This window comes from Pongo abelii, chromosome 5 (genome assembly GCF_028885655.2).
Source record: "Pongo abelii isolate AG06213 chromosome 5, NHGRI_mPonAbe1-v2.0_pri, whole genome shotgun sequence".
NCBI lineage: Eukaryota > Metazoa > Chordata > Mammalia > Primates > Hominidae > Pongo > Pongo abelii.
Window position 1 is genome coordinate 58,687,856 of NC_071990.2, and position 72,089 is coordinate 58,759,944.

The following is a 72,089-nucleotide window of genomic DNA, read 5'->3' on the forward strand; positions in this document are numbered from 1 at the left end:
CACACATCACCAACAAGATTGTGAGAGTGTTTCTGTCTAGTGTTTCTCTGAGGATATACCGTTTCCAACGAATTCCTATAAGCAGTCCAAATATCCACTTGCAGATACTACAGAAAGAGTTTTTAAAAACTACTCTATCAAAAGGAATGTTCAACTCTGTGAGTTGAATGCACACACCACAAAGCAGTTACTGCGAATGATTCTGTGTAGTTTTTATGTTAAAATATTTCCTTTTCCACCAGAGGCTTCATAGTGCTCAAAATGTCCACTTTCAGATTCTACAAAAAGAATGTGTCAAACTGCTCTATCAAAAGAAAGGTTCAACTCTGTGAGTTGAATGCACACATCACAAATTACTTTCTGAGAGTGCTTCTGCCTCGTCTTTACACGAAGATATCTCCATTTCAACTATAGGCCTCAAAGTGCTCCAAATATCCACTTGCAGATTCTACAAAAAGCTTATTTCAAATCTGCTCTATCAGAAGGAAGGTTCAACTTGGTCAATTGAATGCACACATCACAAAGAAATTTCTGAGAAGGCTTCTTTCTAGTTTTTATCTGAAGATATTCCCGTTTACACCAAAGGCCTGAAAGCAGTCCAAATAGCCACTTGCAGCATCTACAAAAAGAGTGTGTGAAAACTACACTATCAAAAAGAATGTGCAACTCTGTGAGTTGAATGCACACACCACATAGAAGTTACTGAAAATGCTTCCGTTTAGTTTTCATTTGAAGATATTTCCTCTTCCACCATAGGCCTCAAAGTGCTCAAAATGTCCACTTGCAGATTCTACAAAAACAGTGTTTCAAAGCTGCTCTATCTATCAAAAGACACATTCAACTCTGTGAGTCGAATGCACACATCACAAAGTAGTTTGTGAGAATGCTTCTGTGTAGTTTTTATGTGAGGATATCCCGTTTCCAACGAATTCCCATAAGCATTCCAAATATCCACTTGCAGATTCTACTAACAGAGTGCTTCAAAAGTGCTCTAACAAAACTGATATTCAACTCCGTGTGTTGAATGCAAATATCAGAAATTAGTTTCTGAAAATTCTTCTTTCTAGATTTTATGTGAAGGTATTTCCTTTTCTAACACAGGCCTCCAAGCTCCCCAAATGTCCACTTCCAGTTTCTACAAAAAGAGTGTTTCAAAACTGCTCTAACAAAGGGAATGTTCAACTCCATGAGATGAATCCAAACATCACAAAGTAGTTTCTGAGAATGCTTCTTGCTGGGTTTTATGTGAAGATATTTCCTTTTCTACAACAGGCCTCAAGCTCTCCAAATGTCCACATCCAGATTCTACAAAAAGGGTGTTTCAAATCTGCTCCATCAAAAGAAAGGTTCAACTCTGTCAGCTGAAAGCACACATCACAAAGTAGTTTGTGAGAATGCTTTTCACTAGTTTTTGTGTGAGGATATCTGTTTCCAACGAATTCCTATAAGTGGTCCAAATATCCACTTGCAGATTCTACAAAAAGAGAGTTTCAAAACTACTCTATCAAAAGGAATGTTTAAGTCTGTGAGTTGCATGCCCACACCACATAGAAATTACTGAGAATGCTTCTGTGTAGTTTTCATTTGAAGATATTTCCTTTTCCATCATTGGCCTCAAAGCACTCAAAATGTCCAATTCCAGTTTCTACAAAAATAGTGTTTCAAAACTGCTGTATGTAGAGACACGTTCAACCCGGTGAGTTGAATGCACACATCTCAAAGAAGTTTGTAAGAATGCTTCTGTCTTGTTTTTGAGTGAGGATATCCCGTTTCCAATGAATTCCTATAAGCGGTCCAAGTATCCACTTGCAGATTCTACAAAAACAGTGTTTCAAAACTGCTCTATCAACACACATGTTCAACTCTGCGAGTTGAATGGTCTCATCACTAAGATGTTTTTGAGAATGTTTCTGTGTAGTTTTTGTGAGTGGATATCCCGTTTCCAACAAATTCCTACAAGCGGTCCAAATATTCACTTGCAGATTCTACAAAAATATTGTTTAAAAAGTGCTATAAAGAAAGGTATATTCAACTGCATTTGTTGAATGCAAACATCAGAAAGTAGTTTCTGAGAATGCTTCTTTCTAGATTTTATGTGAAGATATTTCCTTTTCCACCACAGGCCTCAAAGGTCTCCAAATGTCCACTTGCAGTTTCTACAAAAGTAATGTTTCAAAACTCCTCTAACAAAAGAAATGTTCAACTCTGTGAGTTGAATGTAAACATCACAAAGTAGTTCTGAGAATGAGAATGCTTCTTGCTAGGTTTTATGTGAAGATATTTCCTTTCCCACCACGGGCCTCAAAGCTCTCCAAATGTCCACTTGCAGTTTCTACAGAAAGACTATTTCAGAACTGCTCTAACAAAGCGAATGTTCAACTCTGTGACTTGAATGTAATCATCAAAAAGTAGTCTTATAAGGGTTCTTGCTAGGTTTTATGGGAAGATATTTCCTTTTCTACCACTGGCCTCAAAGCTCTCCAAATGTCCACTTGCAGCTCCTACAAAAAGAGTGTTTCAGAACTGCTCTAACAAAGGGAATGATCAACTCTGTGACTTGAATGCAAACATCAGAACGCAGTTTCTGAGAAGGCTTCTTGCTAGGTTTCTTGTGAAGAGATTTTCTTTTCTACCACAGGCCTTAAAGCTCTCCAAACGTCCTCTTGCAGATTCTACAAAGAGAGTGTTTCAAATCTGCTCCATGAAAAGAAAGGTTCAACTCTGTGAGCTGAATGCACACATCACAAAGTAGTTTGTGAAAATGTTTCTTTCTAGTTTTTGTGTGAGGATATCCCGTTTCCAATGAATTCCTATCAGCGATCCAAATATCCACTTGCAGATTCTACAAAAAGAGTGTTTCAAAACTACTATAGCCAAAGGAATGTTCAACCCGGTGAGTTGAATGCACACACCACAAAGTAGTTGCTGAGAATTCTTCTGTGTAGTTTCTATTTGAAGATGTTTCCTTTTCCACCATAGGCCTCACAGCTCTCCAAATGTCCAATTGCAGATTCTACAAAAACAGTGTTCCAAAACTGCTCTATCAAAAGACACGTTCAACTATGTGAGTTTAATGCACACATCACAAAGAAGTTTGTGAGAATGCTTCTATCTAGTGTTTTTGTGAGGATATCCCGTTTCCAATGAATTCCTCTAAGCGATTCAAATATCCACTTGCAGATTCTACCAATAAAGTGTTTCAAAAGTTCTCTATCAAAAAGTATATTCAACCCCATGAGTTGAATGCAAACATCAGAAAGTAGTTTCTGAAAATGCTTCTTTGAAGGTTTTATGTGAAGATATTTCCTTTTCCACCACAGGCCTCAAAGCTCTCCAAATGTCCACTTGCGGTTTCCACAAAAAGTGTGTTTCTGAACTGCTCTAACAAAGGGAATATTCAACTCTATAACTTGAATGTAAACATCACACAGTAGTTTCTGAGAAGACTTCTTGCTAGGTTTTATATGAAGATATTTCCTTTTCTACCACAGGCCTCAAAGCTCTCCAATTGTCCATCTGCAGATTCTACAAAAACACTGTTTCAAATCTCCTCCATGAAGAGAAAGGTTCAACTCTCTGAGCTGAATGCACATATCACAAAGAAGTTTGTGAGAATGCTTCTGTCTAGTTTTTGTGTGAGATTATCCCGTTTCCAAAGAATTCCTATAAGCTGTCCAAATATCCACTTGCAGATTCTACAAGAAGAGTGTTTCAAAACTACTCTATCAAAAGGAATGTTCAACTCCTCGAGTTAGATTCACACACCACAAGGAAGTTACTAAGAATGCTTCTGTGTAATTTTTATGTGAAGATATTTCCTTTTACACCGTATTTCTCATAGCGCTCCAATTGTCCACTTCCAGATTCCACAAAAAGAGTGTTTCAAATTGCTCTATCAAAAGAAAGAGTCAACTCTGTGAGTTGAATGCACACATCACAAATTACTTTCTGAGAATGATTCTGTGTAGCTTTTTGTGAAGATGGTTCCTTTTCCACCGTAGGCCTCATAGTGCTCCAATTGTCTACTTTGAGATTGTACATATAGAGTGTTTCAAACTGCTCTATCAAAAGAAAGGTTCAACTCTGTGAGTTGAATGCACACATCACAAATTACTTCCTGAGAATGCTTCTGCCTAGTCTTTCTATGAAGATATCCCCTTTTCTACCATAGGTTTCAAAGCGCTCCAAATATCCACTTGCAGATTCTACAAAAAGAGTGTTTCCAAACTGCTCTATCAAAAGGAAGGTTCCACCCTGTCAGTTGCATGCCCGCATCACAAAGAAATTTCTGAGAATGCTTCTCAGTGGTTTTTTTCTGAAGTTATTCCCGTTTCCACCGAAGGCCGGAAAGCAGACCAAATAGCTACATGCAGATTCTACCAAAAGAATGTTTCAAAACTACTCTACCAAAAAGAATGTTCAACTCTGTGAGTGGAATGCACACACTAAAAAGAAGTTGCTGAGAAAGCTTCTGTGTAGTTTCTATTTGAAGATCTTTGCTTTTCCACAATAGGCCTCAAAGCGCTCCAAATCTGCAATTGCAGATTCTACAAAAAGAGTGTTTCAAAAGTGCTCTATCAAAAGACACATTCAATTCTGTGAGTTGAATGCACACATCACAAAGGCATTTTTGAGAATTCTTCTGTCTAGTTTTTATGTGAGGATATACCGTTTCCAATGAATTCCTATAAGCGGTCCAAATATCGACTTCCATATGCTATAAAAAGAGTGTTTCAAAACTATTGTATCACAAGGAATGTTCAACTCTGTGAGTTGAATGCACACACCACAAAGAAGTTACTGAGAAAGCTTCTGTGTAGTTTTTATGTGAAGATATTTCCTTTTCCACCACAGGCCTCATAGAGCCGCAAATGTCCACTTTCAGATTTTACAAAAAGAGTGTTTAAATCTTCTCTATCAAAAGAAAGGTTCAACTCTGTGTGGTGAATGCAAACATCACAAATTGCTTTCTGAGAATGCTTTTGCCTAGTCTTTATATGAAGACCTCTCCTTTTCTACCATAGACCTCAAATCGCTCCAAATATCCTCTTGCAGATTCTACAAAAACAGTGTTTCCAAACTGCTCTATGAAAAGGAAGGTTCAACTCTGTCAGCTGAATGCACACGTCACAAAGAAATTTCGGGGAATGCTTCTTTCCTGTTTTTATCTGAAGATATTCCCGTTTCTACCGAATGCCTGAAAGCAGTCCAAATAGCCACATGCAGATTCTACAAAAAGAATGTTTTAAAACTACTCTATCAAAAGGAATGTTCAACTCGGTGAACTGAATGCACACACCACAAAGATGTTAGAGAGAATGCTGCTGTGTAGTTTCTATTTGAAGATATTTCCTTTTCCACCATGGGCCTCAAAGCGCTCCAAATATCCCCTTGCGGATTCTGCAAAAACAGTGTTTCAAAACTGCTCTATCAAAAGACACGTTCAACTCTGTGAGTTGAATACACACACCACATAGACGTTACTAAGAATCCTTCTGTGTAGTTTCTATTTGAAGATATTTCCTTTTCAACCATAGGCCTCATAGCGCTCCAAATGTCCACTTTCAGATTCTACAAAAAGAGGGTTTCAAACTGCTCTATCAAACGAAAGGTTCAACAATGTGAGTTGAATGCACACATTACAAATAACTCTCTGAGAATGCTTCTGCCTAGTCTTTATATGAAGAGATCTCCTATTCTACCAGAGGACTCAGAGTGCTCCAAATATCCACTTGCAGATTCTACGAGAGGAGTGTTTCAAAACTGCTCTTTCAAAAGGAAGGTTTAACTCTGTCAGTTGAATGCACACATCACGAAGAAATTTCTGAGAATGCTTTTTTCTAGTTTTTATCTGAAGATATTCCCGTTTCCACCGAAGGCCTGAAAGTGGTCCAAAAAGCCACATGCAGATTATACCAAAAGAGTGTTTCAAATCTACTCTATGAAAAGGAATGTTCAACTCTGTCAGTTGAATGCACACACCACAAATTAGTTACTGGGAATGCTTCTGTGTAGTTTGTATTTCAAGACATTTCCTTTTCCACCATAGGCCTCAAAGCTCTCCAAATGTCCACTTACAGATTCTACAAAAACAGTGTTTCAAAACTGCTCTATCAAAAGACACGTTCAACTCTGTGAGCTGAATGCCCACATTACAAAGAAGTTTGTGAGAATGCTTCTGTATAGTTTTTGTGTGAGCATAACCTGTTTCCAATGAATTCCTTTAAGCTGTCCAAATATCCACCTGCAGATTCTACAAGAAGAGTGTTTCAAAACTACTCTATCAAAAGGAATGTTCAACTCCTTGAGTTGAATTCACATACCACTAGGAAGTTACTGAGAATCCTTCTGTGTAGTTTTTATGTGATGATATTTCCTTTTACGCCATAGGTCTCATAGCGCTCCAATTGTCCACTTTCAGATCCAATAAAAAGAGTGTTTCAAAGTATTCTATCAAAAGAAAGATTCAACTCTGTGAGTTGAATGCACACATCACAAAGAAGTTTGTGAGAATGCTTCTGTCTAGTTTTTGTAAGAGGATATTCCGTTTCCAACGAATTCCCGTAAGCAGCCCAAATATCCAATTGCAGATTCTACAAAAAGAGTTTTTCAAAACTACTCTATCAAAAGGAATTTGAACTCTGTGAGTTGAATGCTCACACCACAAAGAAGTTACTGAGAATGCTTATGTGTAGTTTTCATGTTAAAATATTTCCTTTTCCACCAGAGGTTTCATACCGCTCAAAGTGTCCACTTTCAGATTCTACAAAAAGAGTGTGTCAAACTGCTCTATCAAAAGACAGGTTCAACTCTGTGAGTTGAATGCACACACCACAAAAAGTTACTGAGAATGCTTCTGTGTGGTTTTTAGGTGAAGATATTTCCTTTTCCACCATAGGCCTCATAGTGCTGCAAATGTCCAATTTCAGATTCTACAAAAGAGTGTTTCAAAATTGCTCTTTCAAAAAGAAGGTTCAAATCTGTCAGTTGAATGCACACATCGCAAAGAAATTTCTGAGAAGGCTTTTCTCTAGTTTTTATCTGAAGATATTCCCGTTTCCACTAAAGGCCTGAAAGTGGTCCAAATAGCCACTTGCAGATTCTACAAAAAGAGTGTTTCAAAACTACACTATCAAAAGGAATGTTCAACTCTGTAAGTTACAATCCCTCACCACATAGAAGTTACTGAGCATGCTTCTGTGTATTTTTCATTTGAAGATATTTCCTTTTCCACCATAGGCCTCAAAGCGCTCAAAATGTCCACTTCCAGATCCTACAAAAACAGTATTTCAAAACTGCTCCATCAAAAAACACCTTCAACCCGGTGAGTTGAATGCACACATCACCAACAAGTTTGTGAGATTTCTTCTGTCTAGTGTTTCTCTGAGGATATCCCGTTTCCAACGAATTCCTATAAGCAGTCCAAATATCCACTTGCAGATACTACAAAAAGAATTTTTCAAAACTACTCAATCAAAAGGAATGTTCAACTCTGTGAGTTGAATGCACACACCACAAAGCAGTTAATGAGAATGCTTCTGTGTAGGTTTTATGTTAAAATATTTCCTTTTCCACCAGAGGCTTCATAGTGCTCAAAATGTCCACTTTCAGATTCTACAAAAAGAATGTGTCAAACTGCTCTATTAAAAGAAAGGTTCAACTCTGTGAGTTGAATGCACACATCACAAATTACTTTCTGAGAATGCTTCTGCCTAGTCTTTATATGAAGATATCTCCATTTCAACTTTAGGCCTCAAAGCGCTCCAAATATACACTTACAGATTCTACAAAAAGATTGTTTCAAATCTGCTCTATCAGAAGGAAGGTTCAACTCGGTCAATTGAATGCACACATCACAAAGAAATTTCTGAGAAGGCTTCTTTCTAGTTTTTATCTGAAGATATTCCCGTTTACACCAAAGGCCTGAAAGCAGTCCAAATAGACACTTGCAGCATCTACAAAAAGAGTGTGTGAAAACTACACTATCAAAAAGAATGTGCAACTCTGTGAGTTGAATGCACACACCACATAGAAGTTACTGAGAATGCTTCTGTTTAGTTTTCATTTCAAGATATTTCCTTTTCCACCATAGGCCTCAAAGCGCTCAAAATGTTCACTTGCAGATTCTACAAAAACAGTGTTTCAGAACTGCTCTATCAAAAGACACATTCAACTCTGTGAGTCGAATGCACACATCACAAAGTAGTTTGTGAGAATGCTTCTGTGTCGTTTTTATGTGAGGATATCCCGTTTCCAACGAATTCCCATATGCGTTCCAAATATCCACTTGCGGAATCTACTAAAAGAGTGCTTCAAAAGTGCTCTAACAAAACTGATATTCAACTCTGTGTGTTGAATGCAAATATCAGAAATTAGTTTCTGAAAATTCTTCTTTCTAGATTTTATGTGAAGGTATTCCCTTTTCTACCACAGGCCTCCAAGCTCTCCAAATGTTCACTTGCAGATTCTACAAAAAGAGTGTTTCAAATCTGCTCTAACAAAGGGAATGTTCAACTCCGTGAGATGAATGCAAACATCACAAAGTCGTTTCTGAGAATCTTCTTGCTGCGTTTTATGTGAAGATATTTCCTTTTCTACCACAGGCCTCAAGCTCTTCAAATGTCCACATGCAGATTCCACAAAAAGGTTGTTTCAAATCTGCTCCATGAAAATAAAGGTTCAACTCTGTCAGCTGAAAGCACACATCACAAAGTAGTTTGTGAGAATGCTTTTCTCTAGTTTTTGTGTGAGGATATCCGTTTCCAACGAATTCCTGTAAGCGGTCCAAATATCCACTTGCAGATTCTACAAAAAGAGTGTTTCAAAACTACACTATCAAAAGGAATGTTTAAGTTTGTGAGTTGCATGCCCACACCACATAGAAGTTACTGAGAATGCTTCTGTGTAGTTTTCATTTGAAGATGTTTCCTTTTCCATCATTGGCCTCAAAGCGGTCAAAATGTCCACTTCCAGATCCTACAAAAACAGCATTTCAAAACTGCTCCATCAAAAAACACCTTCAACCCGGTGAGTTGAATGCACACATCACCAACAAGATTGTGAGAGTGTTTCTGTCTAGTGTTTCTCTGAGGATATACCGTTTCCAACGAATTCCTATAAGCAGTCCAAATATCCACTTGCAGATACTACAGAAAGAGTTTTTAAAAACTACTCTATCAAAAGGAATGTTCAACTCTGTGAGTTGAATGCACACACCACAAAGCAGTTACTGCGAATGATTCTGTGTAGTTTTTATGTTAAAATATTTCCTTTTCCACCAGAGGCTTCATAGTGCTCAAAATGTCCACTTTCAGATTCTACAAAAAGAATGTGTCAAACTGCTCTATCAAAAGAAAGGTTCAACTCTGTGAGTTGAATGCACACATCACAAATTACTTTCTGAGAATGCTTCTGCCTAGTCTTTACACGAAGATATCTCCATTTCAACTATAGGCCTCAAAGTGCTCCAAATATCCACTTGCAGATTCTACAAAAAGCTTATTTCAAATCTGCTCTATCAGAAGGAAGGTTCAACTTGGTCAATTGAATGCACACATCACAAAGAAATTTCTGAGAAGGCTTCTTTCTAGTTTTTATCTGAAGATATTCCCGTTTACACCAAAGGCCTGAAAGCAGTCCAAATAGCCACTTGCAGCATCTACAAAAAGAGTGTGTGAAAACTACACTATCAAAAAGAATGTGCAACTCTGTGAGTTGAATGCACACACCACATAGAAGTTACTGAAAATGCTTCCGTTTAGTTTTCATTTGAAGATATTTCCTCTTCCACCATAGGCCTCAAAGTGCTCAAAATGTCCACTTGCAGATTCTACAAAAACAGTGTTTCAAAGCTGCTCTATCTATCAAAAGACACATTCAACTCTGTGAGTCGAATGCACACATCACAAAGTAGTTTGTGAGAATGCTTCTGTGTAGTTTTTATGTGAGGATATCCCGTTTCCAACGAATTCCCATAAGCATTCCAAATATCCACTTGCAGATTCTACTAACAGAGTGCTTCAAAAGTGCTCTAACAAAACTGATATTCAACTCCGTGTGTTGAATGCAAATATCAGAAATTAGTTTCTGAAAATTCTTCTTTCTAGGTTTTATGTGAAGGTATTTCCTTTTCTAACACAGGCCTCCAAGCTCCCCAAATGTCCACTTCCAGTTTCTACAAAAAGAGTGTTTCAAAACTGCTCTAACAAAGGGAATGTTCAACTCCATGAGATGAATCCAAACATCACAAAGTAGTTTCTGAGAATGCTTCTTGCTGGGTTTTATGTGAAGATATTTCCTTTTCTACCACAGGCCTCAAGCTCTCCAAGTGTCCACATCCAGATTCTACAAAAAGGGTGTTTCAAATCTGCTCCATCAAAAGAAAGGTTCAACTCTGTCAGCTGAAAGCACACATCACAAAGTAGTTTGTGAGAATGCTTTTCACTAGTTTTTGTGTGAGGATATCTGTTTTCAACGAATTCCTATAAGTGGTCCAAATATCCACTTGCAGATTCTACAAAAAGAGAGTTTCAAAACTACTCTATCAAAAGGAATGTTTAAGTCTGTGAGTTGCATGCCCACACCACATAGAAGTTACTGAGAATGCTTCTGTGTAGTTTTCATTTGAAGATATTTCCTTTTCCATCATTGGCCTCAAAGCACTCAAAATGTCCAATTCCAGTTTCTACAAAAATAGTGTTTCAAAACTGCTGTATGTAGAGACACGTTCAACCCGGTGAGTTGAATGCACACATCTCAAAGAAGTTTGTAAGAATGCTTCTGTCTTGTTTTTGAGTGAGGATATCCCGTTTCCAATGAATTCCTATAAGCGGTCCAAGTATCCACTTGCAGATTCTACAAAAACAGTGTTTCAAAACTGCTCTATCAACACACATGTTCAACTCTGCGAGTTGAATGGTCTCATCACTAAGATGTTTTTCAGAATGTTTCTGTGTAGTTTTTGTGAGTGGATATCCCGTTTCCAACAAATTCCTACAAGCGGTCCAAATATTCACTTGCAGATTCTACAAAAATATTGTTTAAAAAGTGCTATAAAGAAAGGTATATTCAACTGCATTTGTTGAATGCAAACATCAGAAAGTAGTTTCTGAGAATGCTTCTTTCTAGATTTTATGTGAAGATATTTCCTTTTCCACCACAGGCCTCAAAGGTCTCCAAATGTCCACTTGCAGTTTCTACAAAAGTAATGTTTCAAAACTCCTCTAACAAAAGAAATGTTCAACTCTGTGAGTTGAATGTAAACATCACAAAGTAGTTCTGAGAATGCTTCTTGCTAGGTTTTATGTGAAGATATTTCCTTTCCCACCACGGGCCTCAAAGCTCTCCAAATGTCCACTTGCAGTTTCTACAGAAAGACTATTTCAGAACTGCTCTAACAAAGCGAATGTTCAACTCTGTGACTTGAATGTAATCATCAAAAAGTAGTCTTATAAGGGTTCTTGCTAGGTTTTATGGGAAGATATTTCCTTTTCTACCACTGGCCTCAAAGCTCTCCAAATGTCCACTTGCAGCTCCTACAAAAAGAGTGTTTCAGAACTGCTCTAACAAAGGGAATGATCAACTCTGTGACTTGAATGCAAACATCAGAACGCAGTTTCTGAGAAGGCTTCTTGCTAGGTTTCTTGTGAAGAGATTTTCTTTTCTACCACAGGCCTTAAAGCTCTCCAAACGTCCTCTTGCAGATTCTACAAAGAGAGTGTTTCAAATCTGCTCCATGAAAAGAAAGGTTCAACTCTGTGAGCTGAATGCACACATCACAAAGTAGTTTGTGAAAATGTTTCTTTCTAGTTTTTGTGTGAGGATATCCCGTTTCCAATGAATTCCTATCAGCGATCCAAATATCCACTTGCAGATTCTACAAAAAGAGTGTTTCAAAACTACTATAGCCAAAGGAATGTTCAACCCGGTGAGTTGAATGCACACACCACAAAGTAGTTGCTGAGAATTCTTCTGTGTAGTTTCTATTTGAAGATGTTTCCTTTTCCACCATAGGCCTCACAGCTCTCCAAATGTCCAATTGCAGATTCTACAAAAACAGTGTTCCAAAACTGCTCTATCAAAAGACACGTTCAACTATGTGAGTTTAATGCACACATCACAAAGAAGTTTGTGAGAATGCTTCTATCTAGTGTTTTTGTGAGGATATCCCGTTTCCAATGAATTCCTCTAAGCGATTCAAATATCCACTTGCAGATTCTACCAATAAAGTGTTTCAAAAGTTCTCTATCAAAAAGTATATTCAACCCCATGAGTTGAATGCAAACATCAGAAAGTAGTTTCTGAAAATGCTTCTTTGAAGGTTTTATGTGAAGATATTTCCTTTTCCACCACAGGCCTCAAAGCTCTCCAAATGTCCACTTGCGGTTTCCACAAAAAGTGTGTTTCTGAACTGCTCTAACAAAGGGAATATTCAACTCTATAACTTGAATGTAAACATCACACAGTAGTTTCTGAGAAGACTTCTTGCTAGGTTTTATATGAAGATATTTCCTTTTCTACCACAGGCCTCAAAGCTCTCCAAATGTCCATCTGCAGATTCTACAAAAACACTGTTTCAAATCTCCTCCATGAAGAGAAAGGTTCAACTCTCTGAGCTGAATGCACATATCACAAAGAAGTTTGTGAGAATGCTTCTGTCTAGTTTTTGTGTGAGATTATCCCGTTTCCAAAGAATTCCTATAAGCTGTCCAAATATCCACTTGCAGATTCTACAAGAAGAGTGTTTCAAAACTACTCTATCAAAAGGAATGTTCAACTCCTCGAGTTGGATTCACACACCACAAGGAAGTTACTAAGAATGCTTCTGTGTAATTTTTATGTGAAGATATTTCCTTTTACACCGTATTTCTCATAGCGCTCCAATTGTCCACTTCCAGATTCCACAAAAAGAGTGTTTCAAATTGCTCTATCAAAAGAAAGAGTCAACTCTGTGAGTTGAATGCACACATCACAAATTACTTTCTGAGAATGATTCTGTGTAGCTTTTTGTGAAGATGGTTCCTTTTCCACCGTAGGCCTCATAGTGCTCCAATTGTCTACTTTGAGATTGTACATATAGAGTGTTTCAAACTGCTCTATCAAAAGAAAGGTTCAACTCTGTGAGTTGAATGCACACATCACAAATTACTTCCTGAGAATGCTTCTGCCTAGTCTTTCTATGAAGATATCCCCTTTTCTACCATAGGTTTCAAAGCGCTCCAAATATCCACTTGCAGATTCTACAAAAAGAGTGTTTCCAAACTGCTCTATCAAAAGGAAGGTTCCACCCTGTCAGTTGCATGCCCGCATCACAAAGAAATTTCTGAGAATGCTTCTCAGTGGTTTTTTTCTGAAGTTATTCCCGTTTCCACCGAAGGCCGGAAAGCAGACCAAATAGCTACATGCAGATTCTACCAAAAGAATGTTTCAAAACTACTCTACCAAAAAGAATGTTCAACTCTGTGAGTGGAATGCACACACTAAAAAGAAGTTGCTGAGAAAGCTTCTGTGTAGTTTCTATTTGAAGATCTTTGCTTTTCCACAATAGGCCTCAAAGCGCTCCAAATCTGCAATTGCAGATTCTACAAAAAGAGTGTTTCAAAAGTGCTCTATCAAAAGACACATTCAATTCTGTGAGTTGAATGCACACATCACAAAGGCATTTTTGAGAATTCTTCTGTCTAGTTTTTATGTGAGGATATACCGTTTCCAATGAATTCCTATAAGCGGTCCAAATATCGACTTCCATATGCTATAAAAAGAGTGTTTCAAAACTATTGTATCACAAGGAATGTTCAACTCTGTGAGTTGAATGCACACACCACAAAGAAGTTACTGAGAAAGCTTCTGTGTAGTTTTTATGTGAAGATATTTCCTTTTCCACCACAGGCCTCATAGAGCCGCAAATGTCCACTTTCAGATTTTACAAAAAGAGTGTTTAAATCTTCTCTATCAAAAGAAAGGTTCAACTCTGTGTGGTGAATGCAAACATCACAAATTGCTTTCTGAGAATGCTTTTGCCTAGTCTTTATATGAAGACCTCTCCTTTTCTACCATAGACCTCAAATCGCTCCAAATATCCTCTTGCAGATTCTACAAAAACAGTGTTTCCAAACTGCTCTATGAAAAGGAAGGTTCAACTCTGTCAGCTGAATGCACACGTCACAAAGAAATTTCGGGGAATGCTTCTTTCCTGTTTTTATCTGAAGATATTCCCGTTTCTACCGAATGCCTGAAAGCAGTCCAAATAGCCACATGCAGATTCTACAAAAAGAATGTTTTAAAACTACTCTATCAAAAGGAATGTTCAACTCGGTGAACTGAATGCACACACCACAAAGATGTTAGAGAGAATGCTGCTGTGTAGTTTCTATTTGAAGATATTTCCTTTTCCACCATGGGCCTCAAAGCGCTCCAAATATCCCCTTGCGGATTCTGCAAAAACAGTGTTTCAAAACTGCTCTATCAAAAGACACGTTCAACTCTGTGAGTTGAATACACACACCACATAGACGTTACTAAGAATCCTTCTGTGTAGTTTCTATTTGAAGATATTTCCTTTTCAACCATAGGCCTCATAGCGCTCCAAATGTCCACTTTCAGATTCTACAAAAAGAGGGTTTCAAACTGCTCTATCAAACGAAAGGTTCAACAATGTGAGTTGAATGCACACATTACAAATAACTCTCTGAGAATGCTTCTGCCTAGTCTTTATATGAAGAGATCTCCTATTCTACCAGAGGACTCAGAGTGCTCCAAATATCCACTTGCAGATTCTACGAGAGGAGTGTTTCAAAACTGCTCTTTCAAAAGGAAGGTTTAACTCTGTCAGTTGAATGCACACATCACGAAGAAATTTCTGAGAATGCTTTTTTCTAGTTTTTATCTGAAGATATTCCCGTTTCCACCGAAGGCCTGAAAGTGGTCCAAAAAGCCACATGCAGATTATACCAAAAGAGTGTTTCAAATCTACTCTATGAAAAGGAATGTTCAACTCTGTCAGTTGAATGCACACACCACAAATTAGTTACTGGGAATGCTTCTGTGTAGTTTGTATTTCAAGACATTTCCTTTTCCACCATAGGCCTCAAAGCTCTCCAAATGTCCACTTACAGATTCTACAAAAACAGTGTTTCAAAACTGCTCTATCAAAAGACACGTTCAACTCTGTGAGCTGAATGCCCACATTACAAAGAAGTTTGTGAGAATGCTTCTGTATAGTTTTTGTGTGAGCATAACCTGTTTCCAATGAATTCCTTTAAGCTGTCCAAATATCCACCTGCAGATTCTACAAGAAGAGTGTTTCAAAACTACTCTATCAAAAGGAATGTTCAACTCCTTGAGTTGAATTCACATACCACTAGGAAGTTACTGAGAATCCTTCTGTGTAGTTTTTATGTGATGATATTTCCTTTTACGCCATAGGTCTCATAGCGCTCCAATTGTCCACTTTCAGATCCAATAAAAAGAGTGTTTTTTTATTCTATAGTTATTTTATTCTATCAAAAGAAAGATTCAACTCTGTGAGTTGAATGCACACATCACAAATTACTTTCTGCGAATGCTTCTGTGTCGTTTTTATGTGAATATATTTCCTTTTCAACCATAGGCCTCATAGCACTCAAATTGTCCACTTTCAGATTCTACATTTAGTGTGTTTCAAACTGCTCTATCAAAAGAAAGGTTCCACTCTGTGAGTTGAATGCACACATCACAAATTACTTTCTGAGAATGCTTCTGCCTAGTCTTTATAATAAGATGTCTCCTTTTCTACCATAGGCTTCAAATCGCTCCTAATATCCACTTGCAGATTCTACAAAAAGAGTGTTTCAAAACTGCTCTATCAAAAGGAAAGTTCCACTCTTTCAGTTGAATGCACACATCACAAAGAAATTTCTAAGAATGCTTCTCTCTAGTTTTTTTCTGAAGATATTGCAGTTTCCACCGAAGGCCTGAAAGTTGACAAAATAGCCACTTGCAGATTCTACCAAAAGAGGGTTTCAAAACTAATCTATCAAAAGACGGTTGAACTCTGTTAGTTGAATGCACACACCACAAAGTAGCTGTGAGAAAACTTCTGTGTAGTTTCTATTTGAAGATCTTTCCTTTTCCACCACAGGCCTCAAAGCGCTCCAAATGTCCAATTGCAGATTCTGCAAAAAGAGTGTTTCAAAACTGCTCTATCAAAAGCCACGTTCAACTCTGTGTGTTGAATGCCCACATCACAAAGGAGTTTTTGAGAATGCTTCTGTCTAGTTTTTATGTGAGGATATACCCTTTCCAACAAATTCCTATAAGCGGTCCAAATGTCACCTTCAGATTCTACAAAAAGAGTGTTTCAAAACTACTCTATCACGAGGAATATTCAACTCTGTGAGTTGAATGCACACACCACAAAGAAGTTACTGAGAATGCTTCTGTGTAGTTTTTATGTGAAGATATTCCCTTTTCCACCATAGGCCTCATAGCGCTCAAATGTCCAATGAAGATTCTACAAAAATATTGTTTCAAAACTGCTCTATCAAAAGACACGTTCAACTCTGTGAGGTGAATGCACACATCATAAAGAAGTTTGTGAGAATGCTTCTGTGTAGTTTTTATGTGAGGATATCCCGTTTCCAACGAATTCCTAAAAGCAGTCCAAATATTTACTTGCAGATTCTACAAAACTAGTGTTTCAAAAGTGGTCTAACAAAAGGTATATTCAACTCTGTGAGTTGAATGCAAACATCACAAACTAGTTTCTGAGAAGGATTCTTGATAAGTTTTATGTGAATAGATTTCCTTGTCTAACACAGGCATCAATGCTCTCCAAATGTCCCCTTGCAGAGTCTACAAAAATAGTGTTTCAAATCTGCTCCACGAAAAAATATTTTCAACTCTGTGAGCTGAATGCACCCATCACAAAAAGTTTGGGAGAATTCTTCTGTTTAGTATTTCTGTGAGGATATCCCGTTTCCAACGAATTCCTATAAGCGGTCCAAATATCCACTTGCAGATTCCACAAAAAGAGTGTTTCAAACTGCTCTATCAAAAGAAAGTTTCAACTCTGTCAGTTGAATACACCCATCACAAATTACTTTCTGAGAATGCTTCCGACACGTCTTTAGTCAAAGATATCTCCTTTTCAACCGTATGCCTCAAATTGCTACGAATATCCACTTGAAGATTCTACATAAAGAGTGTTTCAAAACTGCTCTATCAAAAGGAAGTTTCAACTGTGTCAGTTGAATGCACACATCACATAGAAATTTCTGAGAATGCTTCTCTCTAGTTTTTATCTGAAGATATTCCAGTTTCCACCGAAGGCCTGAAAGCGGTCCAAATAACCACATGCAGTTCCTACAAAAATTGTGTTTCAAAACTTTTCTATCAAAAGGAATGTTCAACTCTGTGAGTTGAATGCACACACCACAAAAGAGTTACTGAGAATGCTTCTGGGTAGTGTCTATCTGAAGATATTTCCTTTTCCACCATAGGCCTCAAAGCGCTCCAGATGTCCACTTACAGACTCTACAAAAACAGTGTTTCAAAACTGGTCTATCAAAAGACACCTTCAACTCTGTGAGTTGAATGAGCACGTCACAAAGAAGTTTGTGAGAATGCTTCTGTCTAGTTTTTATGAGAGGATATAACGTTTCCAATGAATTTCTATAAGCAGTCCAAATATCCACTTGCAGATTCTAAAAAAAGTGTTTCAAATGTGCTCTAACAAAATGTGTATTCAAATCGGTGAGTTGAATGCAAACATCAAAATATAGTTTCTCAGAATGTTTCTTTCTACGTTTTATGTGAAGATATTTCCTATTCCACCACAGGCCACAAAGCTCTCCAAATGTCCACTTGCGGATTCTACAGAAAGAGAGTTTCAGAACTGCTCTAACAAGGAATGTTCAACTGTGTGAGTTCAATGCAAACATCGCAAAGTACTTTCTGAGAACATTTCTTGCAAGATTTTATGTCAAGGTATTTCATTTCTACCAGCTGTGTCAAAGCTGTCCAAATATCCACTTGCAGATTCTACAAAAGCAGTGTTTCACAACTGCTCTAACAAAGGGAATGTTCAACTCTCTGTGTTGAATGCAAACATCACGAACTACTTTCTGACAAGTCTTCTTGCTAGGTTTTGTGCAGAGATATTTCCTTTCCTACCACCTGCCTCAAAGCTCTCTAAATGTCCACTTGTAGATTCTACAAAAAGAGTGTTTCATATCTGATAAATGTAGAGAATGGTTCAAATCTGTGAGCTGAATGCACACATAACAAAGAAGTTTGTGAGAATCCTTCTGTCTAGTTTTTGTGTGAGAATATACTGTTTCCAACGAATTACTGTAAGTGGTCCAAATATCCACTAGCAGATTCTACAAAAAAAGTGTTTCAAAACTACTGTATCAAAAGGAATGTTCAACTCTGTGAGTTGAATGCACACACCACAAAGGAATTACTGAGAATGCTTCTGTGTCGTTTTTATGTGAAGATATTTCCTTTTCCACCATAGGCCTCATAGCGCTCCAAAAGTCCAATTTCAGTTGCAACAAAAAGTGTGTTTCAAACTGCCTAATCAAAAGAAAGTTTCAACTCTGTGTGTTGAATCCGCACATCACAAATTACTTTCTGAGAATGCTTCTGCCTATTCTTTATATGAAGATGTCTCCTTTTCTATCATAGGCCTCAAACCGCTCCAAATATCCACTTACAGATTCTACAAAAAGACTGTTTCAAAACTGCTCTATCAACAGGAAGCTTCAACTCTGTCAGTTGAATGCACACATCACAAAGAAATTTCTGAGAAAGCTTATCTCTAGTGTTTATCTGAAGATATTCCCATTTCCACCAAAGGCCTAAAAGCGGTCCAAACAGCCACATGCAGATTCGACAAAAAGAGTGTTTCAAAACTATACTATCAAAAGGAATGTTCAAATCTGTGAATTGAATGCACACACCAGAAAGAAGTTACTGAGAATGAACCTGTGTAGTTTCTATTGGAAGATATTTCCTTTTCTCAAAGCACCACAAAGGTCTAACTGCAGATACTACAAAAACAGTGTTTCAAAACTGCTGTATCCAAAGGTACGTTCAACTCTGTGACTTGAATTCACACATCACAAAGAAGTTTATGAGAATGTTTCTGTCTAGTTTTTATGAGAGGATATCCCGTTTCCAACAAATTCCGATAAGCGGTCCAAATATCCACTTGCAGATTCTACAAAAAAAAGTATTTCAAAACTGTTCTAACAAAAGGAATGTTCAACTCTCTGAATTGAATGTTAACATCACAAAGCAGTTCTGAGAATTCTTCTTGCTAGGTTTTATGTGAAGATATTTCCTTTCTCACCACAGGCCTCAAAGCTCTCCAAATGTCCACTTGCAGTATCTACCAAAAGAGTATTTTAGAACTGCTCTAACAAAGGGAATGTTCAATTCTGTGATTTGAATGCAAACATCACAAAGTAGTTTCTAGAAGTCTTCTTGCTAGGCTTAATGGGAAGATATTTCCTTTTCTACCAATGGCATCAAAGAAGTCCAAATGTCCACTTGCAAATTCTACCGAAAGAATGTTCCAGATCTGCTAAATGACAGGAAATGCTCAACTCTGTGAGTTGAATGCACACATCACAAAGAAGTTTGTGAGAATGCTTCTGTCTAGTTTTTGTAAGAGGATATTCCGTTTCCAACGAATTCCCGTAAGCAGCCCAAATATCCAATTGCAGATTCTACAAAAAGAGTTTTTCAAAACTACTCTATCAAAAGGAATTTGAACTCTGTGAGTTGAATGCTCACACCACAAAGAAGTTACTGAGAATGCTTATGTGTAGTTTTCATGTTAAAATATTTCCTTTTCCACCAGAGGTTTCATACCGCTCAAAGTGTCCACTTTCAGATTCTACAAAAAGAGTGTGTCAAACTGCTCTATCAAAAGACAGGTTCAACTCTGTGAGTTGAATGAACACGTCACAAATTACTTTCTGAGAATTCTTCTGCCTAGTCTTTATATGAAGATATCTCTATTTCAACCTTAGGCCTCAAAGCCCTCCAAATATCCACTTGCAGATTCTATAAAAAGATTGTTTCAAATCTACTCTAGCAGAAGGAAGGTTCAACTGTGTCAACTGACTGCACACATCACAAAGAAATTTCTGAGAAGGCTTCTTTCTAGTTTTTATCTAAAGATATTCCCGTTTACACCAAAGGCCTGAAAACAGTCCAAATAGCCTCTTGCAGAATCTAAAGAAAGAGTGTTTGAAAACTACACTATCAAAAAGAATGTTCAAATCTGTAAGTTGAGTGCACACACCAAATAGAGGTTACTGAAAATGCTTCTTTTTTAGTTTTCATTTGAAGATATTTCCTTTTCCACCATAGGCCTCAAAGTGCTCAAAATGTCCACTTGCAGATTCTACAAAAACAGTGTTTCAAAGCTGCTCTATCTATCAAAAGACACATTCAACTCTGTGAGTCGAATGCACACATCACAAAGTAGTTTGTGAGAATGCTTCTGTGTAGTTTTTATGTGAGGATATCCCGTTTCCAACGAATTCCCATAAGCATTCCAAATATCCACTTGCAGATTCTACTAACAGAGTGCTTCAAAAGTGCTCTAACAAAACTGATATTCAACTCCGTGTGTTGAATGCAAATATCAGAAATTAGTTTCTGAAAATTCTTCTTTCTAGGTTTTATGTGAAGGTATTTCCTTTTCTAACACAGGCCTCCAAGCTCCCCAAATGTCCACTTCCAGTTTCTACAAAAAGAGTGTTTCAAAACTGCTCTAACAAAGGGAATGTTCAACTCCATGAGATGAATCCAAACATCACAAAGTAGTTTCTGAGAATGCTTCTTGCTGGGTTTTATGTGAAGATATTTCCTTTTCTACCACAGGCCTCAAGCTCTCCAAGTGTCCACATCCAGATTCTACAAAAAGGGTGTTTCAAATCTGCTCCATCAAAAGAAAGGTTCAACTCTGTCAGCTGAAAGCACACATCACAAAGTAGTTTGTGAGAATGCTTTTCACTAGTTTTTGTGTGAGGATATCTGTTTCCAACGAATTCCTATAAGTGGTCCAAATATCCACTTGCAGATTCTACAAAAAGAGAGTTTCAAAACTACTCTATCAAAAGGAATGTTTAAGTCTGTGAGTTGCATGCCCACACCACATAGAAGTTACTGAGAATGCTTCTGTGTAGTTTTCATTTGAAGATATTTCCTTTTCCATCATTGGCCTCAAAGCACTCAAAATGTCCAATTCCAGTTTCTACAAAAATAGTGTTTCAAAACTGCTGTATGTAGAGACACGTTCAACCCGGTGAGTTGAATGCACACATCTCAAAGAAGTTTGTAAGAATGCTTCTGTCTTGTTTTTGAGTGAGGATATCCCGTTTCCAATGAATTCCTATAAGCGGTCCAAGTATCCACTTGCAGATTCTACAAAAACAGTGTTTCAAAACTGCTCTATCAACACACATGTTCAACTCTGCGAGTTGAATGGTCTCATCACTAAGATGTTTTTCAGAATGTTTCTGTGTAGTTTTTGTGAGTGGATATCCCGTTTCCAACAAATTCCTACAAGCGGTCCAAATATTCACTTGCAGATTCTACAAAAATATTGTTTAAAAAGTGCTATAAAGAAAGGTATATTCAACTGCATTTGTTGAATGCAAACATCAGAAAGTAGTTTCTGAGAATGCTTCTTTCTAGATTTTATGTGAAGATATTTCCTTTTCCACCACAGGCCTCAAAGGTCTCCAAATGTCCACTTGCAGTTTCTACAAAAGTAATGTTTCAAAACTCCTCTAACAAAAGAAATGTTCAACTCTGTGAGTTGAATGTAAACATCACAAAGTAGTTCTGAGAATGCTTCTTGCTAGGTTTTATGTGAAGATATTTCCTTTCCCACCACGGGCCTCAAAGCTCTCCAAATGTCCACTTGCAGTTTCTACAGAAAGACTATTTCAGAACTGCTCTAACAAAGCGAATGTTCAACTCTGTGACTTGAATGTAATCATCAAAAAGTAGTCTTATAAGGGTTCTTGCTAGGTTTTATGGGAAGATATTTCCTTTTCTACCACTGGCCTCAAAGCTCTCCAAATGTCCACTTGCAGCTCCTACAAAAAGAGTGTTTCAGAACTGCTCTAACAAAGGGAATGATCAACTCTGTGACTTGAATGCAAACATCAGAACGCAGTTTCTGAGAAGGCTTCTTGCTAGGTTTCTTGTGAAGAGATTTTCTTTTCTACCACAGGCCTTAAAGCTCTCCAAACGTCCTCTTGCAGATTCTACAAAGAGAGTGTTTCAAATCTGCTCCATGAAAAGAAAGGTTCAACTCTGTGAGCTGAATGCACACATCACAAAGTAGTTTGTGAAAATGTTTCTTTCTAGTTTTTGTGTGAGGATATCCCGTTTCCAATGAATTCCTATCAGCGATCCAAATATCCACTTGCAGATTCTACAAAAAGAGTGTTTCAAAACTACTATAGCCAAAGGAATGTTCAACCCGGTGAGTTGAATGCACACACCACAAAGTAGTTGCTGAGAATTCTTCTGTGTAGTTTCTATTTGAAGATGTTTCCTTTTCCACCATAGGCCTCACAGCTCTCCAAATGTCCAATTGCAGATTCTACAAAAACAGTGTTCCAAAACTGCTCTATCAAAAGACACGTTCAACTATGTGAGTTTAATGCACACATCACAAAGAAGTTTGTGAGAATGCTTCTATCTAGTGTTTTTGTGAGGATATCCCGTTTCCAATGAATTCCTCTAAGCGATTCAAATATCCACTTGCAGATTCTACCAATAAAGTGTTTCAAAAGTTCTCTATCAAAAAGTATATTCAACCCCATGAGTTGAATGCAAACATCAGAAAGTAGTTTCTGAAAATGCTTCTTTGAAGGTTTTATGTGAAGATATTTCCTTTTCCACCACAGGCCTCAAAGCTCTCCAAATGTCCACTTGCGGTTTCCACAAAAAGTGTGTTTCTGAACTGCTCTAACAAAGGGAATATTCAACTCTATAACTTGAATGTAAACATCACACAGTAGTTTCTGAGAAGACTTCTTGCTAGGTTTTATATGAAGATATTTCCTTTTCTACCACAGGCCTCAAAGCTCTCCAAATGTCCATCTGCAGATTCTACAAAAACACTGTTTCAAATCTCCTCCATGAAGAGAAAGGTTCAACTCTCTGAGCTGAATGCACATATCACAAAGAAGTTTGTGAGAATGCTTCTGTCTAGTTTTTGTGTGAGATTATCCCGTTTCCAAAGAATTCCTATAAGCTGTCCAAATATCCACTTGCAGATTCTACAAGAAGAGTGTTTCAAAACTACTCTATCAAAAGGAATGTTCAACTCCTCGAGTTAGATTCACACACCACAAGGAAGTTACTAAGAATGCTTCTGTGTAATTTTTATGTGAAGATATTTCCTTTTACACCGTATTTCTCATAGCGCTCCAATTGTCCACTTCCAGATTCCACAAAAAGAGTGTTTCAAATTGCTCTATCAAAAGAAAGAGTCAACTCTGTGAGTTGAATGCACACATCACAAATTACTTTCTGAGAATGATTCTGTGTAGCTTTTTGTGAAGATGGTTCCTTTTCCACCGTAGGCCTCATAGTGCTCCAATTGTCTACTTTGAGATTGTACATATAGAGTGTTTCAAACTGCTCTATCAAAAGAAAGGTTCAACTCTGTGAGTTGAATGCACACATCACAAATTACTTCCTGAGAATGCTTCTGCCTAGTCTTTCTATGAAGATATCCCCTTTTCTACCATAGGTTTCAAAGCGCTCCAAATATCCACTTGCAGATTCTACAAAAAGAGTGTTTCCAAACTGCTCTATCAAAAGGAAGGTTCCACCCTGTCAGTTGCATGCCCGCATCACAAAGAAATTTCTGAGAATGCTTCTCAGTGGTTTTTTTCTGAAGTTATTCCCGTTTCCACCGAAGGCCGGAAAGCAGACCAAATAGCTACATGCAGATTCTACCAAAAGAATGTTTCAAAACTACTCTACCAAAAAGAATGTTCAACTCTGTGAGTGGAATGCACACACTAAAAAGAAGTTGCTGAGAAAGCTTCTGTGTAGTTTCTATTTGAAGATCTTTGCTTTTCCACAATAGGCCTCAAAGCGCTCCAAATCTGCAATTGCAGATTCTACAAAAAGAGTGTTTCAAAAGTGCTCTATCAAAAGACACATTCAATTCTGTGAGTTGAATGCACACATCACAAAGGCATTTTTGAGAATTCTTCTGTCTAGTTTTTATGTGAGGATATACCGTTTCCAATGAATTCCTATAAGCGGTCCAAATATCGACTTCCATATGCTATAAAAAGAGTGTTTCAAAACTATTGTATCACAAGGAATGTTCAACTCTGTGAGTTGAATGCACACACCACAAAGAAGTTACTGAGAAAGCTTCTGTGTAGTTTTTATGTGAAGATATTTCCTTTTCCACCACAGGCCTCATAGAGCCGCAAATGTCCACTTTCAGATTTTACAAAAAGAGTGTTTAAATCTTCTCTATCAAAAGAAAGGTTCAACTCTGTGTGGTGAATGCAAACATCACAAATTGCTTTCTGAGAATGCTTTTGCCTAGTCTTTATATGAAGACCTCTCCTTTTCTACCATAGACCTCAAATCGCTCCAAATATCCTCTTGCAGATTCTACAAAAACAGTGTTTCCAAACTGCTCTATGAAAAGGAAGGTTCAACTCTGTCAGCTGAATGCACACGTCACAAAGAAATTTCGGGGAATGCTTCTTTCCTGTTTTTATCTGAAGATATTCCCGTTTCTACCGAATGCCTGAAAGCAGTCCAAATAGCCACATGCAGATTCTACAAAAAGAATGTTTTAAAACTACTCTATCAAAAGGAATGTTCAACTCGGTGAACTGAATGCACACACCACAAAGATGTTAGAGAGAATGCTGCTGTGTAGTTTCTATTTGAAGATATTTCCTTTTCCACCATGGGCCTCAAAGCGCTCCAAATATCCCCTTGCGGATTCTGCAAAAACAGTGTTTCAAAACTGCTCTATCAAAAGACACGTTCAACTCTGTGAGTTGAATACACACACCACATAGACGTTACTAAGAATCCTTCTGTGTAGTTTCTATTTGAAGATATTTCCTTTTCAACCATAGGCCTCATAGCGCTCCAAATGTCCACTTTCAGATTCTACAAAAAGAGGGTTTCAAACTGCTCTATCAAACGAAAGGTTCAACAATGTGAGTTGAATGCACACATTACAAATAACTCTCTGAGAATGCTTCTGCCTAGTCTTTATATGAAGAGATCTCCTATTCTACCAGAGGACTCAGAGTGCTCCAAATATCCACTTGCAGATTCTACGAGAGGAGTGTTTCAAAACTGCTCTTTCAAAAGGAAGGTTTAACTCTGTCAGTTGAATGCACACATCACGAAGAAATTTCTGAGAATGCTTTTTTCTAGTTTTTATCTGAAGATATTCCCGTTTCCACCGAAGGCCTGAAAGTGGTCCAAAAAGCCACATGCAGATTATACCAAAAGAGTGTTTCAAATCTACTCTATGAAAAGGAATGTTCAACTCTGTCAGTTGAATGCACACACCACAAATTAGTTACTGGGAATGCTTCTGTGTAGTTTGTATTTCAAGACATTTCCTTTTCCACCATAGGCCTCAAAGCTCTCCAAATGTCCACTTACAGATTCTACAAAAACAGTGTTTCAAAACTGCTCTATCCAAAGACACGTTCAACTCTGTGAGCTGAATGCCCACATTACAAAGAAGTTTGTGAGAATGCTTCTGTATAGTTTTTGTGTGAGCATAACCTGTTTCCAATGAATTCCTTTAAGCTGTCCAAATATCCACCTGCAGATTCTACAAGAAGAGTGTTTCAAAACTACTCTATCAAAAGGAATGTTCAACTCCTTGAGTTGAATTCACATACCACTAGGAAGTTACTGAGAATCCTTCTGTGTAGTTTTTATGTGATGATATTTCCTTTTACGCCATAGGTCTCATAGCGCTCCAATTGTCCACTTTCAGATCCAATAAAAAGAGTGTTTTTTTATTCTATAGTTATTTTATTCTATCAAAAGAAAGATTCAACTCTGTGAGTTGAATGCACACATCACAAATTACTTTCTGCGAATGCTTCTGTGTCGTTTTTATGTGAATATATTTCCTTTTCAACCATAGGCCTCATAGCACTCAAATTGTCCACTTTCAGATTCTACATTTAGTGTGTTTCAAACTGCTCTATCAAAAGAAAGGTTCCACTCTGTGAGTTGAATGCACACATCACAAATTACTTTCTGAGAATGCTTCTGCCTAGTCTTTATAATAAGATGTCTCCTTTTCTACCATAGGCTTCAAATCGCTCCTAATATCCACTTGCAGATTCTACAAAAAGAGTGTTTCAAAACTGCTCTATCAAAAGGAAAGTTCCACTCTTTCAGTTGAATGCACACATCACAAAGAAATTTCTAAGAATGCTTCTCTCTAGTTTTTTTCTGAAGATATTGCAGTTTCCACCGAAGGCCTGAAAGTTGACAAAATAGCCACTTGCAGATTCTACCAAAAGAGGGTTTCAAAACTAATCTATCAAAAGACGGTTGAACTCTGTTAGTTGAATGCACACACCACAAAGTAGCTGTGAGAAAACTTCTGTGTAGTTTCTATTTGAAGATCTTTCCTTTTCCACCACAGGCCTCAAAGCGCTCCAAATGTCCAATTGCAGATTCTGCAAAAAGAGTGTTTCAAAACTGCTCTATCAAAAGCCACGTTCAACTCTGTGTGTTGAATGCCCACATCACAAAGGAGTTTTTGAGAATGCTTCTGTCTAGTTTTTATGTGAGGATATACCCTTTCCAACAAATTCCTATAAGCGGTCCAAATGTCACCTTCAGATTCTACAAAAAGAGTGTTTCAAAACTACTCTATCACGAGGAATATTCAACTCTGTGAGTTGAATGCACACACCACAAAGAAGTTACTGAGAATGCTTCTGTGTAGTTTTTATGTGAAGATATTCCCTTTTCCACCATAGGCCTCATAGCGCTCAAATGTCCAATGAAGATTCTACAAAAATATTGTTTCAAAACTGCTCTATCAAAAGACACGTTCAACTCTGTGAGGTGAATGCACACATCATAAAGAAGTTTGTGAGAATGCTTCTGTGTAGTTTTTATGTGAGGATATCCCGTTTCCAACGAATTCCTAAAAGCAGTCCAAATATTTACTTGCAGATTCTACAAAACTAGTGTTTCAAAAGTGGTCTAACAAAAGGTATATTCAACTCTGTGAGTTGAATGCAAACATCACAAACTAGTTTCTGAGAAGGATTCTTGATAAGTTTTATGTGAATAGATTTCCTTGTCTAACACAGGCATCAATGCTCTCCAAATGTCCCCTTGCAGAGTCTACAAAAATAGTGTTTCAAATCTGCTCCACGAAAAAATATTTTCAACTCTGTGAGCTGAATGCACCCATCACAAAAAGTTTGGGAGAATTCTTCTGTTTAGTATTTCTGTGAGGATATCCCGTTTCCAACGAATTCCTATAAGCGGTCCAAATATCCACTTGCAGATTCCACAAAAAGAGTGTTTCAAACTGCTCTATCAAAAGAAAGTTTCAACTCTGTCAGTTGAATACACCCATCACAAATTACTTTCTGAGAATGCTTCCGACACGTCTTTAGTCAAAGATATCTCCTTTTCAACCGTATGCCTCAAATTGCTACGAATATCCACTTGAAGATTCTACATAAAGAGTGTTTCAAAACTGCTCTATCAAAAGGAAGTTTCAACTGTGTCAGTTGAATGCACACATCACATAGAAATTTCTGAGAATGCTTCTCTCTAGTTTTTATCTGAAGATATTCCAGTTTCCACCGAAGGCCTGAAAGCGGTCCAAATAACCACATGCAGTTCCTACAAAAATTGTGTTTCAAAACTTTTCTATCAAAAGGAATGTTCAACTCTGTGAGTTGAATGCACACACCACAAAAGAGTTACTGAGAATGCTTCTGGGTAGTGTCTATCTGAAGATATTTCCTTTTCCACCATAGGCCTCAAAGCGCTCCAGATGTCCACTTACAGACTCTACAAAAACAGTGTTTCAAAACTGGTCTATCAAAAGACACCTTCAACTCTGTGAGTTGAATGAGCACGTCACAAAGAAGTTTGTGAGAATGCTTCTGTCTAGTTTTTATGAGAGGATATAACGTTTCCAATGAATTTCTATAAGCAGTCCAAATATCCACTTGCAGATTCTAAAAAAAGTGTTTCAAATGTGCTCTAACAAAATGTGTATTCAAATCGGTGAGTTGAATGCAAACATCAAAATATAGTTTCTCAGAATGTTTCTTTCTACGTTTTATGTGAAGATATTTCCTATTCCACCACAGGCCACAAAGCTCTCCAAATGTCCACTTGCGGATTCTACAGAAAGAGAGTTTCAGAACTGCTCTAACAAGGAATGTTCAACTGTGTGAGTTCAATGCAAACATCGCAAAGTACTTTCTGAGAACATTTCTTGCAAGATTTTATGTCAAGGTATTTCATTTCTACCAGCTGTGTCAAAGCTGTCCAAATATCCACTTGCAGATTCTACAAAAGCAGTGTTTCACAACTGCTCTAACAAAGGGAATGTTCAACTCTCTGTGTTGAATGCAAACATCACGAACTACTTTCTGACAAGTCTTCTTGCTAGGTTTTGTGCAGAGATATTTCCTTTCCTACCACCTGCCTCAAAGCTCTCTAAATGTCCACTTGTAGATTCTACAAAAAGAGTGTTTCATATCTGATAAATGTAGAGAATGGTTCAAATCTGTGAGCTGAATGCACACATAACAAAGAAGTTTGTGAGAATCCTTCTGTCTAGTTTTTGTGTGAGAATATACTGTTTCCAACGAATTACTGTAAGTGGTCCAAATATCCACTAGCAGATTCTACAAAAAAAGTGTTTCAAAACTACTGTATCAAAAGGAATGTTCAACTCTGTGAGTTGAATGCACACACCACAAAGGAATTACTGAGAATGCTTCTGTGTCGTTTTTATGTGAAGATATTTCCTTTTCCACCATAGGCCTCATAGCGCTCCAAAAGTCCAATTTCAGTTGCAACAAAAAGTGTGTTTCAAACTGCCTAATCAAAAGAAAGTTTCAACTCTGTGTGTTGAATCCGCACATCACAAATTACTTTCTGAGAATGCTTCTGCCTATTCTTTATATGAAGATGTCTCCTTTTCTATCATAGGCCTCAAACCGCTCCAAATATCCACTTACAGATTCTACAAAAAGACTGTTTCAAAACTGCTCTATCAACAGGAAGCTTCAACTCTGTCAGTTGAATGCACACATCACAAAGAAATTTCTGAGAAAGCTTATCTCTAGTGTTTATCTGAAGATATTCCCATTTCCACCAAAGGCCTAAAAGCGGTCCAAACAGCCACATGCAGATTCGACAAAAAGAGTGTTTCAAAACTATACTATCAAAAGGAATGTTCAAATCTGTGAATTGAATGCACACACCAGAAAGAAGTTACTGAGAATGAACCTGTGTAGTTTCTATTGGAAGATATTTCCTTTTCTCAAAGCACCACAAAGGTCTAACTGCAGATACTACAAAAACAGTGTTTCAAAACTGCTGTATCCAAAGGTACGTTCAACTCTGTGACTTGAATTCACACATCACAAAGAAGTTTATGAGAATGTTTCTGTCTAGTTTTTATGAGAGGATATTCCGTTTCCAACAAATTCCGATAAGCGGTCCAAATATCCACTTGCAGATTCTACAAAAAAAAGTATTTCAAAACTGTTCTAACAAAAGGAATGTTCAACTCTCTGAATTGAATGTTAACATCACAAAGCAGTTCTGAGAATTCTTCTTGCTAGGTTTTATGTGAAGATATTTCCTTTCTCACCACAGGCCTCAAAGCTCTCCAAATGTCCACTTGCAGTATCTACCAAAAGAGTATTTTAGAACTGCTCTAACAAAGGGAATGTTCAATTCTGTGATTTGAATGCAAACATCACAAAGTAGTTTCTAGAAGTCTTCTTGCTAGGCTTAATGGGAAGATATTTCCTTTTCTACCAATGGCATCAAAGAAGTCCAAATGTCCACTTGCAAATTCTACCGAAAGAATGTTCCAGATCTGCTAAATGACAGGAAATGCTCAACTCTGTGAGTTGAATGCACACATCACAAAGAAGTTTGTGAGAATGCTTCTGTCTAGTTTTTGTAAGAGGATATTCCGTTTCCAACGAATTCCCGTAAGCAGCCCAAATATCCAATTGCAGATTCTACAAAAAGAGTTTTTCAAAACTACTCTATCAAAAGGAATTTGAACTCTGTGAGTTGAATGCTCACACCACAAAGAAGTTACTGAGAATGCTTATGTGTAGTTTTCATGTTAAAATATTTCCTTTTCCACCAGAGGTTTCATACCGCTCAAAGTGTCCACTTTCAGATTCTACAAAAAGAGTGTGTCAAACTGCTCTATCAAAAGACAGGTTCAACTCTGTGAGTTGAATGAACACGTCACAAATTACTTTCTGAGAATTCTTCTGCCTAGTCTTTATATGAAGATATCTCTATTTCAACCTTAGGCCTCAAAGCCCTCCAAATATCCACTTGCAGATTCTATAAAAAGATTGTTTCAAATCTACTCTAGCAGAAGGAAGGTTCAACTGTGTCAACTGACTGCACACATCACAAAGAAATTTCTGAGAAGGCTTCTTTCTAGTTTTTATCTAAAGATATTCCCGTTTACACCAAAGGCCTGAAAACAGTCCAAATAGCCTCTTGCAGAATCTAAAGAAAGAGTGTTTGAAAACTACACTATCAAAAAGAATGTTCAAATCTGTAAGTTGAGTGCACACACCAAATAGAGGTTACTGAAAATGCTTCTTTTTTAGTTTTCATTTGAAGATATTTCCTTTTCCACCATAGGCCTCAAAGCGCTCAAAGTATCCACTTGCAGATTCTACAAAAACAGTGTTTCAAAACTGCTCTGTCAAAAGACACGTTCAACTCTGTGAATCGAATGCACACATCACAAAGTAGTTAGTGAGAATTTTTCTGTGTAGTTTTATGTGAGGATATCCCGTTTCCAACGAATTCCCATAAGCTTTCCAAATATCCACTTGCAGGTTCTACTAAAAGAGTGTTTCAAAAGTGCTCTAACAAAACTTACATTCAACTCCATGAGTTGAATGCAAACATCAGAAATTAGTTTCTGAAAATGATTCTTTCTAGGTTTTATGTGAAGATATTTCCTTTTCTACCACAGGCCTTCAAGCTCTCCAAATGTCCACTTGCAGATTCTACAAAGAGAGTGTTTCAAAACTGCTCTAACAAAGGGAATGTTCAACTCCGTGAGATGTATCCAAACATCACAAAGTAGTTTCTGAGAATGCTTCTTGCTGGGTTTTATGTGAAGATATTTCCTTTTCTACCACAGGCCTCAAGCTCTCCAAATGTCCACATGCAGATTCTACAAAAAGGGTGTTTCAAATCTGCTCCATCAAAAGAAAGGTTCAACTCTGTCAGCAGAATGCACACATCACAAAGTAGTTTGTGAGAATGCTTTTCTCTAGTTTTTGTGTGAGGATATTCGTTTCCAACGAATTCCTATAAGCGGTCCAAATATCCACTTGCAGCTTCTACAAAAAGAGTGTTTCAAAACTACTCTATCAAAAGGAATGTTCAACTCTGTGAGTTGAATGCACACACCACAAAAAGTTACTGAGAATGCTTCTGTGTGGTTTTTAGGTGAAGATATTTCCTTTTCCACCATAGGCCTCATAGTGCTGCAAATGTCCAATTTCAGATTCTACAAAAGAGTGTTTCAAAATTGCTCTTTCAAAAAGAAGGTTCAAATCTGTCAGTGGAATGCACACATCACAAAGAAATTTCTGAGAAGGCTTTTCTCTAGTTTTTATCTGAAGATATTCCCGTTTCCACTAAAGGCCTGAAAGTGGTCCAAATAGCCACTTGCAGATTCTACAAAAAGAGTGTTTCAAAACTACACTATCAAAAGGAATGTTCAACTCTGTAAGTTACAATCCCTCACCACATAGAAGTTACTGAGCATGCTTCTGTGTATTTTTCATTTGAAGATATTTCCTTTTCCACCATAGGCCTCGAAGCACTCAAAATGTCCACTTCCAGATCCTACAAAAACAGTATTTCAAAACTGCTCCATCAAAAAACACCTTCAACCCGGTGAGTTGAATGCACACATCACCAACAAGTTTGTGAGATTTCTTCTGTCTAGTGTTTCTCTGAGGATATCCCGTTTCCAACGAATTCCTATAAGCAGTCCAAATATCCACTTGCAGATACTACAAAAAGAATTTTTCAAAACTACTCAATCAAAAGGAATGTTCAACTCTGTGAGTTGAATGCACACACCACAAAGCAGTTAATGCGAATGCTTCTGTGTAGGTTTTATGTTAAAATATTTCCTTTTCCACCAGAGGCTTCATAGTGCTCAAAATGTCCACTTTCAGATTCTACAAAAAGAATGTGTCAAACTGCTCTATTAAAAGAAAGGTTCAACTCTGTGAGTTGAATGCACACATCACAAATTACTTTCTGAGAATGCTTCTGCCTAGTCTTTATATGAAGATATCTCCATTTCAACTTTAGGCCTCAAAGCGCTCCAAATATACACTTACAGATTCTACAAAAAGATTGTTTCAAATCTGCTCTATCAGAAGGAAGGTTCAACTCGGTCAATTGAATGCACACATCACAAAGAAATTTCTGAGAAGGCTTCTTTCTAGTTTTTATCTGAAGATATTCCCGTTTACACCAAAGGCCTGAAAGCAGTCCAAATAGACACTTGCAGCATCTACAAAAAGAGTGTGGGAAAACTACACTATCAAAAAGAATGTGCAACTCTGTAAGTTGAATGCACACACCACATAGAAGTTACTGAGAATGCTTCTGTTTAGTTTTCATTTCAAGATATTTCCTTTTCCACCATAGGCCTCAAAGCGCTCAAAATGTTCACTTGCAGATTCTACAAAAACAGTGTTTCAGAACTGCTCTATCAAAAGACACATTCAACTCTGTGAGTCGAATGCACACATCACAAAGTAGTTTGTGAGAATGCTTCTGTGTCGTTTTTATGTGAGGATATCCCGTTTCCAACGAATTCCCATATGCGTTCCAAATATCCACTTGCGGAATCTACTAAAAGAGTGCTTCAAAAGTGCTCTAACAAAACTGATATTCAACTCTGTGTGTTGAATGCAAATATCAGAAATTAGTTTCTGAAAATTCTTCTTTCTAGATTTTATGTGAAGGTATTCCCTTTTCTACCACAGGCCTCCAAGCTCTCCAAATGTTCACTTGCAGATTCTACAAAAAGAGTGTTTCAAATCTGCTCTAACAAAGGGAATGTTCAACTCCGTGAGATGAATCCAAACATCACAAAGTCGTTTCTGAGAATCTTCTTGCTGCGTTTTATGTGAAGATATTTCCTTTTCTACCACAGGCCTCAAGCTCTTCAAATGTCCACATGCAGATTCTACAAAAAGGTTGTTTCAAATCTGCTCCATGAAAATAAAGGTTCAACTCTGTCAGCTGAAAGCACACATCACAAAGTAGTTTGTGAGAATGCTTTTCTCTAGTTTTTGTGTGAGGATATCCGTTTCCAACGAATTCCTGTAAGCGGTCCAAATATCCACTTGCAGATTCTACAAAAAGAGTGTTTCAAAACTACACTATCAAAAGGAATGTTTAAGTTTGTGAGTTGCATGCCCACACCACATAGAAGTTACTGAGAATGCTTCTGTGTAGTTTTCATTTGAAGATGTTTCCTTTTCCATCATTGGCCTCAAAGCGGTCAAAATGTCCACTTCCAGATCCTACAAAAACAGCATTTCAAAACTGCTCCATCAAAAAACACCTTCAACCCGGTGAGTTGAATGCACACATCACCAACAAGATTGTGAGAGTGTTTCTGTCTAGTGTTTCTCTGAGGATATACCGTTTCCAACGAATTCCTATAAGCAGTCCAAATATCCACTTGCAGATACCACAGAAAGAGTTTTTAAAAACTACTCTATCAAAAGGAATGTTCAACTCTGTGAGTTGAATGCACACACCACAAAGCAGTTACTGCGAATGATTCTGTGTAGTTTTTATGTTAAAATATTTCCTTTTCCACCAGAGGCTTCATAGTGCTCAAAATGTCCACTTTCAGATTCTACAAAAAGAATGTGTCAAACTGCTCTATCAAAAGAAAGGTTCAACTCTGTGAGTTGAATGCACACATCACAAATTACTTTCTGAGAATGCTTCTGCCTAGTCTTTACACGAAGATATCTCCATTTCAACTATAGGCCTCAAAGTGCTCCAAATATCCACTTGCAGATTCTACAAAAAGCTTATTTCAAATCTGCTCTATCAGAAGGAAGGTTCAACTTGGTCAATTGAATGCACACATCACAAAGAAATTTCTGAGAAGGCTTCTTTCTAGTTTTTATCTGAAGATATTCCCGTTTACACCAAAGGCCTGAAAGCAGTCCAAATAGCCACTTGCAGCATCTACAAAAAGAGTGTGTGAAAACTACACTATCAAAAAGAATGTGCAACTCTGTGAGTTGAATGCACACACCACATAGAAGTTACTGAAAATGCTTCCGTTTAGTTTTCATTTGAAGATATTTCCTCTTCCACCATAGGCCTCAAAGTGCTCAAAATGTCCACTTGCAGATTCTACAAAAACAGTGTTTCAAAGCTGCTCTATCTATCAAAAGACACATTCAACTCTGTGAGTCGAATGCACACATCACAAAGTAGTTTGTGAGAATGCTTCTGTGTAGTTTTTATGTGAGGATATCCCGTTTCCAACGAATTCCCATAAGCATTCCAAATATCCACTTGCAGATTCTACTAACAGAGTGCTTCAAAAGTGCTCTAACAAAACTGATATTCAACTCCGTGTGTTGAATGCAAATATCAGAAATTAGTTTCTGAAAATTCTTCTTTCTAGGTTTTATGTGAAGGTATTTCCTTTTCTAACACAGGCCTCCAAGCTCCCCAAATGTCCACTTCCAGTTTCTACAAAAAGAGTGTTTCAAAACTGCTCTAACAAAGGGAATGTTCAACTCCATGAGATGAATCCAAACATCACAAAGTAGTTTCTGAGAATGCTTCTTGCTGGGTTTTATGTGAAGATATTTCCTTTTCTACCACAGGCCTCAAGCTCTCCAAGTGTCCACATCCAGATTCTACAAAAAGGGTGTTTCAAATCTGCTCCATCAAAAGAAAGGTTCAACTCTGTCAGCTGAAAGCACACATCACAAAGTAGTTTGTGAGAATGCTTTTCACTAGTTTTTGTGTGAGGATATCTGTTTCCAACGAATTCCTATAAGTGGTCCAAATATCCACTTGCAGATTCTACAAAAAGAGAGTTTCAAAACTACTCTATCAAAAGGAATGTTTAAGTCTGTGAGTTGCATGCCCACACCACATAGAAGTTACTGAGAATGCTTCTGTGTAGTTTTCATTTGAAGATATTTCCTTTTCCATCATTGGCCTCAAAGCACTCAAAATGTCCAATTCCAGTTTCTACAAAAATAGTGTTTCAAAACTGCTGTATGTAGAGACACGTTCAACCCGGTGAGTTGAATGCACACATCTCAAAGAAGTTTGTAAGAATGCTTCTGTCTTGTTTTTGAGTGAGGATATCCCGTTTCCAATGAATTCCTATAAGCGGTCCAAGTATCCACTTGCAGATTCTACAAAAACAGTGTTTCAAAACTGCTCTATCAACACACATGTTCAACTCTGCGAGTTGAATGGTCTCATCACTAAGATGTTTTTGAGAATGTTTCTGTGTAGTTTTTGTGAGTGGATATCCCGTTTCCAACAAATTCCTACAAGCGGTCCAAATATTCACTTGCAGATTCTACAAAAATATTGTTTAAAAAGTGCTATAAAGAAAGGTATATTCAACTGCATTTGTTGAATGCAAACATCAGAAAGTAGTTTCTGAGAATGCTTCTTTCTAGATTTTATGTGAAGATATTTCCTTTTCCACCACAGGCCTCAAAGGTCTCCAAATGTCCACTTGCAGTTTCTACAAAAGTAATGTTTCAAAACTCCTCTAACAAAAGAAATGTTCAACTCTGTGAGTTGAATGTAAACATCACAAAGTAGTTCTGAGAATGAGAATGCTTCTTGCTAGGTTTTATGTGAAGATATTTCCTTTCCCACCACGGGCCTCAAAGCTCTCCAAATGTCCACTTGCAGTTTCTACAGAAAGACTATTTCAGAACTGCTCTAACAAAGCGAATGTTCAACTCTGTGACTTGAATGTAATCATCAAAAAGTAGTCTTATACGGGTTCTTGCTAGGTTTTATGGGAAGATATTTCCTTTTCTACCACTGGCCTCAAAGCTCTCCAAATGTCCACTTGCAGCTCCTACAAAAAGAGTGTTTCAGAACTGCTCTAACAAAGGGAATGATCAACTCTGTGACTTGAATGCAAACATCAGAACGCAGTTTCTGAGAAGGCTTCTTGCTAGGTTTCTTGTGAAGAGATTTTCTTTTCTACCACAGGCCTTAAAGCTCTCCAAACGTCCTCTTGCAGATTCTACAAAGAGAGTGTTTCAAATCTGCTCCATGAAAAGAAAGGTTCAACTCTGTGAGCTGAATGCACACATCACAAAGTAGTTTGTGAAAATGTTTCTTTCTAGTTTTTGTGTGAGGATATCCCGTTTCCAATGAATTCCTATCAGCGATCCAAATATCCACTTGCAGATTCTACAAAAAGAGTGTTTCAAAACTACTATAGCCAAAGGAATGTTCAACCCGGTGAGTTGAATGCACACACCACAAAGTAGTTGCTGAGAATTCTTCTGTGTAGTTTCTATTTGAAGATGTTTCCTTTTCCACCATAGGCCTCACAGCTCTCCAAATGTCCAATTGCAGATTCTACAAAAACAGTGTTCCAAAACTGCTCTATCAAAAGACACGTTCAACTATGTGAGTTTAATGCACACATCACAAAGAAGTTTGTGAGAATGCTTCTATCTAGTGTTTTTGTGAGGATATCCCGTTTCCAATGAATTCCTCTAAGCGATTCAAATATCCACTTGCAGATTCTACCAATAAAGTGTTTCAAAAGTTCTCTATCAAAAAGTATATTCAACCCCATGAGTTGAATGCAAACATCAGAAAGTAGTTTCTGAAAATGCTTCTTTGAAGGTTTTATGTGAAGATATTTCCTTTTCCACCACAGGCCTCAAAGCTCTCCAAATGTCCACTTGCGGTTTCCACAAAAAGTGTGTTTCTGAACTGCTCTAACAAAGGGAATATTCAACTCTATAACTTGAATGTAAACATCACACAGTAGTTTCTGAGAAGACTTCTTGCTAGGTTTTATATGAAGATATTTCCTTTTCTACCACAGGCCTCAAAGCTCTCCAAATGTCCATCTGCAGATTCTACAAAAACACTGTTTCAAATCTCCTCCATGAAGAGAAAGGTTCAACTCTCTGAGCTGAATGCACATATCACAAAGAAGTTTGTGAGAATGCTTCTGTCTAGTTTTTGTGTGAGATTATCCCGTTTCCAAAGAATTCCTATAAGCTGTCCAAATATCCACTTGCAGATTCTACAAGAAGAGTGTTTCAAAACTACTCTATCAAAAGGAATGTTCAACTCCTCGAGTTAGATTCACACACCACAAGGAAGTTACTAAGAATGCTTCTGTGTAATTTTTATGTGAAGATATTTCCTTTTACACCGTATTTCTCATAGCGCTCCAATTGTCCACTTCCAGATTCCACAAAAAGAGTGTTTCAAATTGCTCTATCAAAAGAAAGAGTCAACTCTGTGAGTTGAATGCACACATCACAAATTACTTTCTGAGAATGATTCTGTGTAGCTTTTTGTGAAGATGGTTCCTTTTCCACCGTAGGCCTCATAGTGCTCCAATTGTCTACTTTGAGATTGTACATATAGAGTGTTTCAAACTGCTCTATCAAAAGAAAGGTTCAACTCTGTGAGTTGAATGCACACATCACAAATTACTTCCTGAGAATGCTTCTGCCTAGTCTTTCTATGAAGATATCCCCTTTTCTACCATAGGTTTCAAAGCGCTCCAAATATCCACTTGCAGATTCTACAAAAAGAGTGTTTCCAAACTGCTCTATCAAAAGGAAGGTTCCACCCTGTCAGTTGCATGCCCGCATCACAAAGAAATTTCTGAGAATGCTTCTCAGTGGTTTTTTTCTGAAGTTATTCCCGTTTCCACCGAAGGCCGGAAAGCAGACCAAATAGCTACATGCAGATTCTACCAAAAGAATGTTTCAAAACTACTCTACCAAAAAGAATGTTCAACTCTGTGAGTGGAATGCACACACTAAAAAGAAGTTGCTGAGAAAGCTTCTGTGTAGTTTCTATTTGAAGATCTTTGCTTTTCCACAATAGGCCTCAAAGCGCTCCAAATCTGCAATTGCAGATTCTACAAAAAGAGTGTTTCAAAAGTGCTCTATCAAAAGACACATTCAATTCTGTGAGTTGAATGCACACATCACAAAGGCATTTTTGAGAATTCTTCTGTCTAGTTTTTATGTGAGGATATACCGTTTCCAATGAATTCCTATAAGCGGTCCAAATATCGACTTCCATATGCTATAAAAAGAGTGTTTCAAAACTATTGTATCACAAGGAATGTTCAACTCTGTGAGTTGAATGCACACACCACAAAGAAGTTACTGAGAAAGCTTCTGTGTAGTTTTTATGTGAAGATATTTCCTTTTCCACCACAGGCCTCATAGAGCCGCAAATGTCCACTTTCAGATTTTACAAAAAGAGTGTTTAAATCTTCTCTATCAAAAGAAAGGTTCAACTCTGTGTGGTGAATGCAAACATCACAAATTGCTTTCTGAGAATGCTTTTGCCTAGTCTTTATATGAAGACCTCTCCTTTTCTACCATAGACCTCAAATCGCTCCAAATATCCTCTTGCAGATTCTACAAAAACAGTGTTTCCAAACTGCTCTATGAAAAGGAAGGTTCAACTCTGTCAGCTGAATGCACACGTCACAAAGAAATTTCGGGGAATGCTTCTTTCCTGTTTTTATCTGAAGATATTCCCGTTTCTACCGAATGCCTGAAAGCAGTCCAAATAGCCACATGCAGATTCTACAAAAAGAATGTTTTAAAACTACTCTATCAAAAGGAATGTTCAACTCGGTGAACTGAATGCACACACCACAAAGATGTTAGAGAGAATGCTGCTGTGTAGTTTCTATTTGAAGATATTTCCTTTTCCACCATGGGCCTCAAAGCGCTCCAAATATCCCCTTGCGGATTCTGCAAAAACAGTGTTTCAAAACTGCTCTATCAAAAGACACGTTCAACTCTGTGAGTTGAATACACACACCACATAGACGTTACTAAGAATCCTTCTGTGTAGTTTCTATTTGAAGATATTTCCTTTTCAACCATAGGCCTCATAGCGCTCCAAATGTCCACTTTCAGATTCTACAAAAAGAGGGTTTCAAACTGCTCTATCAAACGAAAGGTTCAACAATGTGAGTTGAATGCACACATTACAAATAACTCTCTGAGAATGCTTCTGCCTAGTCTTTATATGAAGAGATCTCCTATTCTACCAGAGGACTCAGAGTGCTCCAAATATCCACTTGCAGATTCTACGAGAGGAGTGTTTCAAAACTGCTCTTTCAAAAGGAAGGTTTAACTCTGTCAGTTGAATGCACACATCACGAAGAAATTTCTGAGAATGCTTTTTTCTAGTTTTTATCTGAAGATATTCCCGTTTCCACCGAAGGCCTGAAAGTGGTCCAAAAAGCCACATGCAGATTATACCAAAAGAGTGTTTCAAATCTACTCTATGAAAAGGAATGTTCAACTCTGTCAGTTGAATGCACACACCACAAATTAGTTACTGGGAATGCTTCTGTGTAGTTTGTATTTCAAGACATTTCCTTTTCCACCATAGGCCTCAAAGCTCTCCAAATGTCCACTTACAGATTCTACAAAAACAGTGTTTCAAAACTGCTCTATCAAAAGACACGTTCAACTCTGTGAGCTGAATGCCCACATTACAAAGAAGTTTGTGAGAATGCTTCTGTATAGTTTTTGTGTGAGCATAACCTGTTTCCAATGAATTCCTTTAAGCTGTCCAAATATCCACCTGCAGATTCTACAAGAAGAGTGTTTCAAAACTACTCTATCAAAAGGAATGTTCAACTCCTTGAGTTGAATTCACATACCACTAGGAAGTTACTGAGAATCCTTCTGTGTAGTTTTTATGTGATGATATTTCCTTTTACGCCATAGGTCTCATAGCACTCCAATTGTCCACTTTCAGATCCAATAAAAAGAGTGTTTTTTTATTCTATAGTTATTTTATTCTATCAAAAGAAAGATTCAACTCTGTGAGTTGAATGCACACATCACAAATTACTTTCTGCGAATGCTTCTGTGTCGTTTTTATGTGAATATATTTCCTTTTCAACCATAGGCCTCATAGCACTCAAATTGTCCACTTTCAGATTCTACATTTAGTGTGTTTCAAACTGCTCTATCAAAAGAAAGGTTCCACTCTGTGAGTTGAATGCACACATCACAAATTACTTTCTGAGAATGCTTCTGCCTAGTCTTTATAATAAGATGTCTCCTTTTCTACCATAGGCTTCAAATCGCTCCTAATATCCACTTGCAGATTCTACAAAAAGAGTGTTTCAAAACTGCTCTATCAAAAGGAAAGTTCCACTCTTTCAGTTGAATGCACACATCACAAAGAAATTTCTAAGAATGCTTCTCTCTAGTTTTTTTCTGAAGATATTGCAGTTTCCACCGAAGGCCTGAAAGTTGACAAAATAGCCACTTGCAGATTCTACCAAAAGAGGGTTTCAAAACTAATCTATCAAAAGACGGTTGAACTCTGTTAGTTGAATGCACACACCACAAAGTAGCTGTGAGAAAACTTCTGTGTAGTTTCTATTTGAAGATCTTTCCTTTTCCACCACAGGCCTCAAAGCGCTCCAAATGTCCAATTGCAGATTCTGCAAAAAGAGTGTTTCAAAACTGCTCTATCAAAAGCCACGTTCAACTCTGTGTGTTGAATGCCCACATCACAAAGGAGTTTTTGAGAATGCTTCTGTCTAGTTTTTATGTGAGGATATACCCTTTCCAACAAATTCCTATAAGCGGTCCAAATGTCACCTTCAGATTCTACAAAAAGAGTGTTTCAAAACTACTCTATCACGAGGAATATTCAACTCTGTGAGTTGAATGCACACACCACAAAGAAGTTACTGAGAATGCTTCTGTGTAGTTTTTATGTGAAGATATTCCCTTTTCCACCATAGGCCTCATAGCGCTCAAATGTCCAATGAAGATTCTACAAAAATATTGTTTCAAAACTGCTCTATCAAAAGACACGTTCAACTCTGTGAGGTGAATGCACACATCATAAAGAAGTTTGTGAGAATGCTTCTGTGTAGTTTTTATGTGAGGATATCCCGTTTCCAACGAATTCCTAAAAGCAGTCCAAATATTTACTTGCAGATTCTACAAAACTAGTGTTTCAAAAGTGGTCTAACAAAAGGTATATTCAACTCTGTGAGTTGAATGCAAACATCACAAACTAGTTTCTGAGAAGGATTCTTGATAAGTTTTATGTGAATAGATTTCCTTGTCTAACACAGGCATCAATGCTCTCCAAATGTCCCCTTGCAGAGTCTACAAAAATAGTGTTTCAAATCTGCTCCACGAAAAAATATTTTCAACTCTGTGAGCTGAATGCACCCATCACAAAAAGTTTGGGAGAATTCTTCTGTTTAGTATTTCTGTGAGGATATCCCGTTTCCAACGAATTCCTATAAGCGGTCCAAATATCCACTTGCAGATTCCACAAAAAGAGTGTTTCAAACTGCTCTATCAAAAGAAAGTTTCAACTCTGTCAGTTGAATACACCCATCACAAATTACTTTCTGAGAATGCTTCCGACACGTCTTTAGTCAAAGATATCTCCTTTTCAACCGTATGCCTCAAATTGCTACGAATATCCACTTGAAGATTCTACATAAAGAGTGTTTCAAAACTGCTCTATCAAAAGGAAGTTTCAACTGTGTCAGTTGAATGCACACATCACATAGAAATTTCTGAGAATGCTTCTCTCTAGTTTTTATCTGAAGATATTCCAGTTTCCACCGAAGGCCTGAAAGCGGTCCAAATAACCACATGCAGTTCCTACAAAAATTGTGTTTCAAAACTTTTCTATCAAAAGGAATGTTCAACTCTGTGAGTTGAATGCACACACCACAAAAGAGTTACTGAGAATGCTTCTGGGTAGTGTCTATCTGAAGATATTTCCTTTTCCACCATAGGCCTCAAAGCGCTCCAGATGTCCACTTACAGACTCTACAAAAACAGTGTTTCAAAACTGGTCTATCAAAAGACACCTTCAACTCTGTGAGTTGAATGAGCACGTCACAAAGAAGTTTGTGAGAATGCTTCTGTCTAGTTTTTATGAGAGGATATAACGTTTCCAATGAATTTCTATAAGCAGTCCAAATATCCACTTGCAGATTCTAAAAAAAGTGTTTCAAATGTGCTCTAACAAAATGTGTATTCAAATCGGTGAGTTGAATGCAAACATCAAAATATAGTTTCTCAGAATGTTTCTTTCTACGTTTTATGTGAAGATATTTCCTATTCCACCACAGGCCACAAAGCTCTCCAAATGTCCACTTGCGGATTCTACAGAAAGAGAGTTTCAGAACTGCTCTAACAAGGAATGTTCAACTGTGTGAGTTCAATGCAAACATCGCAAAGTACTTTCTGAGAACATTTCTTGCAAGATTTTATGTCAAGGTATTTCATTTCTACCAGCTGTGTCAAAGCTGTCCAAATATCCACTTGCAGATTCTACAAAAGCAGTGTTTCACAACTGCTCTAACAAAGGGAATGTTCAACTCTCTGTGTTGAATGCAAACATCACGAACTACTTTCTGACAAGTCTTCTTGCTAGGTTTTGTGCAGAGATATTTCCTTTCCTACCACCTGCCTCAAAGCTCTCTAAATGTCCACTTGTAGATTCTACAAAAAGAGTGTTTCATATCTGATAAATGTAGAGAATGGTTCAAATCTGTGAGCTGAATGCACACATAACAAAGAAGTTTGTGAGAATCCTTCTGTCTAGTTTTTGTGTGAGAATATACTGTTTCCAACGAATTACTGTAAGTGGTCCAAATATCCACTAGCAGATTCTACAAAAAAAGTGTTTCAAAACTACTGTATCAAAAGGAATGTTCAACTCTGTGAGTTGAATGCACACACCACAAAGGAATTACTGAGAATGCTTCTGTGTCGTTTTTATGTGAAGATATTTCCTTTTCCACCATAGGCCTCATAGCGCTCCAAAAGTCCAATTTCAGTTGCAACAAAAAGTGTGTTTCAAACTGCCTAATCAAAAGAAAGTTTCAACTCTGTGTGTTGAATCCGCACATCACAAATTACTTTCTGAGAATGCTTCTGCCTATTCTTTATATGAAGATGTCTCCTTTTCTATCATAGGCCTCAAACCGCTCCAAATATCCACTTACAGATTCTACAAAAAGACTGTTTCAAAACTGCTCTATCAACAGGAAGCTTCAACTCTGTCAGTTGAATGCACACATCACAAAGAAATTTCTGAGAAAGCTTATCTCTAGTGTTTATCTGAAGATATTCCCATTTCCACCAAAGGCCTAAAAGCGGTCCAAACAGCCACATGCAGATTCGACAAAAAGAGTGTTTCAAAACTATACTATCAAAAGGAATGTTCAAATCTGTGAATTGAATGCACACACCAGAAAGAAGTTACTGAGAATGAACCTGTGTAGTTTCTATTGGAAGATATTTCCTTTTCTCAAAGCACCACAAAGGTCTAACTGCAGATACTACAAAAACAGTGTTTCAAAACTGCTGTATCCAAAGGTACGTTCAACTCTGTGACTTGAATTCACACATCACAAAGAAGTTTATGAGAATGTTTCTGTCTAGTTTTTATGAGAGGATATTCCGTTTCCAACAAATTCCGATAAGCGGTCCAAATATCCACTTGCAGATTCTACAAAAAAAAGTATTTCAAAACTGTTCTAACAAAAGGAATGTTCAACTCTCTGAATTGAATGTTAACATCACAAAGCAGTTCTGAGAATTCTTCTTGCTAGGTTTTATGTGAAGATATTTCCTTTCTCACCACAGGCCTCAAAGCTCTCCAAATGTCCACTTGCAGTATCTACCAAAAGAGTATTTTAGAACTGCTCTAACAAAGGGAATGTTCAATTCTGTGATTTGAATGCAAACATCACAAAGTAGTTTCTAGAAGTCTTCTTGCTAGGCTTAATGGGAAGATATTTCCTTTTCTACCAATGGCATCAAAGAAGTCCAAATGTCCACTTGCAAATTCTACCGAAAGAATGTTCCAGATCTGCTAAATGACAGGAAATGCTCAACTCTGTGAGTTGAATGCACACATCACAAAGAAGTTTGTGAGAATGCTTCTGTCTAGTTTTTGTAAGAGGATATTCCGTTTCCAACGAATTCCCGTAAGCAGCCCAAATATCCAATTGCAGATTCTACAAAAAGAGTTTTTCAAAACTACTCTATCAAAAGGAATTTGAACTCTGTGAGTTGAATGCTCACACCACAAAGAAGTTACTGAGAATGCTTATGTGTAGTTTTCATGTTAAAATATTTCCTTTTCCACCAGAGGTTTCATACCGCTCAAAGTGTCCACTTTCAGATTCTACAAAAAGAGTGTGTCAAACTGCTCTATCAAAAGACAGGTTCAACTCTGTGAGTTGAATGAACACGTCACAAATTACTTTCTGAGAATTCTTCTGCCTAGTCTTTATATGAAGATATCTCTATTTCAACCTTAGGCCTCAAAGCCCTCCAAATATCCACTTGCAGATTCTATAAAAAGATTGTTTCAAATCTACTCTAGCAGAAGGAAGGTTCAACTGTGTCAACTGACTGCACACATCACAAAGAAATTTCTGAGAAGGCTTCTTTCTAGTTTTTATCTAAAGATATTCCCGTTTACACCAAAGGCCTGAAAACAGTCCAAATAGCCTCTTGCAGAATCTAAAGAAAGAGTGTTTGAAAACTACACTATCAAAAAGAATGTTCAAATCTGTAAGTTGAGTGCACACACCAAATAGAGGTTACTGAAAATGCTTCTTTTTTAGTTTTCATTTGAAGATATTTCCTTTTCCACCATAGGCCTCAAAGCGCTCAAAGTATCCACTTGCAGATTCTACAAAAACAGTGTTTCAAAACTGCTCTGTCAAAAGACACGTTCAACTCTGTGAATCGAATGCACACATCACAAAGTAGTTAGTGAGAATTTTTCTGTGTAGTTTTATGTGAGGATATCCCGTTTCCAACGAATTCCCATAAGCTTTCCAAATATCCACTTGCAGGTTCTACTAAAAGAGTGTTTCAAAAGTGCTCTAACAAAACTTACATTCAACTCCATGAGTTGAATGCAAACATCAGAAATTAGTTTCTGAAAATGATTCTTTCTAGGTTTTATGTGAAGATATTTCCTTTTCTACCACAGGCCTTCAAGCTCTCCAAATGTCCACTTGCAGATTCTACAAAGAGAGTGTTTCAAAACTGCTCTAACAAAGGGAATGTTCAACTCCGTGAGATGTATCCAAACATCACAAAGTAGTTTCTGAGAATGCTTCTTGCTGGGTTTTATGTGAAGATATTTCCTTTTCTACCACAGGCCTCAAGCTCTCCAAATGTCCACATGCAGATTCTACAAAAAGGGTGTTTCAAATCTGCTCCATCAAAAGAAAGGTTCAACTCTGTCAGCAGAATGCACACATCACAAAGTAGTTTGTGAGAATGCTTTTCTCTAGTTTTTGTGTGAGGATATTCGTTTCCAACGAATTCCTATAAGCGGTCCAAATATCCACTTGCAGCTTCTACAAAAAGAGTGTTTCAAAACTACTCTATCAAAAGGAATGTTCAACTCTGTGAGTTGAATGCACACACCACAAAAAGTTACTGAGAATGCTTCTGTGTGGTTTTTAGGTGAAGATATTTCCTTTTCCACCATAGGCCTCATAGTGCTGCAAATGTCCAATTTCAGATTCTACAAAAGAGTGTTTCAAAATTGCTCTTTCAAAAAGAAGGTTCAAATCTGTCAGTGGAATGCACACATCACAAAGAAATTTCTGAGAAGGCTTTTCTCTAGTTTTTATCTGAAGATATTCCCGTTTCCACTAAAGGCCTGAAAGTGGTCCAAATAGCCACTTGCAGATTCTACAAAAAGAGTGTTTCAAAACTACACTATCAAAAGGAATGTTCAACTCTGTAAGTTACAATCCCTCACCACATAGAAGTTACTGAGCATGCTTCTGTGTATTTTTCATTTGAAGATATTTCCTTTTCCACCATAGGCCTCGAAGCACTCAAAATGTCCACTTCCAGATCCTACAAAAACAGTATTTCAAAACTGCTCCATCAAAAAACACCTTCAACCCGGTGAGTTGAATGCACACATCACCAACAAGTTTGTGAGATTTCTTCTGTCTAGTGTTTCTCTGAGGATATCCCGTTTCCAACGAATTCCTATAAGCAGTCCAAATATCCACTTGCAGATACTACAAAAAGAATTTTTCAAAACTACTCAATCAAAAGGAATGTTGAACTCTGTGAGTTGAATGCACACACCACAAAGCAGTTAATGAGAATGCTTCTGTGTAGGTTTTATGTTAAAATATTTCCTTTTCCACCAGAGGCTTCATAGTGCTCAAAATGTCCACTTTCAGATTCTACAAAAAGAATGTGTCAAACTGCTCTATTAAAAGAAAGGTTCAACTCTGTGAGTTGAATGCACACATCACAAATTACTTTCTGAGAATGCTTCTGCCTAGTCTTTATATGAAGATATCTCCATTTCAACTTTAGGCCTCAAAGCGCTCCAAATATACACTTACAGATTCTACAAAAAGATTGTTTCAAATCTGCTCTATCAGAAGGAAGGTTCAACTCGGTCAATTGAATGCACACATCACAAAGAAATTTCTGAGAAGGCTTCTTTCTAGTTTTTATCTGAAGATATTCCCGTTTACACCAAAGGCCTGAAAGCAGTCCAAATAGACACTTGCAGCATCTACAAAAAGAGTGTGGGAAAACTACACTATCAAAAAGAATGTGCAACTCTGTAAGTTGAATGCACACACCACATAGAAGTTACTGAGAATGCTTCTGTTTAGTTTTCATTTCAAGATATTTCCTTTTCCACCATAGGCCTCAAAGCGCTCAAAATGTTCACTTGCAGATTCTACAAAAACAGTGTTTCAGAACTGCTCTATCAAAAGACACATTCAACTCTGTGAGTCGAATGCACACATCACAAAGTAGTTTGTGAGAATGCTTCTGTGTCGTTTTTATGTGAGGATATCCCGTTTCCAACGAATTCCCATATGCGTTCCAAATATCCACTTGCGGAATCTACTAAAAGAGTGCTTCAAAAGTGCTCTAACAAAACTGATATTCAACTCTGTGTGTTGAATGCAAATATCAGAAATTAGTTTCTGAAAATTCTTCTTTCTAGATTTTATGTGAAGGTATTCCCTTTTCTACCACAGGCCTCCAAGCTCTCCAAATGTTCACTTGCAGATTCTACAAAAAGAGTGTTTCAAATCTGCTCTAACAAAGGGAATGTTCAACTCCGTGAGATGAATCCAAACATCACAAAGTCGTTTCTGAGAATCTTCTTGCTGCGTTTTATGTGAAGATATTTCCTTTTCTACCACAGGCCTCAAGCTCTTCAAATGTCCACATGCAGATTCTACAAAAAGGTTGTTTCAAATCTGCTCCATGAAAATAAAGGTTCAACTCTGTCAGCTGAAAGCACACATCACAAAGTAGTTTGTGAGAATGCTTTTCTCTAGTTTTTGTGTGAGGATATCCGTTTCCAACGAATTCCTGTAAGCGGTCCAAATATCCACTTGCAGATTCTACAAAAAGAGTGTTTCAAAACTACACTATCAAAAGGAATGTTTAAGTTTGTGAGTTGCATGCCCACACCACATAGAAGTTACTGAGAATGCTTCTGTGTAGTTTTCATTTGAAGATGTTTCCTTTTCCATCATTGGCCTCAAAGCGGTCAAAATGTCCACTTCCAGATCCTACAAAAACAGCATTTCAAAACTGCTCCATCAAAAAACACCTTCAACCCGGTGAGTTGAATGCACACATCACCAACAAGATTGTGAGAGTGTTTCTGTCTAGTGTTTCTCTGAGGATATACCGTTTCCAACGAATTCCTATAAGCAGTCCAAATATCCACTTGCAGATACTACAGAAAGAGTTTTTAAAAACTACTCTATCAAAAGGAATGTTCAACTCTGTGAGTTGAATGCACACACCACAAAGCAGTTACTGCGAATGATTCTGTGTAGTTTTTATGTTAAAATATTTCCTTTTCCACCAGAGGCTTCATAGTGCTCAAAATGTCCACTTTCAGATTCTACAAAAAGAATGTGTCAAACTGCTCTATCAAAAGAAAGGTTCAACTCTGTGAGTTGAATGCACACATCACAAATTACTTTCTGAGAATGCTTCTGCCTAGTCTTTACACGAAGATATCTCCATTTCAACTATAGGCCTCAAAGTGCTCCAAATATCCACTTGCAGATTCTACAAAAAGCTTATTTCAAATCTGCTCTATCAGAAGGAAGGTTCAACTTGGTCAATTGAATGCACACATCACAAAGAAATTTCTGAGAAGGCTTCTTTCTAGTTTTTATCTGAAGATATTCCCGTTTACACCAAAGGCCTGAAAGCAGTCCAAATAGCCACTTGCAGCATCTACAAAAAGAGTGTGTGAAAACTACACTATCAAAAAGAATGTGCAACTCTGTGAGTTGAATGCACACACCACATAGAAGTTACTGAAAATGCTTCCGTTTAGTTTTCATTTGAAGATATTTCCTCTTCCACCATAGGCCTCAAAGTGCTCAAAATGTCCACTTGCAGATTCTACAAAAACAGTGTTTCAAAGCTGCTCTATCTATCAAAAGACACATTCAACTCTGTGAGTCGAATGCACACATCACAAAGTAGTTTGTGAGAATGCTTCTGTGTAGTTTTTATGTGAGGATATCCCGTTTCCAACGAATTCCCATAAGCATTCCAAATATCCACTTGCAGATTCTACTAACAGAGTGCTTCAAAAGTGCTCTAACAAAACTGATATTCAACTCCGTGTGTTGAATGCAAATATCAGAAATTAGTTTCTGAAAATTCTTCTTTCTAGGTTTTATGTGAAGGTATTTCCTTTTCTAACACAGGCCTCCAAGCTCCCCAAATGTCCACTTCCAGTTTCTACAAAAAGAGTGTTTCAAAACTGCTCTAACAAAGGGAATGTTCAACTCCATGAGATGAATCCAAACATCACAAAGTAGTTTCTGAGAATGCTTCTTGCTGGGTTTTATGTGAAGATATTTCCTTTTCTACCACAGGCCTCAAGCTCTCCAAGTGTCCACATCCAGATTCTACAAAAAGGGTGTTTCAAATCTGCTCCATCAAAAGAAAGGTTCAACTCTGTCAGCTGAAAGCACACATCACAAAGTAGTTTTTGAGAATGCTTTTCACTAGTTTTTGTGTGAGGATATCTGTTTCCAACGAATTCCTATAAGTGGTCCAAATATCCACTTGCAGATTCTACAAAAAGAGAGTTTCAAAACTACTCTATCAAAAGGAATGTTTAAGTCTGTGAGTTGCATGCCCACACCACATAGAAGTTACTGAGAATGCTTCTGTGTAGTTTTCATTTGAAGATATTTCCTTTTCCATCATTGGCCTCAAAGCACTCAAAATGTCCAATTCCAGTTTCTACAAAAATAGTGTTTCAAAACTGCTGTATGTAGAGACACGTTCAACCCGGTGAGTTGAATGCACACATCTCAAAGAAGTTTGTAAGAATGCTTCTGTCTTGTTTTTGAGTGAGGATATCCCGTTTCCAATGAATTCCTATAAGCGGTCCAAGTATCCACTTGCAGATTCTACAAAAACAGTGTTTCAAAACTGCTCTATCAACACACATGTTCAACTCTGCGAGTTGAATGGTCTCATCACTAAGATGTTTTTGAGAATGTTTCTGTGTAGTTTTTGTGAGTGGATATCCCGTTTCCAACAAATTCCTACAAGCGGTCCAAATATTCACTTGCAGATTCTACAAAAATATTGTTTAAAAAGTGCTATAAAGAAAGGTATATTCAACTGCATTTGTTGAATGCAAACATCAGAAAGTAGTTTCTGAGAATGCTTCTTTCTAGATTTTATGTGAAGATATTTCCTTTTCCACCACAGGCCTCAAAGGTCTCCAAATGTCCACTTGCAGTTTCTACAAAAGTAATGTTTCAAAACTCCTCTAACAAAAGAAATGTTCAACTCTGTGAGTTGAATGTAAACATCACAAAGTAGTTCTGAGAATGAGAATGCTTCTTGCTAGGTTTTATGTGAAGATATTTCCTTTCCCACCACGGGCCTCAAAGCTCTCCAAATGTCCACTTGCAGTTTCTACAGAAAGACTATTTCAGAACTGCTCTAACAAAGCGAATGTTCAACTCTGTGACTTGAATGTAATCATCAAAAAGTAGTCTTATAAGGGTTCTTGCTAGGTTTTATGGGAAGATATTTCCTTTTCTACCACTGGCCTCAAAGCTCTCCAAATGTCCACTTGCAGCTCCTACAAAAAGAGTGTTTCAGAACTGCTCTAACAAAGGGAATGATCAACTCTGTGACTTGAATGCAAACATCAGAACGCAGTTTCTGAGAAGGCTTCTTGCTAGGTTTCTTGTGAAGAGATTTTCTTTTCTACCACAGGCCTTAAAGCTCTCCAAACGTCCTCTTGCAGATTCTACAAAGAGAGTGTTTCAAATCTGCTCCATGAAAAGAAAGGTTCAACTCTGTGAGCTGAATGCACACATCACAAAGTAGTTTGTGAAAATGTTTCTTTCTAGTTTTTGTGTGAGGATATCCCGTTTCCAATGAATTCCTATCAGCGATCCAAATATCCACTTGCAGATTCTACAAAAAGAGTGTTTCAAAACTACTATAGCCAAAGGAATGTTCAACCCGGTGAGTTGAATGCACACACCACAAAGTAGTTGCTGAGAATTCTTCTGTGTAGTTTCTATTTGAAGATGTTTCCTTTTCCACCATAGGCCTCACAGCTCTCCAAATGTCCAATTGCAGATTCTACAAAAACAGTGTTCCAAAACTGCTCTATCAAAAGACACGTTCAACTATGTGAGTTTAATGCACACATCACAAAGAAGTTTGTGAGAATGCTTCTATCTAGTGTTTTTGTGAGGATATCCCGTTTCCAATGAATTCCTCTAAGCGATTCAAATATCCACTTGCAGATTCTACCAATAAAGTGTTTCAAAAGTTCTCTATCAAAAAGTATATTCAACCCCATGAGTTGAATGCAAACATCAGAAAGTAGTTTCTGAAAATGCTTCTTTGAAGGTTTTATGTGAAGATATTTCCTTTTCCACCACAGGCCTCAAAGCTCTCCAAATGTCCACTTGCGGTTTCCACAAAAAGTGTGTTTCTGAACTGCTCTAACAAAGGGAATATTCAACTCTATAACTTGAATGTAAACATCACACAGTAGTTTCTGAGAAGACTTCTTGCTAGGTTTTATATGAAGATATTTCCTTTTCTACCACAGGCCTCAAAGCTCTCCAAATGTCCATCTGCAGATTCTACAAAAACACTGTTTCAAATCTCCTCCATGAAGAGAAAGGTTCAACTCTCTGAGCTGAATGCACATATCACAAAGAAGTTTGTGAGAATGCTTCTGTCTAGTTTTTGTGTGAGATTATCCCGTTTCCAAAGAATTCCTATAAGCTGTCCAAATATCCACTTGCAGATTCTACAAGAAGAGTGTTTCAAAACTACTCTATCAAAAGGAATGTTCAACTCCTCGAGTTAGATTCACACACCACAAGGAAGTTACTAAGAATGCTTCTGTGTAATTTTTATGTGAAGATATTTCCTTTTACACCGTATTTCTCATAGCGCTCCAATTGTCCACTTCCAGATTCCACAAAAAGAGTGTTTCAAATTGCTCTATCAAAAGAAAGAGTCAACTCTGTGAGTTGAATGCACACATCACAAATTACTTTCTGAGAATGATTCTGTGTAGCTTTTTGTGAAGATGGTTCCTTTTCCACCGTAGGCCTCATAGTGCTCCAATTGTCTACTTTGAGATTGTACATATAGAGTGTTTCAAACTGCTCTATCAAAAGAAAGGTTCAACTCTGTGAGTTGAATGCACACATCACAAATTACTTCCTGAGAATGCTTCTGCCTAGTCTTTCTATGAAGATATCCCCTTTTCTACCATAGGTTTCAAAGCGCTCCAAATATCCACTTGCAGATTCTACAAAAAGAGTGTTTCAAAACTGCTCTATCAAAAGGAAGGTTCCACCCTGTCAGTTGCATGCCCGCATCACAAAGAAATTTCTGAGAATGCTTCTCAGTGGTTTTTTTCTGAAGTTATTCCCGTTTCCACCGAAGGCCGGAAAGCAGACCAAATAGCTACATGCAGATTCTACCAAAAGAATGTTTCAAAACTACTCTACCAAAAAGAATGTTCAACTCTGTGAGTGGAATGCACACACTAAAAAGAAGTTGCTGAGAAAGCTTCTGTGTAGTTTCTATTTGAAGATCTTTGCTTTTCCACAATAGGCCTCAAAGCGCTCCAAATCTGCAATTGCAGATTCTACAAAAAGAGTGTTTCAAAAGTGCTCTATCAAAAGACACATTCAATTCTGTGAGTTGAATGCACACATCACAAAGGCATTTTTGAGAATTCTTCTGTCTAGTTTTTATGTGAGGATATACCGTTTCCAATGAATTCCTATAAGCGGTCCAAATATCGACTTCCATATGCTATAAAAAGAGTGTTTCAAAACTATTGTATCACAAGGAATGTTCAACTCTGTGAGTTGAATGCACACACCACAAAGAAGTTACTGAGAAAGCTTCTGTGTAGTTTTTATGTGAAGATATTTCCTTTTCCACCACAGGCCTCATAGAGCCGCAAATGTCCACTTTCAGATTTTACAAAAAGAGTGTTTAAATCTTCTCTATCAAAAGAAAGGTTCAACTCTGTGTGGTGAATGCAAACATCACAAATTGCTTTCTGAGAATGCTTTTGCCTAGTCTTTATATGAAGACCTCTCCTTTTCTACCATAGACCTCAAATCGCTCCAAATATCCTCTTGCAGATTCTACAAAAACAGTGTTTCCAAACTGCTCTATGAAAAGGAAGGTTCAACTCTGTCAGCTGAATGCACACGTCACAAAGAAATTTCGGGGAATGCTTCTTTCCTGTTTTTATCTGAAGATATTCCCGTTTCTACCGAATGCCTGAAAGCAGTCCAAATAGCCACATGCAGATTCTACAAAAAGAATGTTTTAAAACTACTCTATCAAAAGGAATGTTCAACTCGGTGAACTGAATGCACACACCACAAAGATGTTAGAGAGAATGCTGCTGTGTAGTTTCTATTTGAAGATATTTCCTTTTCCACCATGGGCCTCAAAGCGCTCCAAATATCCCCTTGCGGATTCTGCAAAAACAGTGTTTCAAAACTGCTCTATCAAAAGACACGTTCAACTCTGTGAGTTGAATACACACACCACATAGACGTTACTAAGAATCCTTCTGTGTAGTTTCTATTTGAAGATATTTCCTTTTCAACCATAGGCCTCATAGCGCTCCAAATGTCCACTTTCAGATTCTACAAAAAGAGGGTTTCAAACTGCTCTATCAAACGAAAGGTTCAACAATGTGAGTTGAATGCACACATTACAAATAACTCTCTGAGAATGCTTCTGCCTAGTCTTTATATGAAGAGATCTCCTATTCTACCAGAGGACTCAGAGTGCTCCAAATATCCACTTGCAGATTCTACGAGAGGAGTGTTTCAAAACTGCTCTTTCAAAAGGAAGGTTTAACTCTGTCAGTTGAATGCACACATCACGAAGAAATTTCTGAGAATGCTTTTTTCTAGTTTTTATCTGAAGATATTCCCGTTTCCACCGAAGGCCTGAAAGTGGTCCAAAAAGCCACATGCAGATTATACCAAAAGAGTGTTTCAAATCTACTCTATGAAAAGGAATGTTCAACTCTGTCAGTTGAATGCACACACCACAAATTAGTTACTGGGAATGCTTCTGTGTAGTTTGTATTTCAAGACATTTCCTTTTCCACCATAGGCCTCAAAGCTCTCCAAATGTCCACTTACAGATTCTACAAAAACAGTGTTTCAAAACTGCTCTATCAAAAGACACGTTCAACTCTGTGAGCTGAATGCCCACATTACAAAGAAGTTTGTGAGAATGCTTCTGTATAGTTTTTGTGTGAGCATAACCTGTTTCCAATGAATTCCTTTAAGCTGTCCAAATATCCACCTGCAGATTCTACAAGAAGAGTGTTTCAAAACTACTCTATCAAAAGGAATGTTCAACTCCTTGAGTTGAATTCACATACCACTAGGAAGTTACTGAGAATCCTTCTGTGTAGTTTTTATGTGATGATATTTCCTTTTACGCCATAGGTCTCATAGCGCTCCAATTGTCCACTTTCAGATCCAATAAAAAGAGTGTTTTTTTATTCTATAGTTATTTTATTCTATCAAAAGAAAGATTCAACTCTGTGAGTTGAATGCACACATCACAAATTACTTTCTGCGAATGCTTCTGTGTCGTTTTTATGTGAATATATTTCCTTTTCAACCATAGGCCTCATAGCACTCAAATTGTCCACTTTCAGATTCTACATTTAGTGTGTTTCAAACTGCTCTATCAAAAGAAAGGTTCCACTCTGTGAGTTGAATGCACACATCACAAATTACTTTCTGAGAATGCTTCTGCCTAGTCTTTATAATAAGATGTCTCCTTTTCTACCATAGGCTTCAAATCGCTCCTAATATCCACTTGCAGATTCTACAAAAAGAGTGTTTCAAAACTGCTCTATCAAAAGGAAAGTTCCACTCTTTCAGTTGAATGCACACATCACAAAGAAATTTCTAAGAATGCTTCTCTCTAGTTTTTTTCTGAAGATATTGCAGTTTCCACCGAAGGCCTGAAAGTTGACAAAATAGCCACTTGCAGATTCTACCAAAAGAGGGTTTCAAAACTAATCTATCAAAAGACGGTTGAACTCTGTTAGTTGAATGCACACACCACAAAGTAGCTGTGAGAAAACTTCTGTGTAGTTTCTATTTGAAGATCTTTCCTTTTCCACCACAGGCCTCAAAGCGCTCCAAATGTCCAATTGCAGATTCTGCAAAAAGAGTGTTTCAAAACTGCTCTATCAAAAGCCACGTTCAACTCTGTGTGTTGAATGCCCACATCACAAAGGAGTTTTTGAGAATGCTTCTGTCTAGTTTTTATGTGAGGATATACCCTTTCCAACAAATTCCTATAAGCGGTCCAAATGTCACCTTCAGATTCTACAAAAAGAGTGTTTCAAAACTACTCTATCACGAGGAATATTCAACTCTGTGAGTTGAATGCACACACCACAAAGAAGTTACTGAGAATGCTTCTGTGTAGTTTTTATGTGAAGATATTCCCTTTTCCACCATAGGCCTCATAGCGCTCAAATGTCCAATGAAGATTCTACAAAAATATTGTTTCAAAACTGCTCTATCAAAAGACACGTTCAACTCTGTGAGGTGAATGCACACATCATAAAGAAGTTTGTGAGAATGCTTCTGTGTAGTTTTTATGTGAGGATATCCCGTTTCCAACGAATTCCTAAAAGCAGTCCAAATATTTACTTGCAGATTCTACAAAACTAGTGTTTCAAAAGTGGTCTAACAAAAGGTATATTCAACTCTGTGAGTTGAATGCAAACATCACAAACTAGTTTCTGAGAAGGATTCTTGATAAGTTTTATGTGAATAGATTTCCTTGTCTAACACAGGCATCAATGCTCTCCAAATGTCCCCTTGCAGAGTCTACAAAAATAGTGTTTCAAATCTGCTCCACGAAAAAATATTTTCAACTCTGTGAGCTGAATGCACCCATCACAAAAAGTTTGGGAGAATTCTTCTGTTTAGTATTTCTGTGAGGATATCCCGTTTCCAACGAATTCCTATAAGCGGTCCAAATATCCACTTGCAGATTCCACAAAAAGAGTGTTTCAAACTGCTCTATCAAAAGAAAGTTTCAACTCTGTCAGTTGAATACACCCATCACAAATTACTTTCTGAGAATGCTTCCGACACGTCTTTAGTCAAAGATATCTCCTTTTCAACCGTATGCCTCAAATTGCTACGAATATCCACTTGAAGATTCTACATAAAGAGTGTTTCAAAACTGCTCTATCAAAAGGAAGTTTCAACTGTGTCAGTTGAATGCACACATCACATAGAAATTTCTGAGAATGCTTCTCTCTAGTTTTTATCTGAAGATATTCCAGTTTCCACCGAAGGCCTGAAAGCGGTCCAAATAACCACATGCAGTTCCTACAAAAATTGTGTTTCAAAACTTTTCTATCAAAAGGAATGTTCAACTCTGTGAGTTGAATGCACACACCACAAAAGAGTTACTGAGAATGCTTCTGGGTAGTGTCTATCTGAAGATATTTCCTTTTCCACCATAGGCCTCAAAGCGCTCCAGATGTCCACTTACAGACTCTACAAAAACAGTGTTTCAAAACTGGTCTATCAAAAGACACCTTCAACTCTGTGAGTTGAATGAGCACGTCACAAAGAAGTTTGTGAGAATGCTTCTGTCTAGTTTTTATGAGAGGATATAACGTTTCCAATGAATTTCTATAAGCAGTCCAAATATCCACTTGCAGATTCTAAAAAAAGTGTTTCAAATGTGCTCTAACAAAATGTGTATTCAAATCGGTGAGTTGAATGCAAACATCAAAATATAGTTTCTCAGAATGTTTCTTTCTACGTTTTATGTGAAGATATTTCCTATTCCACCACAGGCCACAAAGCTCTCCAAATGTCCACTTGCGGATTCTACAGAAAGAGAGTTTCAGAACTGCTCTAACAAGGAATGTTCAACTGTGTGAGTTCAATGCAAACATCGCAAAGTACTTTCTGAGAACATTTCTTGCAAGATTTTATGTCAAGGTATTTCATTTCTACCAGCTGTGTCAAAGCTGTCCAAATATCCACTTGCAGATTCTACAAAAGCAGTGTTTCACAACTGCTCTAACAAAGGGAATGTTCAACTCTCTGTGTTGAATGCAAACATCACGAACTACTTTCTGACAAGTCTTCTTGCTAGGTTTTGTGCAGAGATATTTCCTTTCCTACCACCTGCCTCAAAGCTCTCTAAATGTCCACTTGTAGATTCTACAAAAAGAGTGTTTCATATCTGATAAATGTAGAGAATGGTTCAAATCTGTGAGCTGAATGCACACATAACAAAGAAGTTTGTGAGAATCCTTCTGTCTAGTTTTTGTGTGAGAATATACTGTTTCCAACGAATTACTGTAAGTGGTCCAAATATCCACTAGCAGATTCTACAAAAAAAGTGTTTCAAAACTACTGTATCAAAAGGAATGTTCAACTCTGTGAGTTGAATGCACACACCACAAAGGAATTACTGAGAATGCTTCTGTGTCGTTTTTATGTGAAGATATTTCCTTTTCCACCATAGGCCTCATAGCGCTCCAAAAGTCCAATTTCAGTTGCAACAAAAAGTGTGTTTCAAACTGCCTAATCAAAAGAAAGTTTCAACTCTGTGTGTTGAATCCGCACATCACAAATTACTTTCTGAGAATGCTTCTGCCTATTCTTTATATGAAGATGTCTCCTTTTCTATCATAGGCCTCAAACCGCTCCAAATATCCACTTACAGATTCTACAAAAAGACTGTTTCAAAACTGCTCTATCAACAGGAAGCTTCAACTCTGTCAGTTGAATGCACACATCACAAAGAAATTTCTGAGAAAGCTTATCTCTAGTGTTTATCTGAAGATATTCCCATTTCCACCAAAGGCCTAAAAGCGGTCCAAACAGCCACATGCAGATTCGACAAAAAGAGTGTTTCAAAACTATACTATCAAAAGGAATGTTCAAATCTGTGAATTGAATGCACACACCAGAAAGAAGTTACTGAGAATGAACCTGTGTAGTTTCTATTGGAAGATATTTCCTTTTCTCAAAGCACCACAAAGGTCTAACTGCAGATACTACAAAAACAGTGTTTCAAAACTGCTGTATCCAAAGGTACGTTCAACTCTGTGACTTGAATTCACACATCACAAAGAAGTTTATGAGAATGTTTCTGTCTAGTTTTTATGAGAGGATATTCCGTTTCCAACAAATTCCGATAAGCGGTCCAAATATCCACTTGCAGATTCTACAAAAAAAAGTATTTCAAAACTGTTCTAACAAAAGGAATGTTCAACTCTCTGAATTGAATGTTAACATCACAAAGCAGTTCTGAGAATTCTTCTTGCTAGGTTTTATGTGAAGATATTTCCTTTCTCACCACAGGCCTCAAAGCTCTCCAAATGTCCACTTGCAGTATCTACCAAAAGAGTATTTTAGAACTGCTCTAACAAAGGGAATGTTCAATTCTGTGATTTGAATGCAAACATCACAAAGTAGTTTCTAGAAGTCTTCTTGCTAGGCTTAATGGGAAGATATTTCCTTTTCTACCAATGGCATCAAAGAAGTCCAAATGTCCACTTGCAAATTCTACCGAAAGAATGTTCCAGATCTGCTAAATGACAGGAAATGCTCAACTCTGTGAGTTGAATGCACACATCACAAAGAAGTTTGTGAGAATGCTTCTGTCTAGTTTTTGTAAGAGGATATTCCGTTTCCAACGAATTCCCGTAAGCAGCCCAAATATCCAATTGCAGATTCTACAAAAAGAGTTTTTCAAAACTACTCTATCAAAAGGAATTTGAACTCTGTGAGTTGAATGCTCACACCACAAAGAAGTTACTGAGAATGCTTATGTGTAGTTTTCATGTTAAAATATTTCCTTTTCCACCAGAGGTTTCATACCGCTCAAAGTGTCCACTTTCAGATTCTACAAAAAGAGTGTGTCAAACTGCTCTATCAAAAGACAGGTTCAACTCTGTGAGTTGAATGAACACGTCACAAATTACTTTCTGAGAATTCTTCTGCCTAGTCTTTATATGAAGATATCTCTATTTCAACCTTAGGCCTCAAAGCCCTCCAAATATCCACTTGCAGATTCTATAAAAAGATTGTTTCAAATCTACTCTAGCAGAAGGAAGGTTCAACTGTGTCAACTGACTGCACACATCACAAAGAAATTTCTGAGAAGGCTTCTTTCTAGTTTTTATCTAAAGATATTCCCGTTTACACCAAAGGCCTGAAAACAGTCCAAATAGCCTCTTGCAGAATCTAAAGAAAGAGTGTTTGAAAACTACACTATCAAAAAGAATGTTCAAATCTGTAAGTTGAGTGCACACACCAAATAGAGGTTACTGAAAATGCTTCTTTTTTAGTTTTCATTTGAAGATATTTCCTTTTCCACCATAGGCCTCAAAGCGCTCAAAGTATCCACTTGCAGATTCTACAAAAACAGTGTTTCAAAACTGCTCTGTCAAAAGACACGTTCAACTCTGTGAATCGAATGCACACATCACAAAGTAGTTAGTGAGAATTTTTCTGTGTAGTTTTATGTGAGGATATCCCGTTTCCAACGAATTCCCATAAGCTTTCCAAATATCCACTTGCAGGTTCTACTAAAAGAGTGTTTCAAAAGTGCTCTAACAAAACTTACATTCAACTCCATGAGTTGAATGCAAACATCAGAAATTAGTTTCTGAAAATGATTCTTTCTAGGTTTTATGTGAAGATATTTCCTTTTCTACCACAGGCCTTCAAGCTCTCCAAATGTCCACTTGCAGATTCTACAAAGAGAGTGTTTCAAAACTGCTCTAACAAAGGGAATGTTCAACTCCGTGAGATGTATCCAAACATCACAAAGTAGTTTCTGAGAATGCTTCTTGCTGGGTTTTATGTGAAGATATTTCCTTTTCTACCACAGGCCTCAAGCTCTCCAAATGTCCACATGCAGATTCTACAAAAAGGGTGTTTCAAATCTGCTCCATCAAAAGAAAGGTTCAACTCTGTCAGCAGAATGCACACATCACAAAGTAGTTTGTGAGAATGCTTTTCTCTAGTTTTTGTGTGAGGATATTCGTTTCCAACGAATTCCTATAAGCGGTCCAAATATCCACTTGCAGCTTCTACAAAAAGAGTGTTTCAAAACTACTCTATCAAAAGGAATGTTCAACTCTGTGAGTTGAATGCACACACCACAAAAAGTTACTGAGAATGCTTCTGTGTGGTTTTTAGGTGAAGATATTTCCTTTTCCACCATAGGCCTCATAGTGCTGCAAATGTCCAATTTCAGATTCTACAAAAGAGTGTTTCAAAATTGCTCTTTCAAAAAGAAGGTTCAAATCTGTCAGTGGAATGCACACATCACAAAGAAATTTCTGAGAAGGCTTTTCTCTAGTTTTTATCTGAAGATATTCCCGTTTCCACTAAAGGCCTGAAAGTGGTCCAAATAGCCACTTGCAGATTCTACAAAAAGAGTGTTTCAAAACTACACTATCAAAAGGAATGTTCAACTCTGTAAGTTACAATCCCTCACCACATAGAAGTTACTGAGCATGCTTCTGTGTATTTTTCATTTGAAGATATTTCCTTTTCCACCATAGGCCTCGAAGCACTCAAAATGTCCACTTCCAGATCCTACAAAAACAGTATTTCAAAACTGCTCCATCAAAAAACACCTTCAACCCGGTGAGTTGAATGCACACATCACCAACAAGTTTGTGAGATTTCTTCTGTCTAGTGTTTCTCTGAGGATATCCCGTTTCCAACGAATTCCTATAAGCAGTCCAAATATCCACTTGCAGATACTACAAAAAGAATTTTTCAAAACTACTCAATCAAAAGGAATGTTCAACTCTGTGAGTTGAATGCACACACCACAAAGCAGTTAATGCGAATGCTTCTGTGTAGGTTTTATGTTAAAATATTTCCTTTTCCACCAGAGGCTTCATAGTGCTCAAAATGTCCACTTTCAGATTCTACAAAAAGAATGTGTCAAACTGCTCTATTAAAAGAAAGGTTCAACTCTGTGAGTTGAATGCACACATCACAAATTACTTTCTGAGAATGCTTCTGCCTAGTCTTTATATGAAGATATCTCCATTTCAACTTTAGGCCTCAAAGCGCTCCAAATATACACTTACAGATTCTACAAAAAGATTGTTTCAAATCTGCTCTATCAGAAGGAAGGTTCAACTCGGTCAATTGAATGCACACATCACAAAGAAATTTCTGAGAAGGCTTCTTTCTAGTTTTTATCTGAAGATATTCCCGTTTACACCAAAGGCCTGAAAGCAGTCCAAATAGACACTTGCAGCATCTACAAAAAGAGTGTGGGAAAACTACACTATCAAAAAGAATGTGCAACTCTGTAAGTTGAATGCACACACCACATAGAAGTTACTGAGAATGCTTCTGTTTAGTTTTCATTTCAAGATATTTCCTTTTCCACCATAGGCCTCAAAGCGCTCAAAATGTTCACTTGCAGATTCTACAAAAACAGTGTTTCAGAACTGCTCTATCAAAAGACACATTCAACTCTGTGAGTCGAATGCACACATCACAAAGTAGTTTGTGAGAATGCTTCTGTGTCGTTTTTATGTGAGGATATCCCGTTTCCAACGAATTCCCATATGCGTTCCAAATATCCACTTGCGGAATCTACTAAAAGAGTGCTTCAAAAGTGCTCTAACAAAACTGATATTCAACTCTGTGTGTTGAATGCAAATATCAGAAATTAGTTTCTGAAAATTCTTCTTTCTAGATTTTATGTGAAGGTATTCCCTTTTCTACCACAGGCCTCCAAGCTCTCCAAATGTTCACTTGCAGATTCTACAAAAAGAGTGTTTCAAATCTGCTCTAACAAAGGGAATGTTCAACTCCGTGAGATGAATCCAAACATCACAAAGTCGTTTCTGAGAATCTTCTTGCTGCGTTTTATGTGAAGATATTTCCTTTTCTACCACAGGCCTCAAGCTCTTCAAATGTCCACATGCAGATTCTACAAAAAGGTTGTTTCAAATCTGCTCCATGAAAATAAAGGTTCAACTCTGTCAGCTGAAAGCACACATCACAAAGTAGTTTGTGAGAATGCTTTTCTCTAGTTTTTGTGTGAGGATATCCGTTTCCAACGAATTCCTGTAAGCGGTCCAAATATCCACTTGCAGATTCTACAAAAAGAGTGTTTCAAAACTACACTATCAAAAGGAATGTTTAAGTTTGTGAGTTGCATGCCCACACCACATAGAAGTTACTGAGAATGCTTCTGTGTAGTTTTCATTTGAAGATGTTTCCTTTTCCATCATTGGCCTCAAAGCGGTCAAAATGTCCACTTCCAGATCCTACAAAAACAGCATTTCAAAACTGCTCCATCAAAAAACACCTTCAACCCGGTGAGTTGAATGCACACATCACCAACAAGATTGTGAGAGTGTTTCTGTCTAGTGTTTCTCTGAGGATATACCGTTTCCAACGAATTCCTATAAGCAGTCCAAATATCCACTTGCAGATACCACAGAAAGAGTTTTTAAAAACTACTCTATCAAAAGGAATGTTCAACTCTGTGAGTTGAATGCACACACCACAAAGCAGTTACTGCGAATGATTCTGTGTAGTTTTTATGTTAAAATATTTCCTTTTCCACCAGAGGCTTCATAGTGCTCAAAATGTCCACTTTCAGATTCTACAAAAAGAATGTGTCAAACTGCTCTATCAAAAGAAAGGTTCAACTCTGTGAGTTGAATGCACACATCACAAATTACTTTCTGAGAATGCTTCTGCCTAGTCTTTACACGAAGATATCTCCATTTCAACTATAGGCCTCAAAGTGCTCCAAATATCCACTTGCAGATTCTACAAAAAGCTTATTTCAAATCTGCTCTATCAGAAGGAAGGTTCAACTTGGTCAATTGAATGCACACATCACAAAGAAATTTCTGAGAAGGCTTCTTTCTAGTTTTTATCTGAAGATATTCCCGTTTACACCAAAGGCCTGAAAGCAGTCCAAATAGCCACTTGCAGCATCTACAAAAAGAGTGTGTGAAAACTACACTATCAAAAAGAATGTGCAACTCTGTGAGTTGAATGCACACACCACATAGAAGTTACTGAAAATGCTTCCGTTTAGTTTTCATTTGAAGATATTTCCTCTTCCACCATAGGCCTCAAAGTGCTCAAAATGTCCACTTGCAGATTCTACAAAAACAGTGTTTCAAAGCTGCTCTATCTATCAAAAGACACATTCAACTCTGTGAGTCGAATGCACACATCACAAAGTAGTTTGTGAGAATGCTTCTGTGTAGTTTTTATGTGAGGATATCCCGTTTCCAACGAATTCCCATAAGCATTCCAAATATCCACTTGCAGATTCTACTAACAGAGTGCTTCAAAAGTGCTCTAACAAAACTGATATTCAACTCCGTGTGTTGAATGCAAATATCAGAAATTAGTTTCTGAAAATTCTTCTTTCTAGGTTTTATGTGAAGGTATTTCCTTTTCTAACACAGGCCTCCAAGCTCCCCAAATGTCCACTTCCAGTTTCTACAAAAAGAGTGTTTCAAAACTGCTCTAACAAAGGGAATGTTCAACTCCATGAGATGAATCCAAACATCACAAAGTAGTTTCTGAGAATGCTTCTTGCTGGGTTTTATGTGAAGATATTTCCTTTTCTACCACAGGCCTCAAGCTCTCCAAGTGTCCACATCCAGATTCTACAAAAAGGGTGTTTCAAATCTGCTCCATCAAAAGAAAGGTTCAACTCTGTCAGCTGAAAGCACACATCACAAAGTAGTTTGTGAGAATGCTTTTCACTAGTTTTTGTGTGAGGATATCTGTTTCCAACGAATTCCTATAAGTGGTCCAAATATCCACTTGCAGATTCTACAAAAAGAGAGTTTCAAAACTACTCTATCAAAAGGAATGTTTAAGTCTGTGAGTTGCATGCCCACACCACATAGAAGTTACTGAGAATGCTTCTGTGTAGTTTTCATTTGAAGATATTTCCTTTTCCATCATTGGCCTCAAAGCACTCAAAATGTCCAATTCCAGTTTCTACAAAAATAGTGTTTCAAAACTGCTGTATGTAGAGACACGTTCAACCCGGTGAGTTGAATGCACACATCTCAAAGAAGTTTGTAAGAATGCTTCTGTCTTGTTTTTGAGTGAGGATATCCCGTTTCCAATGAATTCCTATAAGCGGTCCAAGTATCCACTTGCAGATTCTACAAAAACAGTGTTTCAAAACTGCTCTATCAACACACATGTTCAACTCTGCGAGTTGAATGGTCTCATCACTAAGATGTTTTTGAGAATGTTTCTGTGTAGTTTTTGTGAGTGGATATCCCGTTTCCAACAAATTCCTACAAGCGGTCCAAATATTCACTTGCAGATTCTACAAAAATATTGTTTAAAAAGTGCTATAAAGAAAGGTATATTCAACTGCATTTGTTGAATGCAAACATCAGAAAGTAGTTTCTGAGAATGCTTCTTTCTAGATTTTATGTGAAGATATTTCCTTTTCCACCACAGGCCTCAAAGGTCTCCAAATGTCCACTTGCAGTTTCTACAAAAGTAATGTTTCAAAACTCCTCTAACAAAAGAAATGTTCAACTCTGTGAGTTGAATGTAAACATCACAAAGTAGTTCTGAGAATGAGAATGCTTCTTGCTAGGTTTTATGTGAAGATATTTCCTTTCCCACCACGGGCCTCAAAGCTCTCCAAATGTCCACTTGCAGTTTCTACAGAAAGACTATTTCAGAACTGCTCTAACAAAGCGAATGTTCAACTCTGTGACTTGAATGTAATCATCAAAAAGTAGTCTTATAAGGGTTCTTGCTAGGTTTTATGGGAAGATATTTCCTTTTCTACCACTGGCCTCAAAGCTCTCCAAATGTCCACTTGCAGCTCCTACAAAAAGAGTGTTTCAGAACTGCTCTAACAAAGGGAATGATCAACTCTGTGACTTGAATGCAAACATCAGAACGCAGTTTCTGAGAAGGCTTCTTGCTAGGTTTCTTGTGAAGAGATTTTCTTTTCTACCACAGGCCTTAAAGCTCTCCAAACGTCCTCTTGCAGATTCTACAAAGAGAGTGTTTCAAATCTGCTCCATGAAAAGAAAGGTTCAACTCTGTGAGCTGAATGCACACATCACAAAGTAGTTTGTGAAAATGTTTCTTTCTAGTTTTTGTGTGAGGATATCCCGTTTCCAATGAATTCCTATCAGCGATCCAAATATCCACTTGCAGATTCTACAAAAAGAGTGTTTCAAAACTACTATAGCCAAAGGAATGTTCAACCCGGTGAGTTGAATGCACACACCACAAAGTAGTTGCTGAGAATTCTTCTGTGTAGTTTCTATTTGAAGATGTTTCCTTTTCCACCATAGGCCTCACAGCTCTCCAAATGTCCAATTGCAGATTCTACAAAAACAGTGTTCCAAAACTGCTCTATCAAAAGACACGTTCAACTATGTGAGTTTAATGCACACATCACAAAGAAGTTTGTGAGAATGCTTCTATCTAGTGTTTTTGTGAGGATATCCCGTTTCCAATGAATTCCTCTAAGCGATTCAAATATCCACTTGCAGATTCTACCAATAAAGTGTTTCAAAAGTTCTCTATCAAAAAGTATATTCAACCCCATGAGTTGAATGCAAACATCAGAAAGTAGTTTCTGAAAATGCTTCTTTGAAGGTTTTATGTGAAGATATTTCCTTTTCCACCACAGGCCTCAAAGCTCTCCAAATGTCCACTTGCGGTTTCCACAAAAAGTGTGTTTCTGAACTGCTCTAACAAAGGGAATATTCAACTCTATAACTTGAATGTAAACATCACACAGTAGTTTCTGAGAAGACTTCTTGCTAGGTTTTATATGAAGATATTTCCTTTTCTACCACAGGCCTCAAAGCTCTCCAAATGTCCATCTGCAGATTCTACAAAAACACTGTTTCAAATCTCCTCCATGAAGAGAAAGGTTCAACTCTCTGAGCTGAATGCACATATCACAAAGAAGTTTGTGAGAATGCTTCTGTCTAGTTTTTGTGTGAGATTATCCCGTTTCCAAAGAATTCCTATAAGCTGTCCAAATATCCACTTGCAGATTCTACAAGAAGAGTGTTTCAAAACTACTCTATCAAAAGGAATGTTCAACTCCTCGAGTTAGATTCACACACCACAAGGAAGTTACTAAGAATGCTTCTGTGTAATTTTTATGTGAAGATATTTCCTTTTACACCGTATTTCTCATAGCGCTCCAATTGTCCACTTCCAGATTCCACAAAAAGAGTGTTTCAAATTGCTCTATCAAAAGAAAGAGTCAACTCTGTGAGTTGAATGCACACATCACAAATTACTTTCTGAGAATGATTCTGTGTAGCTTTTTGTGAAGATGGTTCCTTTTCCACCGTAGGCCTCATAGTGCTCCAATTGTCTACTTTGAGATTGTACATATAGAGTGTTTCAAACTGCTCTATCAAAAGAAAGGTTCAACTCTGTGAGTTGAATGCACACATCACAAATTACTTCCTGAGAATGCTTCTGCCTAGTCTTTCTATGAAGATATCCCCTTTTCTACCATAGGTTTCAAAGCGCTCCAAATATCCACTTGCAGATTCTACAAAAAGAGTGTTTCAAAACTGCTCTATCAAAAGGAAGGTTCCACCCTGTCAGTTGCATGCCCGCATCACAAAGAAATTTCTGAGAATGCTTCTCAGTGGTTTTTTTCTGAAGTTATTCCCGTTTCCACCGAAGGCCGGAAAGCAGACCAAATAGCTACATGCAGATTCTACCAAAAGAATGTTTCAAAACTACTCTACCAAAAAGAATGTTCAACTCTGTGAGTGGAATGCACACACTAAAAAGAAGTTGCTGAGAAAGCTTCTGTGTAGTTTCTATTTGAAGATCTTTGCTTTTCCACAATAGGCCTCAAAGCGCTCCAAATCTGCAATTGCAGATTCTACAAAAAGAGTGTTTCAAAAGTGCTCTATCAAAAGACACATTCAATTCTGTGAGTTGAATGCACACATCACAAAGGCATTTTTGAGAATTCTTCTGTCTAGTTTTTATGTGAGGATATACCGTTTCCAATGAATTCCTATAAGCGGTCCAAATATCGACTTCCATATGCTATAAAAAGAGTGTTTCAAAACTATTGTATCACAAGGAATGTTCAACTCTGTGAGTTGAATGCACACACCACAAAGAAGTTACTGAGAAAGCTTCTGTGTAGTTTTTATGTGAAGATATTTCCTTTTCCACCACAGGCCTCATAGAGCCGCAAATGTCCACTTTCAGATTTTACAAAAAGAGTGTTTAAATCTTCTCTATCAAAAGAAAGGTTCAACTCTGTGTGGTGAATGCAAACATCACAAATTGCTTTCTGAGAATGCTTTTGCCTAGTCTTTATATGAAGACCTCTCCTTTTCTACCATAGACCTCAAATCGCTCCAAATATCCTCTTGCAGATTCTACAAAAACAGTGTTTCCAAACTGCTCTATGAAAAGGAAGGTTCAACTCTGTCAGCTGAATGCACACGTCACAAAGAAATTTCGGGGAATGCTTCTTTCCTGTTTTTATCTGAAGATATTCCCGTTTCTACCGAATGCCTGAAAGCAGTCCAAATAGCCACATGCAGATTCTACAAAAAGAATGTTTTAAAACTACTCTATCAAAAGGAATGTTCAACTCGGTGAACTGAATGCACACACCACAAAGATGTTAGAGAGAATGCTGCTGTGTAGTTTCTATTTGAAGATATTTCCTTTTCCACCATGGGCCTCAAAGCGCTCCAAATATCCCCTTGCGGATTCTGCAAAAACAGTGTTTCAAAACTGCTCTATCAAAAGACACGTTCAACTCTGTGAGTTGAATACACACACCACATAGACGTTACTAAGAATCCTTCTGTGTAGTTTCTATTTGAAGATATTTCCTTTTCAACCATAGGCCTCATAGCGCTCCAAATGTCCACTTTCAGATTCTACAAAAAGAGGGTTTCAAACTGCTCTATCAAACGAAAGGTTCAACAATGTGAGTTGAATGCACACATTACAAATAACTCTCTGAGAATGCTTCTGCCTAGTCTTTATATGAAGAGATCTCCTATTCTACCAGAGGACTCAGAGTGCTCCAAATATCCACTTGCAGATTCTACGAGAGGAGTGTTTCAAAACTGCTCTTTCAAAAGGAAGGTTTAACTCTGTCAGTTGAATGCACACATCACGAAGAAATTTCTGAGAATGCTTTTTTCTAGTTTTTATCTGAAGATATTCCCGTTTCCACCGAAGGCCTGAAAGTGGTCCAAAAAGCCACATGCAGATTATACCAAAAGAGTGTTTCAAATCTACTCTATGAAAAGGAATGTTCAACTCTGTCAGTTGAATGCACACACCACAAATTAGTTACTGGGAATGCTTCTGTGTAGTTTGTATTTCAAGACATTTCCTTTTCCACCATAGGCCTCAAAGCTCTCCAAATGTCCACTTACAGATTCTACAAAAACAGTGTTTCAAAACTGCTCTATCCAAAGACACGTTCAACTCTGTGAGCTGAATGCCCACATTACAAAGAAGTTTGTGAGAATGCTTCTGTATAGTTTTTGTGTGAGCATAACCTGTTTCCAATGAATTCCTTTAAGCTGTCCAAATATCCACCTGCAGATTCTACAAGAAGAGTGTTTCAAAACTACTCTATCAAAAGGAATGTTCAACTCCTTGAGTTGAATTCACATACCACTAGGAAGTTACTGAGAATCCTTCTGTGTAGTTTTTATGTGATGATATTTCCTTTTACGCCATAGGTCTCATAGCGCTCCAATTGTCCACTTTCAGATCCAATAAAAAGAGTGTTTTTTTATTCTATAGTTATTTTATTCTATCAAAAGAAAGATTCAACTCTGTGAGTTGAATGCACACATCACAAATTACTTTCTGCGAATGCTTCTGTGTCGTTTTTATGTGAATATATTTCCTTTTCAACCATAGGCCTCATAGCACTCAAATTGTCCACTTTCAGATTCTACATTTAGTGTGTTTCAAACTGCTCTATCAAAAGAAAGGTTCCACTCTGTGAGTTGAATGCACACATCACAAATTACTTTCTGAGAATGCTTCTGCCTAGTCTTTATAATAAGATGTCTCCTTTTCTACCATAGGCTTCAAATCGCTCCTAATATCCACTTGCAGATTCTACAAAAAGAGTGTTTCAAAACTGCTCTATCAAAAGGAAAGTTCCACTCTTTCAGTTGAATGCACACATCACAAAGAAATTTCTAAGAATGCTTCTCTCTAGTTTTTTTCTGAAGATATTGCAGTTTCCACCGAAGGCCTGAAAGTTGACAAAATAGCCACTTGCAGATTCTACCAAAAGAGGGTTTCAAAACTAATCTATCAAAAGACGGTTGAACTCTGTTAGTTGAATGCACACACCACAAAGTAGCTGTGAGAAAACTTCTGTGTAGTTTCTATTTGAAGATCTTTCCTTTTCCACCACAGGCCTCAAAGCGCTCCAAATGTCCAATTGCAGATTCTGCAAAAAGAGTGTTTCAAAACTGCTCTATCAAAAGCCACGTTCAACTCTGTGTGTTGAATGCCCACATCACAAAGGAGTTTTTGAGAATGCTTCTGTCTAGTTTTTATGTGAGGATATACCCTTTCCAACAAATTCCTATAAGCGGTCCAAATGTCACCTTCAGATTCTACAAAAAGAGTGTTTCAAAACTACTCTATCACGAGGAATATTCAACTCTGTGAGTTGAATGCACACACCACAAAGAAGTTACTGAGAATGCTTCTGTGTAGTTTTTATGTGAAGATATTCCCTTTTCCACCATAGGCCTCATAGCGCTCAAATGTCCAATGAAGATTCTACAAAAATATTGTTTCAAAACTGCTCTATCAAAAGACACGTTCAACTCTGTGAGGTGAATGCACACATCATAAAGAAGTTTGTGAGAATGCTTCTGTGTAGTTTTTATGTGAGGATATCCCGTTTCCAACGAATTCCTAAAAGCAGTCCAAATATTTACTTGCAGATTCTACAAAACTAGTGTTTCAAAAGTGGTCTAACAAAAGGTATATTCAACTCTGTGAGTTGAATGCAAACATCACAAACTAGTTTCTGAGAAGGATTCTTGATAAGTTTTATGTGAATAGATTTCCTTGTCTAACACAGGCATCAATGCTCTCCAAATGTCCCCTTGCAGAGTCTACAAAAATAGTGTTTCAAATCTGCTCCACGAAAAAATATTTTCAACTCTGTGAGCTGAATGCACCCATCACAAAAAGTTTGGGAGAATTCTTCTGTTTAGTATTTCTGTGAGGATATCCCGTTTCCAACGAATTCCTATAAGCGGTCCAAATATCCACTTGCAGATTCCACAAAAAGAGTGTTTCAAACTGCTCTATCAAAAGAAAGTTTCAACTCTGTCAGTTGAATACACCCATCACAAATTACTTTCTGAGAATGCTTCCGACACGTCTTTAGTCAAAGATATCTCCTTTTCAACCGTATGCCTCAAATTGCTACGAATATCCACTTGAAGATTCTACATAAAGAGTGTTTCAAAACTGCTCTATCAAAAGGAAGTTTCAACTGTGTCAGTTGAATGCACACATCACATAGAAATTTCTGAGAATGCTTCTCTCTAGTTTTTATCTGAAGATATTCCAGTTTCCACCGAAGGCCTGAAAGCGGTCCAAATAACCACATGCAGTTCCTACAAAAATTGTGTTTCAAAACTTTTCTATCAAAAGGAATGTTCAACTCTGTGAGTTGAATGCACACACCACAAAAGAGTTACTGAGAATGCTTCTGGGTAGTGTCTATCTGAAGATATTTCCTTTTCCACCATAGGCCTCAAAGCGCTCCAGATGTCCACTTACAGACTCTACAAAAACAGTGTTTCAAAACTGGTCTATCAAAAGACACCTTCAACTCTGTGAGTTGAATGAGCACGTCACAAAGAAGTTTGTGAGAATGCTTCTGTCTAGTTTTTATGAGAGGATATAACGTTTCCAATGAATTTCTATAAGCAGTCCAAATATCCACTTGCAGATTCTAAAAAAAGTGTTTCAAATGTGCTCTAACAAAATGTGTATTCAAATCGGTGAGTTGAATGCAAACATCAAAATATAGTTTCTCAGAATGTTTCTTTCTACGTTTTATGTGAAGATATTTCCTATTCCACCACAGGCCACAAAGCTCTCCAAATGTCCACTTGCGGATTCTACAGAAAGAGAGTTTCAGAACTGCTCTAACAAGGAATGTTCAACTGTGTGAGTTCAATGCAAACATCGCAAAGTACTTTCTGAGAACATTTCTTGCAAGATTTTATGTCAAGGTATTTCATTTCTACCAGCTGTGTCAAAGCTGTCCAAATATCCACTTGCAGATTCTACAAAAGCAGTGTTTCACAACTGCTCTAACAAAGGGAATGTTCAACTCTCTGTGTTGAATGCAAACATCACGAACTACTTTCTGACAAGTCTTCTTGCTAGGTTTTGTGCAGAGATATTTCCTTTCCTACCACCTGCCTCAAAGCTCTCTAAATGTCCACTTGTAGATTCTACAAAAAGAGTGTTTCATATCTGATAAATGTAGAGAATGGTTCAAATCTGTGAGCTGAATGCACACATAACAAAGAAGTTTGTGAGAATCCTTCTGTCTAGTTTTTGTGTGAGAATATACTGTTTCCAACGAATTACTGTAAGTGGTCCAAATATCCACTAGCAGATTCTACAAAAAAAGTGTTTCAAAACTACTGTATCAAAAGGAATGTTCAACTCTGTGAGTTGAATGCACACACCACAAAGGAATTACTGAGAATGCTTCTGTGTCGTTTTTATGTGAAGATATTTCCTTTTCCACCATAGGCCTCATAGCGCTCCAAAAGTCCAATTTCAGTTGCAACAAAAAGTGTGTTTCAAACTGCCTAATCAAAAGAAA